Below are 62,399 nucleotides of genomic sequence, written 5' to 3'. Positions count from 1 at the left end.
CTTCTCTCCTATCTGGCAGAGTGATCTAACGCAGCAGCTCTCCTGCCGTCTGGCTGCCACGACAGGTAAACTAAACCTGTGGCTTTGAATTACTCCCCCTCTTACCCCTGTCCTCTTACTCCACCTGTCTTTCCCTCCCTTTACCTCCTTCTCCTCTCCCCCTTTCCCTCCCTCTCTGTACTGCTGCGTGGTCTCACGCTTTAGCTTAGCGATCCATGGTACTGGACTCGCCCTTACAACAGAGGGTCATGTGTGTCTCCCTATAAGTCAATAAAGGTTTGAGAGTAGGGGGAGAGAGGGAAGGATAGTGATTACAGGGACAAAACACGTCCCCCTGTCTTAAGCTGCAGTTCCTGAATGAATGTTCAAGGAGTTAAGGCAACATCAACAATAACTGACCAGTCACCGCCATTGGCCGCTGTCTTTTTCAGAGCGTAATCCTTCCCCTTGAATGATGAGTGTCTTTTATTAAGAACATCAGAATCTTTACCTCGGCAATTCCTAGCTTGCATTTCATTCTTCCTGACCACCAAAGACGATGCATTTATAGAACAAGGGTTACATTCATAACTTTTGTTTTTCTCCACTCTCTATGTTTGCTTACCTCTTCAGCTCGTTAAACAAATTGCTACCCATGCAGCAGAGTGGGAATGTTACCATGAACAGACAGATTTAAAACTCTGATGTAATGCGAATTACAGGTGAATACCTCATTGTGTGAACTTGTTTAGCAAGGACATTAATGTGACAGATGATTGCGGATGATTACTATATTTCAAACTGTCACGCTATGGCTTTAAAGTTTTGCAGTTATTAGATGAGTTGGATTTGACTTCTCCTGTTTTTGAAATGCTGCGTAGCGTCGTTTGCATGGCAGCCGGACATGGCGCTGTCAAATGTGTTTGTACCTGCAATACAAATCGCCATAAATTTGGAGCAGGCAAAAACATTTCAAATATAGCCAGAGAAGAAAAATGTTTTGGCAAAGTTCATGAAGCTGGATTCGACAAAGGGTTGGCGCCAAATTGGAAATGCTCAATTGGACTTGGACTGAGTTGAATTAATAAAGAGAATTTCCTGCAATGAATAATAGTCTTGCTGTGATGATACTTGAATTGAGTCTGGAGTCTCTTTGGTGAGCAATGACAAATTAATTACAACCCGTATTGTTTGGAGCCTTTAATGCTTCTCATTGGCTGCTCAACTTGGCATTCCTAGAGGCTCACACACTATTCATTTCAGCTATTTTTCCTATTCATATATTTATCTTTGCCGGGAAAAGGAACCTAAATTAAACAGAACAGATTGAATTAAAATACTATTAGTGCACAGATACACTGTGTAAAAATATGTCGATCTGGAAGCCACAGAACCCCCTAGGGAATGGATGATCCCTGTGAGAAGATCATATGAATGGGCACCGATGGATGTGTTTTTGTGTCAATTTTAATTAGGCCGACGAGTGTGACAGTGCGCTTTAACTCACTGCCAGCGCTCAAGCTTCGTTTTTCTGCATTCGTGTGCCCCTCCCTGCATGTGGTCGCCGCACGGCGGAAGCGCAAACAACGGCATATTAGCGCGTCCTCTGCCTTTGATGGGATGCCGAGCGTAAGCAAGACAGTGTATTTTACTCAGAGATTAAGTGTTGCTCGTGTAGGCGAGAGCGTGTGTGTGTAAGCAAAAGTAAGGCCCAGATATAGAGAGATAAAGGAGGTGTGTGGTGAGAGTGTGTGTGTGTGTTGGAAGAGTGTAAATATGAGACTGAGCCAACAACTGAGCTGGGGAATCGAGAGGCCCCTGGGGAAAAGTCAGAAACTTCTTGGTGGGAAAACTTCGACAGAGCAGCCCTGCAATAATGAACGTGTTTCATTTCCTTCTTCATCTAAATTGATATTTTTTTTTTCTTTTGGTAATCTTCCACTTTCAAGAATTTAATTTGTCCATTGTGGGTATTTTTCCCATTTAGTGAACATTAAAAAATACTCCTCAGTGTTGTGTTGTTTCCTGCTAATGTGTGTTAAGCAGCGGACAAACCTTAACTGTTTCATGTGCGCCTATGTGTGTGAAAATGGGGTAAAAAGCTAAGCACTGACCCTTGAAACTGTCGAGAAATCTGACCCAGATGGCAGTAAAAACCTTCCTCCGTGTTTCTTCTCTGTCCTTGCTTCCCCTGTTTCTCCATACTTCTTTTACTTTCATTTGTTTTTCCATTTCATCCTCTCGCCCTTTCCCCCGTCTTCCCCCCTTTCTCTTTTGTCTTTGTATCCTCTTCTTGTGTCTTCTTTACGTTTTCCCAAACATCACCTTCCTCTTGTGCTCCTCCCCTCCTGTTGAGCTCGGGGGCCGAGTATCACTGTCACACACATAGACAGAAGAATTCAGTAACGGGAGAAGAGGGTTGGGGGGCAAATAATCTGTAATCTGCTAAGAAAAAGTAGATAATGTGTCCCTTGCTTCTGTTTCTGCGGTGGCGTTTATTGTCTCTTCAAAGTCTCGGTTCTTCGGTTTGGCTGCTTAGTTCTGGGTCCTGTTGGAAGCGAATTCCACCACATGGCAACTTTTTCTCTTGGTAGCAGACAGATGTCTCTATAGCCCTCTACTGAAGTCGTAACAAGAGCATAAAAGGAAGTAAGATGAGGCTGGTAAACAGAAACAGAACTGACTTTAACAATACCATGTGGTTGTTATTGTAACCATGATGAGAGAGTTTGTTTTTCTGCTCAGGGATGTGAGATGGGAAGCGTTAATATGTATTGTTCCAAGGAGGCTTTATAAATGATTTATTTCATTATTGTACTTGGAGGACTAACAAGGAACTATTATGTTATATAATATGCTATTGATTATTTTTTCTACAAAAGATTTGGGTTGAAGTTTGGATTGATGGTCAACTGGGCTATTTCTACTCCAACTCCAGCTACCTGCTGACCCTGGTTTCTTCCAACCATGGTCATATTCTTTGCCCGACCTTAACCACGTTTTATTTGTAAAACGTATCTAAAGACATATTCTACGCTGCTGCTTTACTTTTATGAGCAAAAACCTCCTTCTGTGTCGTATTTTTCCCATGACTCTCGTCCACCCACCACCTTCAAATTCCCCAACAGACCAAACAGACAATCTATCAATCAGATGTGGCCTGCTTTAGCTCTGTTAATCGGCTGCAGATGCTGACCGACATGGAACATCTACCATATCTCACCAAGCACGAGATGTTTTCCGTCGTAGGAGAATGGGGGCGAAAAAAACAGAGGCTAGAATCAGGTTGGGCAGAGCAGAAAAGAACCTTCTTGGCTGTTGATAACACAAAATCACAAGCACACACACACACGCGCGATGAATGGGTATCTAATCCAAACATCCAGACCATTAATAAATAAGAGGTGTTTCGACAGGGCTTAATCAGGAAGAAATCTCCAGCGACTTGGTAATTTCATTAGCAGATGATCTTCGTTTATTATCTTGTCACTGACTCCCACACCATCTTTGGGATTTCAGAGCTCACGGAATATTTATTGAAAAAATATAGATTCTTGGACGCCACCATATTTTCACTACTCTTTTGTTAAGTCTGATTGTCAGGGTTGTAAGAGGTCATGATATTCAATTGAATTTTTTATTTATTTATTTTTCCAGTTAAAGATGAAGTTCAGAATAATAACTTTCTGGTACAATGCAATTATTAAGAAAATGTGGATTACTGTCATTCCCTAAGTCCTCAAAGGAAAATCTCTCCACTTTGCAGCAACCCCTGTAATGCTTGTAGGCAGTTATTTTTAGTCAACAATACTATAATTCTATGTAGTTGTAGTTTCATGTTATAGAACCGATTGCTAGTACATGACACCATCCACTATTTTGAACTTCATGCCTCTCGCAAAATCTCCCCAATGGCCTCCATTTTCCGTGATTTCTGTTACTGATTTAATAGCTACAGCTTGCTATTTTAAAGGCTGACATGCCTTTGATTCCGTTGTTAGCGGTCATTTTCTAATGTTGCTGGTAAATTTACAGTCAGCCCGTCACATTGACCTTGGGATAAGAAAGATGTATAAAAGCAGAAAACTTAAAAGCTGGTGTATCTGAGGACAACTGTTGGTTCCTGTCTTCTTGGAAATGGCCTGCGTCCTAATTAATAACAGATCTGTTACACATAGAAATAAATCCTCTCAGGTGGTACACTTAAACACTTACTTGCCATAGCAGTGACCTGATTTCAAATCCCTTCGTCCCAGTTTGATTAATCTGTGTCTTAATTCAAAATAAATAACCGGATTATTGACTGTTTTTTTGAGACACTTCATTTCCTAAAACGTCAGGTAGATGAAACCCTAGTCTCTGTACAGTAAGTGGGTTAAAGGATTTTGAAAAAAAATCTTACTGTGATAACTGATTCTTCCTAAGTTTTTGAATCCAGGCACCAATAAAAAGAACTGAAACTAATAAAGTACAAAGATAAACTAGAATGCAGCTTTTTAACTTTAGAAATCCTATCTTATCTGCAAATTGCTCATTGTTCTTGTCAATCTGAGAGACTTTTGCAATGTCAGCCACTTCACTTAGAAGCATTTCTTCTCATCTGTCATTTGCACCAGCCAGGAAGCCAGACCAAATTGGTCGGGAACCGCTCTGTTGGAAACTGATTATGCCACCTGGCCTATCAAATCATTTGGGCTGGCTTTATGTGTTGATGGACAGAAGAGTAACAGCGATGTAGTCATACATGTCATCCGAGAGCCTTGGAGTTGAATCTGTTTACAGCAAAGTGGCTGCAGTTGGAGGAGTGAGCTGTTTAGAGTCTGCCGTTGTGTCTGTTGTAAAAGATATTAAGATTAAAACACTGTTAAATGACAAACAGTTAACAAAGATTAGAGTGTTTGTCAGGGATAATCCCTTAATGTCACATTCTGCTCTGACTGGTTGTGGTATTTTTTTTCTCTCTGTTGGTTGAAACATGTCCCATAATAAATTCCAAATGTAGCATTACCAAACTCATATTCAGATAAGACCTGAGTCTGGCTACAGCAGGGCTTGTCACTGGGTTGAAAGCTGGTCATAGTTACTTGGATGACTGCAGGATCATGGCTTAGATTAGCCTGTATGTATTAACCACAGACTGTATATAAATATGGACAATGCATCCCCACTTCCTTGCACTGGCCAAACTGACGCTATTTTCCCGGGGCATACTGGCGGCGCCATCTTGCGACTTTGGAGCCAGAGTCTGCACAATATGGTCCAAGAGCGGAGGTACTCGGAGCCACGATAACAATGACCCGACCGCACTTCCACCAGACTCACTGCATTTTTCTTTAATTAATACTGCTCTACCTCCACCAACCTATGACCTATACTGCAGCTAGTCAACAGGGGGAGCTCTACTTGCTTTGACTTCACTTTTCAGTTGTACTTGTTGACATTTTATTGATTGTGTGAAAGCTGTAAGAGCAGACATACAGATTAGAGAACTTAGCCAGCACTACTTGGTGCAAAAGTGATGTTAGTGCAGCTTAGGATGCATGTGTAAAACACGTTTCCTATATTAAGAAACTGCCTTTGTCATACCAAGGCAAAAATCCTATTGTATACTGTCTGCTGTATACTGTTCTTGTCTTTTTTGTAAGACCTCTTGTTTTCAAATTTGTCCAAACTAGTTAGGAGAAATTTTGTAAAGGACTAAAGTGGTAGTAGAATTGCCAGATGGAACAGCAGACTGAAATGTGAGCACTGACATGATGCAAACACACAGGCACAAAGCAATGCAGGCACATGAACACAAACACACATAGCGTCTGCTAACACACATTCACTGGAGGTAGGTAAACAGATATAGTAATACCAAAGCAAAGGTTTTTCTTCTCCTCGGGCAGCTGCTTGGGCGTCTTAAACCAACTTGTCTGTCTGGACAAATAGAGAGGTGGAGTGAGGCGGGGAAGCCTGCCCTTCTCTTTTCTCTTTTGTTGCTTCCGACATGCAGAACAGATACATTGGAGAGTGTTTTCAGCGCAGGAAAAGAAAAAAAGAAGAAAAAAAACACCTTCCTATCCCTTTTGTTGGATAACTTTTCAAATACTGTCAGAAGCTTGCTTGGAGTTCAATCACTTAAATGTCTTAATCAGAAAGTATGTCTTTTGGATTTCTGAATTCCCTTTTTTTTTTTTTTTTTAAAAAGTACTTTTTAAATCCCCACGCTATCACAATAAAGCTGGGCCATCACAATGACCATAGCACTGTATATAAGCTGGTTAATTCTAGCACGGAAGCCAGATGAACTTCCCACAAATTTTCTGTGCCGGAAAGTTTGTCTGGATCTAGCTAGCTAAATAGATAGATAGATAGATATACACACTGTGGAGTTGAATTAGTTTACAACAAAATGGCTCTGATTATCAGTTGTACTATCCAATTGCATGCAGGGGTATTTGTTTTCTCAGAGTGTCACCAGTCTCATACTCCTCTAAGTATTAAGCTAGCTACATTCACAATACATACGCATTTGGGATCCAAAGATGTTCTATAAAAAAACGATTTCTTTATCAGGCAGACAGACTAAACTGCAACCTTTGGTTTGTGTAGCTGATAGATTTTGACTGGTTTCTGATTGATTTTAGTCTAAACCTATTCCAGCTGGAGCCTCTCCCAGTGTGAACCGGGTGAAAGGCAGGGGAACACCTTTGGCAGGGTATCAGCGAGCATAATGTACTCTAGGTCAAAAGCTTGTGATTAACTTTACCATTGCCCGCAAAACACACCTTGCCCGTCCACCACAGTACACCTACACACAGTTGTAAACATTGTCCTCCATGATGGGTACCATGTCTTTTCAGGCAACGTGTGTCTTTTAATCTCTAGTTCACCCATTGTGTACAGTGTACAGTAAATTAAATTGACCTTTATTTACTCAGGGAAGGTGTATACTCCTTTAGCTACGCCCTGTTTCATATTCACACATACTAGAAACCCAGTGTGACCACTCTCTGATGTAACTGGACCAAATTTTAAGCTCTTGTAGTACTTTGCTTGTGGGATGGTAACCACAGCGTGTAGAGGGTGGGTGATTATTAGTCATTCCATTCTTGGGGATTTTATTCTTTTTCCTGCCAAAGGGCCTTTTTTCCACATGTTTTCTCTTTCTTGTATGCCATGCAGTGCCACTGTATTTTTTACCGTCAGACAAATATCCCATTGCACTCCAATTACAAAACTGTGTCTGATGACTAAAGGCCTGACTACACCACACACTAAAACTCTACCACATGTCCTTGCAAACTATTTGGTCATAGAAGACGAAGACGATGCTGTGACTACTCACATGGCTCGTTGGTAATCTGTACACAGCTTCTACGACTACAATCATCATTACTGTAAAAAACTAAACATTTCAAAATGGTTAATGAATGATATACTGTAAATGAGACAGGGACTGTCCTTATGCTAACCTTGGAGCGTATAACTCAAGGTCATTAAATCGTAAACTCAAAGATTCTACAAGAAAAGCACAGTGTAGCATCAAAGCCAACTTCTGTGCAAATATGTCTTGACAAATATGGCTAAATTACCAGCCTGTTCCCTGAAATATATAATTATTTGTTTCTACATTTGTAGTATCACATAAATGTCTTTCTTTTATATTTGGCAGGCACACATAATGTATTGTGCAGATCTTGAATAACTCATTGAACTCAATAAACTACAACTATGTCCTCCAGGACTGACGTTGCGCTAACGCTATCTCATCTGCTGCCATTTTCAATCATGTGATGCATTTCTTGCATGTCAAAGTTCTCATTTTGACATTGTGGCTCATTGAATTCTAACTATGTAGAAATTCCCACAGAGGTGTTGATTCAACTGGTGTTTTTTCTAGGAAGGTTGGTTGGACGCTGGTTTCTTCTTTGGGGTCATTGGCGACACCCTGCCCAAGGGAGAAAGAAATGGATTTTCTCTACCGCAGTGTTTGTTTAGCTGTCATTGACTGTCACTGTTGTAGACTGTCCATGTGAATGAAGTTCAATCATCCCTAAAGCACTAAAGCAATGTTTCATGAAGTACTGCTGGCCTGCCTCTTTTGGACGATATCAATATGGATGCAAATTAAGGTTGGGTTTTTTTCAAAATGCAAAGACTGCACTCTGTTACATGACCTCTTTTTATGTTGTCTTTCAATCACTCTGACTAGCAGGTAAGATATTTCAGTCAAATGCAGAAGCACTGGCCATGCTTTCCACTGGAAGGGAACTAGTCAGGAAAATGTCTGAGGGGGAACTGATCACTCTGTAGCTTTTAAAGAGATACATAAATAATAGTAATAATTCCCTTATTGATCCCACATGGGGAAATTCTTTCTCAGCATTGGACCCATATATTCGTTCACACTGTGGTGTGTACGCTCGGAGCGGGAGGGCTGCCGCTTGTGTAGCTCGGGGAGCCTGGAGCTTGGGACTCTTTGGTTTCTTGTACATTAGGTGCTATAGTCTGGATCGGGTGCAACCTGAAATAAAATCTTTGTGATGTAATGCATCAGATGACTGTGAGGGCGCTATTTATTTTTCGTCATTATTAAAGTGGTTGGCTTCACATCTGAAGGTGCTGAACTGATAACTGGCAGCCAAGTGGTAGGTACATCCTAGCAATAGTTGCCCTCCCTGAGAGATTTGGCAAAAGCCTTCACTGGGAATGACCAGATCTTAAACAACCTGATTACACCCATTGGGTGTGCTCGAACCTGTAGAAGAGTAGTTCAGTAAGAATGCAATAAATAGTGCGATTCCTTGACTGAAACTGTATGTTCTCACTTGAATGCAGTGAAGTGAAGCAGCATTAAGAGACAATGCTTTTGTGAAAACTCCTGAGAACACGGACAGCCACATTTAGCAGCTAGAGGTTTCGGGGCGGTTTTCAACAGATGACTAAACCCTTGAAATATTCAAAACACTAGATTAACGATTGCCTATTCATAATTCATGAACCACCATCCTTAGGCGAGATTAAAGTAGTTTTTTTGTTTGTTTTTTTCACAGCCGTATAGCATCATTTTGTCGTGACAGAATGTTATTTGTCTCATTCATAGTCACTGGTCTGTACATTCCTCCTTTGGGATGTTATCTGCTTTTCATTTCACGTGTCATTGCAGTGACTACAGTTGAGCTAACAAGACAAACAAGCTTTCCTTATATGCAAATCTAAAGCTCAAAAGAGAAAAAAAGATGACGGGCACATTTCAGTGAAGCTGGTCACAGCTTGAACCAAAAGCAGATAAGTATACTCTTCATGTGTTAAAACTAGGAAGGATGGACGGTACGAGGTTTTAGAAAAAGCAGTTTAAGGAACTTATTTATTCAAACTAATTTGTTTTAAATGTAATAAATAAAACACATCCAAGTTCTTATATATCACATACTTTTACTGCAAGTAACAGAGATGAAAGTAAACCATAAACTGGAAACTAAGTTTGAAAAACCTCCTTCTCTTAAGCCTTAAATCAATAATGGAGTTACTTACAAATGCCAGTCATGCTGTCTGAGGAGGTGAGATAAGATGGAATACTCGTGAATAGCGCGGCATCTCTTTTAACAATCTTGATAAGATAACGAATCTAAGTAGAAAGTATTACTTTTAAGCTGTAGCACATTGTTGCCGCTGGATACTAGTGTCTCTGTTGTCCAGATAGTTCCTGGCTAGAACACGCCACTCGAAGGTGCTTAAGATTCCCTTTTGAGATCTCAAAAAACTCTACAAGTCCAGTTGCCTTTTTTGAACTTTTTTGGATATCTGTGTCTATTATTTGATTCAGTCGTCCATTAAAATCCATTAAATTTGAAAAATTTTGCTTTTTGGGGCAAATATTGTTATGCGATTAAAATGTGATTAATCGAGATTAACTCATTACAAAGCCTCTAATTAATTAGATTAATTCATTTTTTTAATCGAGTCCCACCCCTAGTATATACACATTTCAGTTTCCAGTGTAGGGCAATCGATGCCCTGTGGACGTAGTCTTTCTGGTGTGTCCCGCACCGTTGGCACTAGACGGACCCTTGTCACCGGCCTTTCAACCAACTGAGCATGTTGAATTGGCGTCAAAGCGGGTTGGTGAGAGTGAGCTTTCTGATTGGCTATTCAGCTTAGAAAAGCAGTGGGAGGAAAAAAGGTTGTGACGGAAGTTGCACAGAAGGCTGTTCTTGTTTTACATCTTTATGTAATTTAAACAAATGTGTTAGACTGGAGAGTTTAATTTGTCCAAATTGTGTACAATGATGAAGAAAATACCAGGAAAGACAAGACACCATGGTAGAATAAACAGAGGGAAACAAGGCATGGTAAATGGTAAATGGTCTTGCTTTTATATTGCGCTTTTTTACCTATTGGACCTTAGAGCGCTTAACAGTCACAGTGACAGATCTTCACATGTAGTCACTCAAGGCCACACATTCACACACCTTTGCGCACTGGGAGCAACTGGGAGTTCAGTGTCTTTCTCAAGGACACTTCGGCATGTGGCATGTTCCAGAAATCCAATTTTTTCTCTACCTATGTAGCCATGTCTGTCTCCGAGGGCGAGCTATGACTGGACTAGCACTGGCCCATGCAAGCGAGACATTCAGATGTAGCAATCGGTCGAGTTTAGACAATCAAAGCTATACATTTTAAGGTTGAAGAATGATTGGGAGTGAGATTAAAAGAAACCAGCACTTCATTTTCATAAGAGTTGGGATGCCAAGAGAAATTTCCTGTGACTTCGTCCTTTATTTATCCTTTAGATCTCTTCCTTTATCACTCTCCCCCTCTTTCCACTTCTTCCTCCTCTCCCCACAGTCTTCTCTCTCTCCCTCACCTACTTTCGTACAGTACCTTCTCTCACTCCATCACTCCTCGGGCTCCCCAGAGAGCCGGATGAATAATGCAGTGTTCTGCTCTGATAATCATCATCATCCTCATCTGTCTTTCCTCTGATTTTCATTTGGTTACTCTGTCCTGGAGCTATCATAAAATACTTGTTAATGTGTTGTAGTCGGTGGAGATCCTAAAGTTAGCGGAGGCCACCCGCTGATTTCTGGCGATAATGGAACCAAAATCAGATTTATTCAAACACAAATACAATGAATTTGACTGTGGTGCTCTTAATCTTCTTAGATAAGGTGTAATGGATAATGTTTTACTATCGGGTTGACTCTGAAGTTGCCACAGAAGAGAGACGCCATCGTGTCCTTGATGATTCAAAGAGACTATACAACTGTATACGCTTCTACAATGACTCCTTTGAACGCTGGCTCCATCCATCCATTTTATCCATTATCCTTCTCTGTGTATCACACATCGCCTAGCGTCATGTGCTCTTGTTTGCATCATGTTTATCCTGACACATGTAGGAATTTATCTGCTTACATCTTCTTCCCTCCCGTCCCTTTTCTGTCTGTCTATCGTCTATCCTGTCTGGCTTCAAGCACATGAGCTGGGTTCTGCTCAAGGTCCTTTCCTTCTCTTAGCGCTTGCTCTGAAGGTTTCGGACTGAAAAGTGTCTTGACACATTTCTGATTGTTACTGGTGCTATTTAAATACAATTTAGCAGGTTTATTGTGTGTTTTGTTGTCATTATAGTGCCATTCAAAATATATATTATATTTATTTTTATATTTTTGTAAAAGTGAAAAGTCTGCAAAGTTATAAAGACAGAAGTCGATGCCAAAGGGAGTTACGTTTCTCTCCCAGGCCTGACTAAAACACATTGTTGTCATGGTTTTGAATTTTGAATGTTTTCTGTGACTCTGTTTGGTTTTCCTTGTGTCTTCCTTTACTTCCTGAGTTTTCCCTAATTTGTTGGATTGGTTTTCCCTTTGCTTTTGGTCAGGTTGTCTGTTATATTTCCTGTGCCATTACCTCTTTGGATTTTTCATTGTGGTTTGTCCTTAGTTTTTAGTTTTCGCCAATTTCTTTTGGATGTTTGGACAAGTTCTGTTTGTTTTAGTTTTTATTGTTTTAGTTTTTGTTGCCTACTCCTTCCTCCCCTCCCCAACTACACATGACAATTGTTTGAAGTGCGGCCTTTTTTTTGTCATTAACTTAGGAATCTGAATTTGATTTAGTTTTTTTGTGTTTTGATTCGATTTTTGTTGTTTTTATTTGTTCAGTCTGATCATTCATGTACGCTCGGACTGAGATCCTGTTTTAATTTGCAGACAGAGACATCACGTTACTGAATAGAAGCTTGATCTTTGTGACAAGACATGACATTATTGGCTAGTTGTTACATGTTAAAAATTGTAAAACAAAGCAGCTGGTCACCATCTTATTTCGATTTCGTTTTGGCTTAACAAATAGTTTTGGTCAAACTTTTCATTGACAAAACTAATACTGGTTTGTGTGCTTGTTTTTTTTTTGTTCTTTTTTTATATTACATACAGACAGAGTTATGTGCATATTTCTTCCTTACAGGTTCTATTTTGCAAGAAAACAAAGTAAAAAAATAAAAAAATAAAAATAAAAAGATTGAATGGATATGAAAATAGGCATTTTCTTCTCTATTTTGAGATATGCTGGGTATATACTGTATCACATTCTACACGTTTTGGCTACTGATGACAGACACACATTTACAAATATGCTATAAATGGAAGTGTTTGTATGGAACTAACACACATTTACACGTTCTAACAAGTAATAAATGTTCAAACAGTCCACCACGGACACGTTACACACACTGTCTAGTTCCTTAAGGCCAGTAGACCAACGCACTCTCTCCATGTGAGGTCTGTGTTTGCTCGCAAATATTTCGCGTGTTGCCCTCTGTCAGCTGCAGGTTGCACGATCATTCATACAAACACATGTATACATCCACATTCTGTGTAACCCAAAGCCTTCATTCTTCTTCCGCTGTTTATTTATCTACATGTCTGGGAGGCGGCAGAGCAGAGTGGTATAACCCTCTTCACCTTCGCCTTCGGTGTCCTGTTCTATGTTCCGTCTCTCTCTTCCTGTAAACTCCTTCTTGTCGTCCTTAGCTCCTCTTTTACTTTCGTCCTCACTCATGTTGTGCTTGTTTGTATTAATTACACTTGCGCAAGTGTGTGTCTTCACATTAGAGTTTGAACAAGCCCGTATGTGCTGCGTTCATGTCTTTTTAATCTATGTGCATTCACTAACACTGTGGTTTACTTTCCCTCGCAGCAGAGAGCGACACATTGACGCCAAGCAATGACAGGAACGCTGTCCCATCAATTACTCAATGTTGATATTTTCAACGGGATCCATGCTTGCCGTTGGCGGTAGGGACTGTTTGCTGATGCCTGCAGCAGAGCAAACAACTAAAGAGCCATGCTCGTGAACAGGCTTGCTCGGATCTCAGTGTAAAGCACGCGGAATTTACTGTGCAAACAAACTAATCACATCCATGTAATTTAGGATGTTGCTGCAGATCGCGTTAGGATTTAGTCTGTCAGGGAAGACTAAATTTTCTTTTTTTAGGGTTATCCCAACATGACATCATGTGTAGTAAGTCAAATATGACTTAAATATATATAAACTTATATAAACTTAAAATGCTGAATCCAGTTAGATCAATATAAGTCATATTTATGCATGTGGAAATTTACCAACCAAAAATAGACAGACAGAGAAATAATATACTTTTATATATATATATAAATAATATACTGCAAAAATAATTACTTAAATAATTTGTAATTCATATTATTCAGGAGTGACTGATCACAATAATCTTTCCCTAACCATTCAAACCCCAAGTCTTTTGATGCCAGAATCCAACGTTTTGCAAACCCACAATCTGCCCTGAGCATCTCCTACTGGCGCTGGTGCAATTCATAAATGTATTTGTACTCTCAGTGTTATCTATTCAACAGTTCTGTTGCATATAATCATAGTCGATAAAATCCGACTTCGTAATACATCTCAAGATGTGACTGTCCTCCGGCTGATTCACCTGCTGCACCTCTTCTGTGTCTACAATCCAGGTAGCTGGAGGCGGCATTCATCGGTGAAGTCGGGCAAACAGATGATATCAAAATGTTCAGTCTCTCAGTATAATATCAGCAAGAATAATTTGCCCTTGAGAGAAGAGGCTTGCGTCTTATGTTGGAAAAAATAAAATAAAAAATGCATGTTCATATGAATAGCCTCGCAGCAAGTGCATTCAAAGTCATTGATAAGGAATCTAGTCTATTACGCTCTAATCATGAGTATAATAGGAAGAGCACAACAGCGGGACCATTCTCATTCCCAGGGCGTCATATACTACCGTTTCATCAACGCTCCGCACAAGGTGCCCTATGGCGTCGGCGCCATGACGCACACGGTTTGCAATTGACTCCTGTGTTAACCCACCTGAGACTGTAGCCAAGCGTTCTGCATGTAGGAGTTGGAACATTTTCTCATATATGGTAGTTAGGAACATACAGGGAGAGGTTTCATTTGAGAAAAAATACAACTATTAAATGTAATCTTTTTCTGTTCATCAATAATTTAATTCAAGTATGTTTAGATAAACATCATTGTTTTTTGGTACTTTATGTCAAAATCTAAGCCTGGTATAGTCAGATCCCATTTTTATCAGAATACGAAGAATATGGAAACATTCGAATCGAATTTCATTATGGGGCATGTTTCAATTCTTGACGAATGCCTTCATCGCTGTAAACTGTTTGTCCTTTAAAGATACGTCAATTTATTTTACAACAGATACGACGGCGAACTCTCTTCCTCAACGGCAGCCAATTAGTTGTAAAAAAAACTCCAACTCCAAGGTGCTCAGATGATGTGAGAGACTACAGTACTGTTAGATCTGGCAAATCTTTGCAGGAGCATAATCAGTTCCCAATAGAGTGACTCCAGACCATCTGATTTCCAGATCCCTCTCCATTCCCTTACCCCAAAAAATGTTTAAATGTTTCGTACATTCACAATGCACTGATACATAACTATATAACTACACTTGGCAGTATTTCCAATAGGTCAAAATGAACGTGGAGTCTTGAACAACTTCTGTAGAACATTCAGGAAGTTGTCATGCTCCCCTGTTTCATCTCCTTTTCTTATATTTCCACTTTAATCTTGCACCTCCTACCATCTTCCTTTTAACTTCTCCTGTCCCAGATTCTTCTCCTCTTCATCAGCCTCCCTTTCTGTCAAGTGACTCCTTTTCTTGTCTCATCCTCTGCCTTTGCCATCTCCCTCTCTCCTCTAAAACACCCCTCCTTCTCCCTCACTCCTTACATATTTGATGATTTCAGTGCAGTCCAGGATAATAATTACACAGTTGTCACGTCACGTGGGGGACCCGAGGGACCTGCAGGAGACGTGCGTTGCCATTGTGCTGATTAAACATTTAGCAAGCCCCTTACAGTGATGATGCCGAACGAAGGCTGGTGTTGAAGGACGTCTTGTGATGTATGACTAATGCTTAGTCATACAGAGGAAATACATGTGTACAGTAGAGTCAGGATTTTTTTCGTAACTTAAGAGTGAAAAGCAACATTGATGTCGTAACACTAAAACCAATGACAGGAGAAGTGAATAACATTGTCCATCTTGTGACAATACAATGTTCTGCTGGGAAACTTTTGGACTTGGCATTCGTGTGGATGTTGAGAATGAGCGTGCCAGAGTGGCCACTGGCATTTCCAGTTTTCCGCATTAACCACGCCCCTACCAAGTTCTGACCAATCATGGAATAGCTGTCAGAGCCCACATGAGAAAAAAGTTCTGCCTGTCGAGAACAAGCTGTGAGAACTCCCAAACGGTGGCTGCAAGAACAAACTTCTCGCGGAGTATTTAACAGCCTAGAAACAAGAGTTAGTTATAGTCAGTTACCGTATGTAACCACGGTTCTCTGAAGCTGTCATTTCTGGTGATCAAGAGGAATGAAACAGAACTGTGGAAGTTCAGATTTGAAAGAAACTCAGCATTCAGAGGAAGGTTTACAGATAGGCTGAACAGCAAGGACAGACACAGATTATCAATGGTGTGGCTTTTCCTTTTTGGAGAGTGCTGAAAGAAGACCAGGGTTATTTTATTTTGTTATTTGTAAAACATTTTGAGTCGACTAAATAGCTATTAGATGTTCTGTACTTAAATAATGGATTGCTGTCTGGGAACTGCATACCACTGCAAACTCTGTATTTTTGTAGCTATTTCTGAACATGAGTCTGGGACTTTCCATTGCTGGTAGGCATACATCATATGCATCAGTCAACAGTGCTTGTCTAATTACTCTCACTGCCAGAAGGTGGGGACAAAAGTCTCACACGCCAAACTCCATAAATCCCGTCCACGTCCATTTCACTGTAGATTCTACTTTTGTCACAGTTTAATATTATCAATCCAACTACTGCTCACTTATCCAGTTATCCGTCAGGTCAGGTCTTGTCTGTGTACAGTGGCTTATTAAACAGTGTTCACAGTTTAATCAGATGTGCTGCTGAGATTAACAAGATGCACCAAATGTGCAGCTGACAGAATGTCAAATCAGCTCAGGAACGTTAGAAGAGTTTGTCCAAATGGACAGCTAATCTGAGCGCACTCACGGCATCTGTGAGTGCATCCACATGATGACAACATGAAAATCTATGATGAATCAGCTACTGTATGTTCACAACATACATTTTGCTGATATCAAATCATAGAAGCGCTGGCTGAAAACCAATATTATCTGAAAACAATCCTACTTAGACTGATCACTGCAACAATTCCTCATCTTCAAGAAAGAATAATTGCCTTCCAAAACAAACCATAATGACAAAACTGTTATTTGTCGTTACCTTTCAACTTGTTGATGCTTCAGTAGTAGGTGGACAAATAGATTTCTCTGGTAAGGACTGTGGACCATGATTAAATGAACGAGCATTACGTTGGTAGGAGACAGGACACGAAGAACAGTCTCCAGTGCAGATGCTGTCACGTTGTATGATTTTATCAGGCCACTCAGTGGTGAGATAATCCAGACAGAAAGATTAACTTTGTGTTAAGGATGTCCAACATGGCTGACGGAGGATGTGTTACACTCAATGAAAGTCTTCTAGTTCTGAACAAGTGTGAGTGGGGGAAAAAAAGGTTGAGCCTCCAACTGCATTAGCAGAGCTTTAAAGAAGCCAGGTGGCTTCTTACTTTTGAAATTGTGCCACGCCAGAATGGAAAGCTCGACAGGCGTAACATAGCCTATTAATTAAACGATCAGTTGAATAGTCCTTAGAGACTGTTTGGTTACGCTAAAACATCAAGAGAGACAATGCTGTGGTAAAAGCCGACATTAGGTCAGCACCTCCTTCTGAGAGGACTGCATTTAGAGGCCAGGTCGTACGTAAACTCTGTGCGGTTAACTTAACAGTGGTCGGTAGTTGTAAATAGAGTTGTAATCATCTAGTATTGTTAAATTTAACAAAAAGGTTAGCAACCGATTGCAGTATTATTGGCCAAGACCACTGACTGTATATGAAAGAGATCAGAACCATTCAAACGGGATGGTTTCTCTTATACATAATGCTGGTCACGAGCATGAGGATGTTGGCAGATATTGTACAGACACTGAAGCTGACCCTGATAAATGCCACAAGTGGAAATGTGTTCCTGGAGTCTTGACCTTTCTACAGATAGAGGCTCATATCATGTAATCACAACCACTATGAAAACGCTAAAATGTTGCGATTGTAGACGTCTTGCTCGTGTCACGATTGATTCTTGGAGAGGCCACTGTGTCAGTTTAGCCATCATTAATATGGACTGGATATGTGTGGCCTTTGCAGAGACATACACCTATCAGGCATAACATTATGACCACCTTTTTAATATTGTGTAGGTCTCCCTTGTGCCTCCAAAACAGTTGTGACTCATCAGAGAATGGACATGGGTATTCTGAGGGTGTCCTGTGGTGTCTGGCAACAGAATGTTGTTAGTGGGGGCCTTTTGTCCTTTTGGGTGGACGGGAGGCTGCCTCTGTGGATCATACTTGATCAGTTTGGGATCAAGTGAATTTGAAAACCAGATCAACACCTTGTGCTGTTCTTCATGTTTTTTTTTAGTTGTTCCTAAAGCGTTTTTGGGTGTGTGCCTGTGTCAGGCTGCATTCTGCTGGGGATGGCTGCTGCCATCAAGGAGTGTCATCCACATGAATGCCAGATCTGTGGTTATAATGTTATGCCTGATCAGTATATAGCTCTTAAATGTTGACACTACTATTATTCTGGTTTTGGAAAAAGATGTTAACTTAAGGTAAAATACTGGATTTTTTTTTATGGTTCGGTTTGTAAGGCCCCCAAAATGAAACGCCCTTCCTCCTAATGACAATGCCTAACTCCAAAAAAAAAACGAAAAGAAAGAAAGAAAAAAAAAAACAATAGAGAAACCGAGGCGTTGTCGTGATTGTATTTATGTGCAATGATTTGTCAGAAAATCACAGGGTCATAGCAACACTGAGACATTCAATTTACACGGTTTTCACTTTGAATCTTACAGCAACCTTTCTCCTGTTATGTAAAGTAAATTCTGAGTGAAAATGTCAGTATTAATCAGTGGTGAGTGTACTGGAACTTTTTTGTTTTTATGTCATGGCTAATTTTATTTTTTTACTTTTAAAAAAAAAAAAAAACAATGCTATTTAACTTTAAGCTTCAGCCTCGAGGAACCTGGTAATGTAAGCCGGCACTAATTAAAAACCGAAAGGTAGCATTAGTCCACACACACACGCACACACACTCCCACACACACCTCTAATTCGGTGTCCTAATTCATGTCAACAGACTCCCTCCGCTGACAGTCAGCGGCCGCGTGCATGCAGGTCTTTGCAGCAACATGCGCCAAGGGCCATCTGTCCTGTAACAGAAAGAACGGCGTAGATTATGTTGTCCAGAGAGGGTGAGAGAGAGGGAGAGGGGGGGGGGGGGGGGGGAAGAGAGAGAGAGAGAGAGAGAGAGAGAGAGCGCGCATTACGCACACCCTGATCTTCTCTACACAGAACCAGTGTGGCGCACAGGCAGGCGGCAGCCCTTCACAAAGTGGGAAGTTTTCGCCAAAGGATTCTGTGCAAAAATTAATCACCTTCATGTCGACTCTGTTGGATACTAACCCGCCGATGCTATGGTTACCTTTATTACGGTAGGAGCACCTCCATTTCATTTCGTTCGCGGTCTCATGGATCATTTTCCGTGGCCGAGAAACTCTTTCATTCTTGGAGAATTTGACACTAATATTGTGTCAGCAAATGAAAGTGTGTATTACGACTTTAACAGGAGCCGAAGACTCAAAAAGTTTCACTGGACCTGTCCTTGAACCTTGTTTCAAATATCTTTGGAGCTGCTGGAATTCCAACTTGCATGCATTGCTTCAAAAAGTTTCGGAAAGGCTCAACTTGGCAAACCGGTCGCGTATAAACATGTGTTGCAAATTGACCATTTACTTTTTGAGGGGCCTATTTAGTCCCGTAAACTCGAGCTTTGGCAGGTAATACAAAGCAGAATGTGAGACGCAACGCACCGTGCGCTGCCTCAGGGCAAACCAGCATGGACAAACTCACTTACTTTACCCGTCTCTCTCTTGTGTGTGCGCGCAGGTAAACAAAAGGTTGGGCTGGGTATTTCCATAGCTCTCGTATGCATACAAACATTGTAAAACTCGTGATGATTTAAGATGCACTCGGGAGCTCCTTCGAAAGGCGCGTTGGAGGGAGCGGATCCGGCTGAATGCGCACGGGGGCCGTGTGGTTCGGCTTGTCTTTGGATTACCCACGCGCTAATTGTGCTTTGGCTTGTGGTTAGTGAGTGTGAAAGCTGATATGCCACAGATGACTCCAAAACAAAGGCGGACTATGCGATGAAGCGACCTGCTTTCCCTGCTGTGTGTGCATGCGTGCGTATTAGTACCGCATGGATATAGAGTGCAGGCTGTGCAGAGAGTGGATGGTCTCTGTGCGCAAAACTTTTCTAAAATGTTCTCCACATTATTATCAAATAAGTGTAATGTCACATGTGTCCGTATTATTTATAACTCTGTGGTTTTAAAAGTAAAAGTTAAATATTTTTCAGTGTGGAAAAACTTTAAAGACGGGTCAGAGATGTCAACAGTCGAAATTTTTACTTCATGGAAGTGAGGTTTGTAGCGCAGAGTTGATGTGTGGCCCCACGGCACAAAGGTACATCCTCTCCTCAGCCAAAACCTCATGTTGCGTGGAGCCTGGTAACTTCTCATGGATGTGATCGTCTCTCTCCGTGCACTTGTCTGAGGACAGGACATGTGGTCTGGCCGGCTTTGCGTAATGGCGTGCATCAGTGGGCGTCTTATTGAGCCCTCGGTGGATGTGCTCCTACTGCTGTCCGGGGCCCACTTCTGTGTGCGCGTGCGTGTGTTGGAGGCCGCGCTGGAGCAGCTGTTGCAGCGGCGGATTTGACGCAAAGTCCATCCTGACACGCATGCACTCATCAGGATAAGAAAATGAGGACGCGTGGAAGGAGACGAGAGAGAGGGGACCGGTCCCATCATGTTACTTTCTTTATGGCCACTTGAGTCAATAATGGCCTCCCATGCGCTTTGAGAGCGGTTTACTACTGCAGCTGTGAGCTGTTGCGTGCAGGTCATGTTGCTCAGAGCGCAGCGCAGCTGCAACTACTCAGCTTAACAGCGTTCATTTTGTGTTTTACTGCAGAAGGAAAGAGGGAAATGAAGAGTGAGGGGTGTGAACAAATTATGGGCGGAGCTCACAGGAAGAACATAAAGTACAGTAGACAGTTAAAAAACGATTATGTTACTATGAAGAGGCCCTGTTGTCTCCTTTGGCACCTAAATCCAACCGTTTTGTGCTTTTGTGCGGACCCAACTGTCTTCCTCTTCTCTTCCCTTCTTGTACCTGTTTCATTTGTTGGCCCCAGTTTTGTCTATGTTGCGCAACTTGATAAATCAATCCTTATGAAAGTTCAGATGCAACTGCGAGGAAGGACAACTGCCAATACTCACACTGACGCTTTGAAGTACCATAGAACATCACATCAACGCTTATTATTGTTGAGCACTGCTGGAAAACACTGTTGCAGTTTAAAGGCTGTAGATTCCAGGAGATATTTGCATGGTTAACTTTCCCTGCCAGTTAGTGAGAGTTAGAATCGCGCGACGAAAACTTTCACCTGCTCCGTTTAACTGCTCCCTTGTTGAATGGCTGGATCAGAGCGTCAGCCAGACGCACTGAGCAAAAGGCTGCCCGAGAGGATCACTGGTGTCATCCCACCACAGATGTTTCACTGACTTCAGTTCATGACACTTCCACGGGGAGCGAGTCGGAGCTGTTCTTCTGGAACTCTGTCCACTCACCATGTGATAGCCCACATTTTTTTCACCTCCCCTCACGCAGTGTTGCTCCGCGTAATTCAATTTACAACTGACGTTTTCACATTTGCCGAAATGTTGCAATTAAATCTTCCCGAAATAGCCGAACCAGTTTGATTAAATCACAGAAAACAAGACTATGCGACGGCTGAATCAGAAACTTTTGAGAAAAGCGAGATATGTGCAACTCAACAAACTCCCATTTAAAGACGAGATCGCAAATTACCCGTAGGATTTCTCTCAGTTGAGCCATTATTCAGTGGCACAAGACTTAATTACCGGTTGGCAGAACTGCTCTGGGGCCCCAGGCTGCAAATGGCCCAAAAAGAAGCAAGTTTATTAAATGTCAGTTTGTTGTGGTTATTTAGCTAATTGCCAATTAGTTCGGTGTTTTGCAACAGGAACTACACAGGACCCTGCACTAAAAGCATGCTGTCTAGTATACCGGCCCAATTTTTTTAAAAAAAGGTTTGTTATGCTGCTAAATAAAGCCGAGTTTATCAAAGATGAAGATAAAAGAGTCCGTATACCATGCAAAGAAGGCTGGCAGAGGTGGCCAAACAGCAAACGCTGCCCCACAGTCCTCTAACAGGTTGAACTGGCCCTGCACTAGCTGGTCGCTTGTTGTTAGATGTCAGATTTCTGCAGGAGACACAAAGCACTCATTATATCTAACACGTCTATTTCTGCCAGATATCAGGTACAGGTACTCCAGGAAACAAAAGTTAATTCATATTAGGCTCTCTTTCCTCTATAGACTTAGATTTAGACAGGCTTTATTGATCCACAAGAGAAACTGCTCGATCACAGTAGCTCAGTTGCACATTTAAAAAAGAAAAAGAAAAAGAAAACAGGCTTAAAAATAAAATAAAAATGAAATAAAATAAAAATAGAAATAAAATAAAAATAAAATAGAAAAAACAAATAAAATAGAAAATACAATTAAAATAAAATAGTAATTTATTATTATAAAATAATAATAAATAAAGTAAAATAGAATAATAAAATAAATTAAAATAATAAGAATAATAATGAAATAAATAAAATAAAATAGTAAAGTAAATATATATATATATATATATATATATAGGAACTATATAGGAAGGATCAATAAGGTGCAATAATATGGATGGAGGAGCACTGACATGAATATAGCTTCATGTTTATGATGCACATCAGTATATTTTGTAAATCCCACAATTCATGCAGTCAAACTACTTGGTCCCATTTGAAAACGTCGACAAGGCCGGAGCCTGATTTATAGTCGTGCATCACTTCAGTGCAAGATGTAGCTGCAGACTCTACGTTTTCTTTGCAGTGATTTCAGACAAATTAACCCATCCTCATCTTTATTACCTTCAACACGACCTCCTAAGTTCCAGTCACCGATGCATTAGGGCTCACAGAGAAACTCACAGCTGACTGGCTGCTGACTAGCATTTTAGCGGCGTAATTGCAGAATTACAAGATGATGCATGGATCCATTGCAGGAGTCAGGCTTAGTTCTTAAATTCTGGGCAATTGCCCCTTCAACATTTGCAGCTAATAAAAAATAAATTAAAAAACAGACTAACAGCTTGGAAACATATTCAGAATTGGACTCCTACACTGAAAATATTGTGCAGAATAATAGTGCAGTATATGCCCCTAAGAAAAAAAGATGCTATTCTTGCGACAAACTAAGGAATTATTGCTGATGTTTTAAATGGTTTCAACCATCTGACAGACGATGCTTTGTGCTTTCAAACCATGTATAATCAGGGCAATACCATTGAAAATAGTCCAGAATCATTTTTCAGAACCTGTGAATGCTGATGGCGTAGGTATTGGGTGCAGTTGGACCAGAGCTGATTGTGGTACTGCTGCATCTCCAGGCCTCTAATGTTTAAGGAGAAAACCACCAGCATCTCTAAAGCTCACCCGTCACTCGACAGCTCAAAAAACACTTAAAACATTACTTGTGAGCTGTTTCTGCTTTTCAAAACGTCAAAGGGTTTTCGTAATTAGAGTCAAGTGGCGCACAAGTGCTTTTCTGAAAGAGAGATTTGTGTCAGATGCGGTGTTTACAAGATTACGGGGGTCAAGGACCTGAACGGCGTGTTGGGGCCCTTTTTATTTGTAGCAGTTTATGTTCTGACATCATCCTACAGGATTTTCTGAGCTCATTAAAGCCTTGTAAAGAGTCGTCCCACGCTTTTAACGTTAAAACCTAAATATTAGGAGACGTGAGCAAAGTGCAGGTTCCATTCCTGAAGGGTGAGCGAGGGTGTTCTCTGCGGGCCGAGCCGTTCCCCTCATCCTATATGGCTGCAGTTTCACAGCCGTGCCTGCTCCGAGATGGTTTACACATTTAGCGGAGTGTTTATACGCCGCACATTCTTATGGTTAGTTAGAGCAAAACATACTGTGAGGATGTGGATTAGGCAGTGTTCTCTGCTCCGGTGCACAGGAACAACACTGGGCATGGGATCCAATGTTCATCTAGAACATTCGTTCCTTTAACCTCTCACCTAAACTCTTACCTTGATGTAAACAGTTCAATCAAAATCAAACCCCTCAGCGGAACGCTCGAAACCGAGGAGCGAAAGGTTCCCCCCCCCCCCCCCCCCCCCCCGCTTGTCTTTTCGACGCCTTTTCCTAGAATTCCCGGAGAGGCCAGATAGAGATCGAGTGGTTTCAAGGTGAGCCTCGGCCTTCCCAGCAGTTCAGTCACATGACAGTTCAGCCGTCCTCTTTCTGTCCTTTTTGACCTGGTAATCTGCCTCCCTGTCTCAACTATTTTCTTTATCTCCCTCAGATCCGCCATCTGGATCTGTATGCCCCCAATTTATTCCCCACTTTTCCCTCTCTCTTTACATCCCACCCACCCTCTCACCCCTTTTTTTTTCTTCTTTCCACTCTCTCAGTTTCCACATTAAAAGTCAGACTCAGTGACCTCCTGATAACATCCCGATCCTGATACCACTGATCTCTGATAGTGTCTAGAAGGGTTGTCGTATGAGTCCATTTACAGGATTGGATATTCACTCATATAACCCAGCTATTTTCATCTGCATCACTAGTTTGTGTATCTTTAAATTGTTCACCCTGTCGGAGGCTGAGGAAAATCAATTACTTGATTTAAAAAATATTACTTGGCCTCTAAAGTAAAAACCATTCTAAACCTATGCAGAAACACATGATTCTTCATAAGTCTATCTGAACATTTCATCATGTGATTTTCGCCGGACTGCATTTATGTTTCGCATTAAAACACAGAGGATGCAGAAATCTAATTTCTTGCGTCTCGCTCGTAACAAGGTTATGGGATGCGGCTAGCTCCTGAAAATGATGGCATCCTGCTGGATTTGTGAGTTTCCTGGTGTGACTCATGTGTCAATATTTATTTCTGCTTATGACCGGTATGGGGCTTAAATTTCAGCTCGTCTGTGAAGGTCATTTACCAGCGCCGCGTGTTCAGAGTTCCATCTGCATTTCATTTGATTTCCGTATTGTTCAACCTGTATCAGTGGGAGAACTTTTCTGACTCTTTAGAAGGAACACTTTATGACGATTAACAGTCGTACAGTCATCTAAAGTAAAAGTTGTCGGAAAACTGCACTTAAAAGTGCTCATTTGTCTGTGGCTAATGTATTGTACTCTGATCAGCCACAACATTAAAACCACTGAGACAGGAGAAATGAGTCACAGCTGTTCTGGAGGCACAAGGGAAACCTACACAATATGAGGAAGGTGGTCATAATGTTATGCCTGATCACAGGATATGTACATGATGCTGTTAGATTAACACATGTTTGGGATTGTGTGCGGTTACTTAGTTTAGTCCAATGGTTTCCAACATAGGGGTCAGGGCCTCCCAAATGGTCACGAGATAAAAAAAGAGGGGTCGCGAGATGATTCAAAAAATATCTCAGGCGAATTTTCCTTTTTATCTTTTTTTTAGCATTATCTATCATTTAATGAAACCATGTGAGGTGTTTACAGCGGGAATGTCTTTGGTTAACCTGCTAACAACTCATTAGCTGTGTTTCTACAAGGTAGTTAGATGCACGTTTGGAAATGACAAAATAAAATAACAAATAATAATAATTAAATAAAAGAGTTAATGATCTTAAATGGGAGTTGATATAACAAGCATTAAGTTCACATGACATCAGCTGTTTCAGCTTCTGGCGAAGGAGGTGCCCACTGTTGTCATATGGCCCTTGCAGCATGCATTAGAGTCTTTAGAGACATTTCTTTGTCTCCTGGCAGCCTGAAACATGGCCAGTACTAGCTGTCATTAAAGAATAACTAACTTTATTCACTGAAAAGGTTATAAAATGGTTCGCAAGCTGGCTTGTTTTGTTGTTCTTCTTCTTCTTCCATTTGTAGTCTCTTAACAACTATAAAAACATGACAAGTGTCCCACATAGATGCTATAGTTTGTGAGAAATTACTAAAGATAGTTGACAACTGCTCCCTTGGTCTTTATTCATGCACTGTATTTCGTCATTTCCCATGTTTTTGAATGTAAAACCTTAATCCGAAAGGTAACTGGTAGCAGCGCAGTTATATTTAGTAGTTTAGTTTCCACTAATACAGGATTAGCCACTGAATTGTATGCTTTGCCAAAGATTAAAAGATGGATGTCTAAAACATTATGTCCACAGTTGCATTAAATCTGGAATACGAGTCACACTAATCCAATTTGCAACTGGATTACACCCGATTATGGTTTTGGGCCTTCTTGCCATTAAGGTGATTATTGTTTCGCAACTAGAACTATGAATCTGACGGCAAAGTCAGGTTTACTTTAGGTTGCTCCCTTTTAGCGGAGATCAGAGTAGCGTCCTGTTAATCTGTAATGTCTTCTGGGTCTGCACAATAAAATGCCATTATATAATTTGTAGAAACGCGGCATAGAGGTGGTGTTTTGTACCTCAGATTTTCTTGTCTCTCATTTTCTTACTTGAAAAGGCCGGAGCAATGTGTTTTCTGTTAAAGAACGGTCGTGTTTCGTCTCCTCGTTTCACCCAGCTGACCCTTCACAGCAGTAACACCAGACAGGCTGCATGTAACGTACCTCTGTTGATATAGCGGATACAGGAGAAGGCAGAAATGTCAGCGGCGATGGATTCCCTTTTCGATAAGAGTGCGCTTTTAGTGAAATGAAAAAGGACGCGGCTGAAACCAGCTCAGATGCTTGACAGCGGCCATCTTCGTTTTCACCTTAGAGAATGAGACGCCTTCAGGTGGCATCTCTGTGAACTGATGTGGCCACCTTTGATATTTGAGCTGACAGATGTTCAGATGACCTGAGGGTGAAACCTGCTGCTCACTGTCTTAACTACATTCTCACACTTTCGCCCCACACAAAACCCAATCCCCTATATTTTCACCTTTATTAGGTTCAAGATTATACCAACACTAACTTTAATCTTTTCCCAGAAGCCAAGAGCTCAAATTTGGCCACTGAAGAAGTAAGAACTGTCAAAGCAATGCCTTCAGTTGTGTAAAAGTTAGGCATTTATGTAAGCTTTAGCAGTCTTTTGAATGACGCTATGTTTTTTCACAGTGCGAAAGTCAGGTTTTAAAGCTGAAATCTTCCGTCACAGTGTCCCGTTATGCCACATACAAACGTTTAAGTCAAAGACAACCTAGAGACAGGTTTTAAGACCTTTAAAATAAGAGCTGCCTGTTTTTCTGCTTTGAAAATGCCACGTTAACAATGAACATTAAGGGGTTTTGTGTTGACATGACAGATGAAAGCAAGCTAACGGCAACATGGAGGCCTGTTTGAGGACCAGTGTTAGGATAGAAATCCTCTTCTGTCCTGTCCATCACCACATAAACCCCGCCCAAATGATTTTATTGGTCCAGCAGGTCTTTGTTGGAGCATAATCAGTTCCCAACAGAGTGACTCCACACTGACTTTTTACCACAGGGGAAAATCTGTCTGGCTTCTTGGCTACAAAATTTGCAGAATCATCTATAGCTGTTCCTGTTTGTGACGTATTCATTGACGAACACTCAACAATAACTGGATTCATTTCATACGGAGGAAAACTTTGAATGCAACTTCTGAAATTTTCCATCTTTTGATATTTAAGCCGATTTCTCAATATTTATTTTCAATTTGACTCCAAAGTTTATTGTACCCCGAGGAACTGCAAGTCAAGCCGAATGGCAACAAATATGTGTTTTGTGTCTGTGTCTCGGGAAGGAGTCAGATTTACGACTCGCCTCACACGTCGTGCTTGCTTTAACTTTTCTGCGCTGTCCCAATGAGGCTTTGGGCTTTCCGCTTTGGTTTTGTCCTTAACGTGCCATCTGGTACAATAACTTAAATTACACAAGAGTACGGTAAATATTTAATACCCCACTAAATGGGGCTTGTAACTACAAAAAAAATAATAAACTTTTTTGTCCCCTTTAGTGGGTCAGAGAAATAGGTTCCTGGTGCCAAAACCTGCACATGTATCATTCAAACATTCAATTATAAGCACACTTCAAGCAGAGGGAGCTCTTAATTCAGTTTTGCATTGAAAACCTGTCTACATTCTGTATTCATGTGCTGCTTGGAAATTGTAAAAGTTATGACGGACAAACAGAATGTATGTCAACCTTATTGTTTTGCTGTTGGACATCTTCCATGACCGAGGGTCCAATGCAAAGATTTTTCAAGATCTCTTTTCAAGATTTTTTCAAGATCTTCTTTGCATGTTCTCCCTGTGTCTGCGTGGGTTATCTCCGGGTACTCCGGCTTCCTCGCACTGTCCAAAGACATGCTGGTTAGGGTCATTGGTGATTCTAAATTGGCCGTAGGTGTGAGTGTGAATCTCTATGTTAGCCCTGCGATAGACTGGTGACCTTTTCCAGGGTGTACCCCGCCTCTCGCCCGATGACAGCTGGGATAGGCTCCAGCCCCCCCTGTGACCCTTCACAGAACAAGCAGTTACAGAAGATTATTATATATTAGGTTATGGTGCAGATTATGGAAAGAGACTACTGAAACCATTGACTCCTACCTAGCTTCCTGCACCAGAACTGAACTTTAGATTTAGAACACCCTTAATTTTCAGGAGTGTTTAGTACGGTCATAAATTTTCAGGGTGAATCAGCTCTGGACTGCGTGCTACAGCGCTGACTTTATATTCCATCCTCCTCCGCTGTGCCTTGTCTGGTGCGTCTGTTGGGGATTTATCTCAAATTAGCTCCTTTTACAGTGCTGTGTAACTCCTGCGCAAGACTGACCGCATTAGACTGCTACGTCTGTTGCAATTACCTGGGGCCCTCAGTGCATCTCTCTTCAATCTTAATGTGGCCATTTGGATGTTTTACAAGCTCCTCCGCTTTGGTCCAAACTGTTTTGGAACTGGAGAACGATATAAATCAAACTGATTATATCAGTTTTTCTTAAAAGCGTGTATGCTGTTAGGTATTTTTGCAGGACAGATGGTTGATAAATGCACAATAGGAGGCTAATTTTAAAGCTAGCTGATCTTCTCTTTCATATCACTCAGCCTTGGGATATGGGCGTACGCTTTATTAAACCAAACATTTTAGTATTTGCTACTTTTGGAATTTAATCAACCACTGACTGCATGAAACTAAACTGGTGGTTAGTTTCTTCACAACATCCCAAAACACAAATGACAAAACACATTAGACAATGCCCAACTCCCTTTGTACCAGACGTTCGTCGCATGTGACGCTGGAACAATAGAGATTATAGAAGGTTTCGTGGCAAAATGAAACAGGTGTGATCATTCAAATGTTGGAATATGGTTAAAAATAATGATTTGTCATGAGTGTTCAAAGTTTTGAACAGAGAACGTTACATGGCAAACTGTTTCTGTTGCAGGTCAGAGCATTTCCATGATTGATGTTCATAATAAAGATGTGGAGGGAAAGTTATTTTTTTAATACGACTTCACACGCCTCTACAACCCTTCTTCGTTAATTTAAATAGGTTCAATAAGTATTAGAACACTCCTTGTTTTGTGTACAGTATGACCATTGTATTGACATGGAGTACTCTTTATCTCCAGGTTATTGGCATGCAGTGTGATACCTTATGTAACAGAACCATAAAGTGGAACATGTCAAACTGGGCAGCATGTAAATAGCAATAATGATCAGGAGAGAAGACCAAATCCTCTGGTACAACAAGAGTAAGGCTTACTTCTGCTATTGATATATTATTTTAAGTTAAAAAAATTTTTTTTTGGCTTTTCGGCATCTGGTTCGAATAATGCCAGGCTTATATTTTGAACTACTCTGAAATTGAATTGCATGATACTTCCAAATTGAGTCACTGTCATAGTTTTGGCTATTGGATGCAAAAAAACAAAAAACAAAAAAAAAAATCTGAATAATAAATGAAACAAAAAACACTGATGTGGTCAGAACCGCAAAGTCTGTGTTCCTCATTATTTTACTTAATCTCCTTGTAACTGGAGCCATGATATATCTTGCACAATAGTTTTGACGTGAAAGGGCTTCAGTGCTGGCTTGGACGGAGAACGATGCAGGGTTTTATGTGAGAACAGACGTTCTCAGTCCCAGAGTTTAGTCTCGTTTGACACAAAAAAAGGACATCCCTTCTTATAATAAATGATTTTTGGCTGAAATGACAAGGAAAGTAGGTGCCAAAAGCGCAAAACTGGAGCAAATGTGACATTGTAGGCTTTGACGGCAATATCGGTTACTTCTAAAGTTCAGTTCATGACTTCCGGCTACGCATGAATGCATGTTTAGCCTGGGCATAGTTGCAGAGGTCTGTGTGACGTCCAAAATGATCCACACTGCCCAAAAAATAAACACAGATGGTGTTAAACTCCAAGTGAGAAATCATTTAAAATTCTCCAACGACCCGATGCCATGTCTGTCCATTTTACCAGGGAGTTACGGCCAGCCTTTTGGAAGTATATGTATTATACCTAAGTTATAATATGAATGGAATAGTATGCAGTGATGTCTGCATTCAAAGTCTGCATCAGTCCATACACAGCTTTTATTTTGGACCATTTCTCACAAAAGATTAATTTTTTTCACTCTTAAAACATCTGCTTTGACATACTTAGTGTTTTCAGCTAGTAGTGTGTTTTTGGAAAACATATCCCAAGTTAGCGGTTTGTCAGTACTTGTGGTACTAAGTGGTGGTTACGAGCAATATATAGCACAAGACTCAGAAATTCTTTACATATTTAAGTTTTCCAAGCCAGAGAAGTCTGCTGTCAAATGATCCACATGAGGCTTTCAATCATTCAGTATGGGATGCTCTCTGCAGTCGAGGAATGTTAGAAAAAGCTGTATACAGGATCCAAGGGTCTGAGTTGGACTTGACATCTTGACGAAAGATTTTCCAGTGCAGACCCTATTATGTGGAATGACATGCAACATATAAACTGGTTCGGAGATGCTTTTATTCGAAGTGCCTGCCATCAATGTGGTTTTAGAAGTGCCAGCAGCAGTGGAACAAACAAACACTGCGACTGTATATTTATGTTGACGTATAATGGCACCATTAATGCCCAAACCTGTACAATCACCTAAACCTAATCATAACGCTATAATCTTAAAAGAAAACCCTAGTGAGAACATGTGACTGTGGAGTAATGTCCTTCCAAGAGTCCTGTTTGTGGGGGAATGTTCAGCTTTTAATTTTTGCAGGAGATAAACATGCCATGCGTGTCATTTCCTCATTTAGATAAAAATATAAAAATTGAATAAACATACCCAAGCACACAGATGTTGTAAAGTTTGTAGCAATCTTTCAGACAATTGGACATAAAAACATGGGACGAATAAGCCTCAAAAACGTACTTATTCTGTAATAAATGAGTGAGTGGGAGGAAAAAATTATGAAAGCAAATCCTGTTTTTAATAAAATCATCATGACTTTGTTGACATGCATTTAACTTCTAAATCGCTCAGAGGGAAGGTTGACCATCTGCATGTGACCACCATGGTTGGAGACAATTAATGGTGGTTGTAAGAAGGAGGCGTTTGGATTTAATTGTGCTTTCACTTGGCAACACTTTGTAACCTTGTATGCAACAGCAAAGAAAAAAATGAAATAACAACAGTTTAAGGGAAACAGACAACTTTCAATGTCAAGTTCATGTATGTACAAGTTCAAAAATGATTGTCGTAATGCCGGCATAAATGAGGAGCTCTCCAATGGTGCTGCCTTTAAAACATACTTGAGGGTTTCACTTTGCTTGTGGTCCCAAGGTCACATCAACCTGGACCTTGGGAAAGCTACCCTGGCCCTATCAACATGTGTTAGTACTGAAATACGAACTAGTCCCAGATGTGCTGCAGGAACACCAGGTTGCGTTTTGCAAGAAAAATTGCATTCCAACTTCAGGCAATGAAGACAACAAGTCCATTTTTGATCAGGACTCAAACTGAGACCCTTGCAGTGCACTGGCCATCAGCTGGCCCAGCCTCTATGTGATATCACAAACCTGCAAGTAAATGGCATAAAACTTCCGGCACATGTCGTGCGTTTTTAGTGTCAGAACTAAGGTCAGGTGTGGTAAGGTTATGGGAGTCCTTCCTTCACCATGGCATTAAATGACATGCCACAATGACATGTAACATGATTTGGCGTGTTATTCATGAACCTTCACATGACACCTGGCTGTGGACCTTGGTTTGCTGAATCTAAATTAAAATGAACTTGTTTGCATGATTTTGCACCTGTTCAAAACAGACTGACAGAAGAAGTAAATAACACTGACCATCTTGTGACAATTCAGTGTTGTGCTGGGAAAGTTTTAAACTTGGCATTCATGTGGATATTCCTTAGACATGTACCACCCACCTAGACCAGACCAGGCACCCCCACCCCATAGCAATGACACTCCTTGATGGCAGCAGCCATCCCCAGCAGGATGCAGCCTGACACACAAAATGATTTAGGAACAACTCAAAAAACATGAAGAACAGCACAAGGTGTTGACCTGACTTCCAAATTCACTAGATTACAAACTGATCAAGTATCTGTGGGATGATCTACAGAGGCCCTTCCCCTCAACCCACAGGACCCAAAGGCCCCCACTAACAACATTCTATTGCCAGGACACCCTCAGAATACCCATGTCCATTCTCTGAAGAGTCACAACCGTTTTGGAGGCACAAGGGAGACCTACACAATATTAGGAATGTGGTCATAATGTTAAGCCCGATCGGTATAATATTAGCTTGTATGCAGATCCAGGCAGGTCTTCTTGTTTGAGCAATACTAAGACTGGTGCTGACACCTTAGCCACCTTGGAGGCGAAATGTAAGGAGAGCAATATCCAATTAGAGCCCACAAGGTAGGGCACAACCAACAGCATGGCTACAGAGATGTGGACTAGCAGATTGTATGGACACAAGAGATGGAGGGGAGACTGACTGAACTAATCAAGCTCAATCAATAGCTGGAAGTAAACAGAAAAACACCAAACCGACGTAATTATCACAGTGACTTCTCACTTGTTTTTGTCAACTATCGAGAGTAGACAGTTGCTCCAGCTGAGGCAATCCTGTAATCAATACGTCCTGTGTGAGATCATTTGTTACACTCTCATGTCTACATGACAGCAGTCAGCAGTCAACTAAAATCCCTTGGCGTGTGAGCAGCACAGCAGCTACGAATCTTCCAATTCCCTGCAGTCTGTACTTGCAAACATTTACAGCCAGAAGCTTTTTGGCAGCCTTGTTGCTTTGTGGCTTTTTGCCTATTTTACATTGTTAGCCCATTTTGTTTGCAATCAAGCTCTAAACATTAATCCAATAAAATAAAATAAAAAATACTACCATGGCAAACTCACATGCACCCGGAGAAGCAAGGTCAAAGCCACGGCTGAGCCGTACAGTCTATTCCTGTGTCTGTGATTCTATTAGGCTTGACACTGGATTAGCTCCCCTGATCTCTGTGTCTGATTTGGGTTGGTAACCTATCACTACTCTCTGTCTCTCTAACTTACCACACTCACACTACCTTTGCTGACAACACATTTATCACATATCTTACTTAGAGTGCAGATCACACAGTTCTCAGTTGTCAGCCTACTCCTGTGATCTGTCTTTGTTCACTTTTCCCCCTGAGGCTAAATGTCGGGACTGTAGAGAAGCTGTGGATTTAAGTGTTGGTGTGATATGAAGTCTACTTACAGTAAATGCAACTCTAGAGTCCTTTTCAACAAACAAGTGTGCCACAAAGTGAGTTGGAGACAACAAAAGAAGAAAATTGATTTAAGAAAGAAACCAACAGAAGGAAAGACCGCAAACTTTTCTCAGTGTGTGAGTGTGTCTTATCCCAGCCAAAGTAGAGCTTGTCAGATGTAGGACATAATGAAAGCCACATCAAAGTAATACGGGATCCTTTTCCTTCCCTCCTTGAGCAAACCACAGAAATCTAACACTAACCAGTCCTGTTGTGTCTGTCTGGCCTGTTGTGTAAGAAGGTGATGGATAGAAGCTTTCTTGTTCTCTGTCTTCCTTTCTCTTTCACGCAAGGATTTAACAGGCGTGTGTCAACACTGCTGCACTCGTTTATTCAATAGACCGGGGAGGAGCAATCATGTACCGCTGAGGCTCAGGAGTCTACGAGTTTGTTTTTGCCATCCAACACTTCAGCAGCTGGTTTCACTCATTAGATCCACCTCTTTGTGCGACGTGTGAATGCTGTGACGGACCAAGACTAGTTTCAGTGACACAGTACTCTCTCATACTGTGGTAGAAAGTAACCTGTTTAATAGCAAATGCTACTTGAAAGCTTAACATTTAATGCTACGATATACATTAAGATATGATACAATGATACGATACGATGCGATGCGATGCGATGCGATACGATACAATGATACGATACGATACGATACGATACGATGCGATGCGATGCGATGCGATACGATACAACGATGCGATACGATACGATAAGATACAATATAATGATACGATACGATACGATATGAATACGAATCCTTTATGTATCCCATAGCAGGGAAATTTTCAGTGTGCAAATTTGGCCAGATGCTAAAAGACACCAATTTTATCAGTTTGAAAAGGCTGTGTTTACACAGGAACATAACAAAATGTGACCATGAGTTACATGGTGAAATGTAGGACCTAGAAGCCTCATTAGGAGTGAAAGGAAATGGAAGATGGCGGGAGGGTAACGTGCAACAGATGTCCCAATTAATACTTGAACTGGGGATCACTGGGGATGACTAAATGGCCAGACCCACCAAACCAACATGCCCTATTGTCACCTTTGTCTGGGTTCCACTTGAAAACACTCCAAAAACTTCAGTCATTGGCAAACAAGGATGTTCACTTGGTGCAAGGTCTCCAGCTTTCTGTCATACCTCTGCTACACGAGTGGAATTTCGGGATGATATAATCTATTTGTGTTCCTAACAAACAAAATGCGGATATACTAAAAACACAAGCAGTACTGGTTGTCATAAAACCACAGGGTGCCTTTGAGTGGCCTCTTAAAATCTTCACTTTCACTGAATGGCACTGTTTGCGTGCAGTTGTACTGATATTAAAATGTCAAAGTTCCAGTCTTTCAACCGCTCACATTAGTTAATTCAGTTCTAGGTGCTTTGTTATTTTTGGAAGCCCTTCAAATACACTGGTAGTTCTGAAGTGTCAGTTTTACGCTCCACTAGTCCTGAGTCAAAGAATCTTTTTTTGTGGGTTTCAGCTAATGGACGGACTCTCTGACAGACAGAGAGCAGCTATGAGGTCCAGAGTCTTTCCAGGATGCCTGGTCGTCATCCAGTTGGCACATTAAGACAGTACAAAACTGAGGGGCAATTTCTGTATTATTAAAGACTGATCGTAGGTTTTCTCTAATCCACTGTCTACATACTTATGACCCACACTTTTTTTCATGCTGGACATATTTTCACTTTTTTCAATATCGTCACATACACTATATTACCAAAAGTATTCGCTCACCCATTCAAATGATCAGAATCAGGTGTTCTAATCACTTGGCCTGGCCCCAGGTGTATAAATTCAAGCACTCAGGCATGCAGACTGTGAAACAAGACATTTGTGAAAGAATGGGCCGCTCTCAGGAGCTCAGTGAATTCCAGCGTGGAACTGTCATAGGATGCCACTTGTGCAACAAATCCAGTCGTGAAATTTCCTCGCTCCTAAATATTCCACAGTCAACTGTCAGCTCTATTATAACAAAATGGAAGCGTTTGGGAAAAACAGCAACTCAGCCACGAAGTGGTAGGCCACGTAAAGTGACGGAGAGGGGTCAGCGGATGCTGAAGCGCATAGTGCAAAGAGGTCGCCGACTTTCTGCACAGTCAATTGCTACAGAGCTACAAACTTCATGTGACCTTCAGATTAGCCCAAGTACAGTACGCAGAGAGCTTCATGGAATGGGTTTCCATGGCCGAGCAGCTGCAGCCAAGCCACACATCACCAAGTGCAATGCAAGGCGTCGGATGCAATGGTGTAAAGCACGCCGCCACTGGCCTCTAGAGCAGTGGAGACGCGTTCTCTGGAGTGATGAATCACGCTTTTCCATCTGGCAATCTGATGGACGAGTCTGGGTTTGGAGGTTGCCAGGAGAACGGTACATTTCAGATTGCATTGTGCCAACTGTGAAATTTGGTGGAGGAGGAATTATGGTATGGGGTTGTTTTTCAGGAGCTGGGCTTGGCCCCTTAGTTCCAGTGAAAGGAACATTGAATGCTTCAGGATACCAAAACATTTTGGACAATTCCATGCTCCCAACCTTGTGGGAACAGTTTGGAGCGGGCCCCTTCCTCTTCCAACATGACTGTGCACCAGTGCACAAAGCAAGGTCCATAAAGACGTGGATGACAGAGTCTGGTGTGGATGAACTTGACTGGCCTGCACAGAGTCCTGACCTGAACCCGATAGAACACCTTTGGGATGAATTAGAGCGGAGACTGAGAGCCAGGCCTTCTCGACCAACATCAGTGTGTGACCTCACCAATGCGCTTTTGGAAGAATGGTCAAAAATTCCTATAAACACTCTCCTCAACCTTGTGGACAGTCTTCCCAGAAGAGTTGAAGCTGTAATAGCTGCAAAAGGTGGACCGACATCATATTGAATTCTATGAGTTAGGAATGGGATGGCACTTCAGTTCATGGAATGAGTAAAGGCAGGTGAGCGAATACTTTTGGTAATATAGTGTATGTTAGGGTTAGGGTATGGATTGGGGTTAATGTGTGGATTATATGTCCGTAGCTACAGCGTCAGCCCAAACCCTACGCAGACCCTAACCCCGTAGCCTGACGTACACCTCCCCAGAAATGTAACTACGTGTCACGGTGAGCTGTCATTGGTCCGCTTGGTAATAGCGTGCTTTTGCTTTAGTATTTCCAGCTGCTTCTCCGTCTTCACAATTTTCGAATCAATAAAGAAGGAACACATCAAGGAAAGGTTAAGGAGGTTCAAAGGTACAAGCATTTGTATGACTCGTCTTCGGTGAAATTTTGGCGAAAGTTTCAGTCGTCATAGTTGAAAGTGAAGCAGGAAATTGAATCAAAAATGAACCCGCAAAACCCGGCAAAAAAGACACAGTGCCGACTAGTGTTTTTACAGAATGACCCAAACTGACGAGCGCACAAGTATAAATGGCTCACACCGGCGTAGGCTACGTGCGGATATTACGTCGCCTATGTCCTGCTCATTTAACGTACTAAGGTTAGGCTCTTTCTTCTCTCCATGTTGTATGTACTCAGTCTAGCTGCAAGGTGTGTGTTCTCAGGCGGAGGAATGTGTATCTCTAGGTATGTACATATGTATGTACATGTACGTGCATGGCTACATGTTTAACCCTTGTTTGGTGTGCAAAGACAGCCAACCCTCTCAGTCACACAACACTTTGACCTTAAGATGCTTTTGAAACTTTTCACTGCGCTGCTTCTTTCCACAGAGTTTTCTTTTTCAGTCACCACTCACTCTCACTTCAGCATCACTTTCCCCCTCTCAAATGCACACCACAACAAAGCCAATTGCTTACGCGTCCCCATGCGGGCACAAACTAGTTTTCCCAAGAGATAATGGCAGTGAATGCAGGTGACTCACCTGGCTTAAGGGAGCAAAACATTCAAAAGGTAATTCACTGTTATGAGTGGAATTCTGCCCTTCCCTACACTTACCGTAGCCGCCTGGGGGGTTGAAACAGAGCAAGGTGAGAGGTGGAGGAAGATGAAGAGGATAAGGCGCACATCTTGACAATCTAAATTCTCTCCTGTCAGCAGCCAGCTACATGCTTCACATAATAAAAGCATCACGTTATGTGTATCAGATCTTTCAAACAATGCTTGCGCTTCTCTTAATCAGCCTTGTTTCTGCTCAGATTTCTTATGCAACAAACGATAACATCTGACTTGCACCATGAGTTTCCCAGTGCTTCAAAACTGTGGGATATTTCAGGAATTCTGTTATCAGCGGAAAACCTGCAAAACCTCACTGGCTCTTTATCATTTTCCCTACTCTTTGCTTTACGATCTGATCCTAAGGAGAATGACATTTCAAAAATCCAGATAGATATGTTTACTATTCATACTTCAGATGACTTATGTTTTACTTAATCTCTGAGCACATTCACTTTCCTTTTTTCTTTGTTTGGTCTTTCTTAGCTGCACATACAACCACTTGGCCTTTTGCCATTTTCCAGTCGTTTCAGGACCACAGGAGCCATTGTAAATAGTTGAGTAATTACATGGAGCTATTCAGCATACCACAGATTTAAAGCTCTCTGTACTTTTAAAATGAACGTTATTAGCAAGGTTGCTAATAGCATTGTTGTGTCTCTTTTATGGGGGGCATTCAGTTTTTCTGACAGACTCAATTCTAATTTGAGGACGAACACTTGGCTGGAAACTGAGGACTACATCTCTGTGTCGCTGTCCCTCTCTCTGTGCCGTAACATCTGGAGTCAATTGGACTGTATTAGGGCTCAGACGTTGCAGGGTGAAAATCCCTCCGGAGGATTTGCTGGTTTGGCACACTGCTCCGCTAAGCCCCATCACTAAGCGCCCCTGACTGCATCATCAGTGGGGTCTCCACGGTGACTGCACTGCACACCCTCCTCGCCAAACTGATACTGTTGTGGTTTCCCCAGCTAGCAGGTTTCCACTCGGAGCCCCAAGAAAAAAAAAATGCTGTTTTTATTTATATAATCTTACTTGATGACTATTTATACTGACTTGATCCATTGCAGTACTATTATGGAAAACATGCACTTATACCTTTTGCCCCATGTCATGTTATCTGCCAAACTGTCCTCTGAGTTTAGACTGCAGTACTTGACATCCCACTGTGTGTTTACCAAAGCAAAGTTCAGGAACCCTCAGGCATTGACAACTATCATTAGCGTCAGTATCTATAATTAGATCCCATGGATTGGGAGTAGGAAGAAATCACTGTGCAGGCTAAGGTTGGGGTCGGGATTAACGTAAAGGCAAATTTATCAAAGGACCCCCCCACACACACAGAATCCATTTAACCAGTTAATATATGTCTATCTACAATTTTCTAACTTTGTACTGAGATGCTTTCTATTTAGATACTCCTCTTAACCTGTTGTACTAACCCTGGTATTTGTAGTGTTGTTGCTTCTATCCTACCAGTCCTCTATGTATGTTTCAATCAAGTGGCTGTCTTATTTTGAAAGGCATCCATGTCACAATAGGGTGTTCCTGACACTCCAACATCTAAAATATTGGACCGGTCAATGTATTTGTAGAGTGAAAATCAGCTGTTGATTCATTTCTATGTGCTCGAATGGTACTGGCTCTGTAGACTGCAAGATTTGTGCAGGAAAACACTACAGCCAGGCAGACGTGAATAAAAATAAATAAATCACACTGTTGTTTGATTATTCTAGTGGCTCTGAGCTTTTTAAGGGGCTAAGGAATTAAGAGCTGCTACGGTTTGTCAATTTGTTAGATTAGTCACTTGGTAGTTATTTACCTCTGCAATCACATTATCAAGTCCAACAACCCGTTACTGCCTGTCCAAACGCTTGTCGTATATGATAGGAAAGTGAATATCTTTGGGGTATGAACTGTATATACTGTACCATAAAACCAGCAATTTTCACTGTATTTTTAAATTATAAAGACAGAACTATTGACTAATACAGAAAACAACAATTGTTAGTAATAATTGTTGCTTTGATTTATGATTTCAAATCTGATCTCCAATCCAAGATTTCAAGTGTACCAAATGTTTATTTTCTTAATTTATCATTCTTCTATTTTATTTTTTGTCATTATCCCACACTGTGTTTGTTCATAGTGTTATGGCAAATGTGTGTCTTAAATGCCAAGAAGCATTCTTCATGTGCTTGTATACTTGTGATTAAATAGATTCTGAAGTTTGTTCCTTGCAGCTATGTTTATATTTTTGCAAACAGCAGCCCATAAGTGGCTGAAATATATATCCAAGTCTGACCTGTAGAATGTGTTCCGTTCTACAGAATGAAGAGTAAAACACACTGTTACGACAAGAGTTGGCAGAGACACCATGACACATCCGCTTCAGTCAGCACACGGAGAGCCTGTTTGGCTAATCTGTTGTGTAACTGAGTCAGTAGAACTCCTGAACGCATGGTGCCGTTCAGAATCCAATACTGAAAATACACAGTACAAACAGGACATAACTAAAAACAAGATTTGCACCACATGCAGCTTTCAGAGGTATGCAGAGAAATTTGAGATTTGGGAGAGACCTGTGCATTTAAATGTATCCATTGCTCTACTCTTATGTGCCGTAAGGTTGTGATGGCTCAACTAACAGAGATTAAGACTGAGAGGATGGTTCCTTGGTAGAGACTGTGTTCTGGGATCGTCTGTACTGCTCTTAATTAGTTTAGAGCAATGTGTCCTTATAGTTTTAGCCAGGCAGCCATATACAAGTTTACTCGTTTGCCTTAGACGAAGGGTCAGTACAACATAGATTTGATCTGAACTTGTCAAGTCTGGACAGAGCATAAGAAATGTTTGTTCGCCTACAGGGACTAAGTATAAATTAATTGTACGATATGCTATCCTATCGTATCGTATCGTCTCGTCTCGTCTCGCATCGCATCGCATCGCATAACATCGCATCGTATCATATTGTATCGTATCATAATGTAGTATAGTATGATATTCCATCGTATCATATCTTAACGTATGGTATGGTATCGTATTATTGTATCATATCGTATTGTAGTATAGTATGGTATTCTATCATATTGTATCGTATAGTATTGTATTTGTAATGTAGTATAGTATGATATTCTATCGTATCATATCGTATCGTATCGTATCTTAGTATTGAATTGTATTGTAGTATAATATGGTATATCATACTGTATCGTATCGTATTGCAGTATTGTATCATATTATATAGTAATATACTATGGTATTCTATCGTATTGTATCGTATCATATCATATCGTATTTTACTTTATCATTACGCATTGTACCATATCATATCGTAAGCTTAAGTATACAAATGGCAAAAGTACAATGCATGAAATTTCATCCAAATTTTCAAAGTATCTGTTTCTATGCCTCAAACTGTATTTCCATTTTGACAAACAGTTTCTTTTTTTCAGCTGAGAAACTAAATTACTGGCCCAAATGTGCAAAAGTTGATTTTCTAATGCTTTTCTTTCCCTTCGTAGAGTCTAGCAGCAGTTGGCTCTCCCTATTAAGCATTACTGCCAGTAGATTACCAGGCTGGCAGGCTTCGGTTCAGAGGTCACGCAGTGATTTGCTGGTCACTGTCCTTTTCATCCCAGCATCTTAAAATAACTTAATCTTCTCCTACGATTCCTCTCTTAGCTACTTTTTTTTTTTTTTTTTTTTTTTGCCTCCCTGCCGTCTTCATTTTACAATTTCTGAGTGCTCCACAATATTTGGGACACATACTGCCTGACAGTACCGAGAGCATTCTACATTTTTTGTACTCAAAACACAATGGATATATAATGTACACTGATCAAGCATAACATTATGACCTGATCCTAATATTGTGTAGGTCTCCCTCGTACCTCCAAAATAGTTGTGCCTCATCACAGAATGGACATGGGCCTTCTGAGGGTGTCCTGTGGTGTCTGGCAACAGAATGTTGTTAGTGGGGGCCTTTGGGTCCTATGGGTTGAGGGGAGGGGCCTGTGTGGAAGAGAAATTCAGTTGAGCAGAAAGTAACACATGTGAACACATTTAGACACTTGTCACCTTACAGGCTATTCTTTTCTATACTCTTTTTTAAAAAATATTGGTTTAAATTGGCCTGTGAAGGAATGACTACTAGACTTAATGGGAAAATTATGATTTGGAGTGTTTCATTCATTTGTACTCAACATTGTTCAGGAAAAGGGCAAAATGGAAGGCCTGGCATGACGTAGTTGCAGCCAGTTCTAGGTTCTTGGGGGGCCCGTGCAAAGAAGTATATGCGATATCCTCACAGTCTAAATCAGACATGGAATATAGAGAAGACAGCCTCTGGGGTGGTCGGGTTACATTAGGGTTAGGGTTAGAAGAGTATTGTCGATGGTTGTAATTGTGAAACATGCCTGAAGGAAGTCACCTGGGGCCCTCCTACCCATTTTTCTTTCACATTCCCCCAAACATTCATGTGGTTCATCTGTCCTGGAGGTGTGCCCCTGGTTTCTCTCAACCACTGTTATAAAATTTCGCACGGCAAGTAAACACGGAGGAATTTCTCACTTTACTATTAGGAATTTTAAAATAAATTCTCTCCATTTTGAGAGCCACAAAGATAAATATTGGCCACTTGGGAAAATATCTTAACTATATCTTTTTCATGTTGTAGCATTCCTAGCATATTGTTCCTGACTGGCTAAATGCTAACTTTAGTGTACAGTGAGGTTATTAAGATGTTTGTTGCGGCTAAAAGATGCTAAAATGCGGCTTCTATTTTTTTTTTCACTCTTACTCCCCTTCCCTACCTCCTTCTCCTTCTCTTCCTCATCCTGGCAAACCTCCACCAGTTGGCTCTCTCCTGCGCAGCCTCCCTGCCAGAAGTCGACCAGACTGCTTCTGTTCATTTCTTCGTGTTAATCAAACAGACGGCCGGTGTCTGCATGTCTCTAACAAGTTGCTGCTCCGCTGCCAGGGAACAGTTCTTTTCCTTTTCACGCGCTTTGAAACCCAGACGATAAAATCGAGAGGTGTGTGTCCAATTATTCTGCCAATTAAGGGCATGCTATCACTGCCGTACCTGAGTCAGGATATTTTACATCATCGCCGCGATCTCTGCCAGACACACACGCAGCAAACCTGCGGATTGGCTGCCACTCTAAAAAAATAAAGTGTTGCGGTTTTGTGTTTATTTGAACGGGCCTCCGAGAGCTGCCATGCACGTAAAAACATCCAATGACATGCAACCAAGCACGAGAACGAACAGGATATGCACCCACACACACACCCAGACAGGAGGTTTGTTTTTGAGGCCCAAAGAGAGGCATTTACACAAACAAAACCTGAAAATCTGATTCATATATTACTCTTTGGATAACTTGGTGCAAGGTCTGGTAAACAGCTGACTTAGGTTTGGAGAGAGGAGGCCCGCATACTCGCTAATAACACACACCAAACACACAAACAGACCTCGATCTGATGACATGGCATTACCTTGTTCCACTGACATTTACATATTAACATCAAAGACGCATATGCAAGCACTTGCTGCAGGTGTTGATTCATATTTTTATGACGCATTTCATGCAGAAATACTTCATTTTGAACTTTCTTCTCATTGTTTCTCTAGTGAACCTAAGCTTTTGTGCATAAAGTACTGGTGTCCATCCACATCAAACTGTAATGATAATTGTATATTGAACATATGAGCGTCTTTGCGTGTTTAATCATTATTAAGGAGTTCACAGTACTTGGTTAAGGTTTGAAAAAGACTGAATTAATACAGAAAAAGCCAATAGATAGGATGAGATAGGATATTTACCCTAAAAGGATGTTATGTTTGAGTTAGAATGAGGGTTAGGTTCAGTAAAGGATACTGTTTGGGGTTATTCACTGATTCACCAATAACGTTTATCAAGCATTACCCATTTTTATTTTTATTTTTTTTGCCTTAACTTATTGCTAATGCTGTTTCAGTCATTCGTCATACATCCATGACTTCTATCCGGGGGGGCCAGACCAACTTCCCTGGCTACAAATTATTTTGTGGAAGAAAGTTGGTCTGGAATCTCTCTGGTGAGGTTGGTAACTGACTATGCTTTGGCCAATTAGATAATTTAGGTGGGCTTTACGTGGTGATAGACAGAGGACTCACAGTGATGTGGCGAAATGACGGAGGAATCTGTTTAGATTCCGCTAAACATTTATGGTAAAAGAAATAACTTAAAAGGATGAGCAGTTAACACAGATTAAGGCACTTGTCGAGAATGCCTTCACCGTTTAATGTCACGTACGTTGTTGCTCTGATTGGTTGTAGGACTATCCAGTTGCATGCAAGTATTTCTATCCTCTGTATCAGCTGAAACCGGCGAAAACTGAGTCTCATATTCTGATAAGAACTGAGTTATGATGTCTGTGGAGTGCAAAGATGGAATTGCTTCACTTAAAAAATGTTAACATACGCTAGGGCACACAATTATGTCTTGATGTTTATATCAAATTAAATTAAACTTTAAGTGACAGAGAAGCACATCCATACCATAAAACTTAGTGCCCACAGGCTCTTGTACTGTTAGAGCATAAGGCATGGTTTATGCTGAAATTCAGATGTGACAAATGCTGCATAAAGTTGTGCTCTGGACACAACTTAAATGAGTTTCATCTTCACATCAGTACATAATATTGTGGCTCTTGATCTGCCTGCAGAACCAAAACATGACATTTATCACTCCGTCTTTGAGCCATTGCGCCACAGTGACACGGAAGTTGTGGCTGCACAAGACTTGTGTGTGCTCCTGCTAAGACGCTGCCACCCTGAGGCTGATTATCTGAATCAACCCCTCAGGGGGTTAAGAGCTCAAAGGGCATGCGGCTACTCACACAGGCTCTCCCAGACTGCATGAAAGGGACCCATTTTAGTTTTTATGACCGCGCGGCGGCTCTCCCGTCTCATGCACCCCGCCACGCCTCTCACATTTGTACATGTTCGCGTGTGCATTTGAGCATAGTTCTGCGTGCGGCGGCTCCGTGTTTCGGCGCAGGCTTGCACAAGATTAACAGCTTCAGTGAGCGTGGAGAGCAGGTGAAACGAGGCGGTATTGGCGGTTCACCAAGCTGTGTTTTCCAAGGGAATGATTAGCGAAGGTATTTTAGACGGGAAAAGGAAAACCAACCCAATGGGATACAGGCACACACATGAACCCGTGTAAACTGTTTACATGAGACTGAATTAGTTTCAGTGACTTGAGTTTGAAGTGGAGAGCGAGCTGAACTACTTGCTTTCATATATAGAAGCTTCTAACCATTACATCAAATTGATTTGACTGTGCAACGTCTTTTATTTAAGGATGTAAATTCTTCCGTCATGGAACTAAATCATCTTGGTGCTAGAGCTTGTTAAGTGTTCTTTTTAAACGAGATAATACACTTCTTGCGTGTGAATGGGTTTTAGATGAAAGCACAAGCGGATAGAGAGAGGAGAAGGAGGGGAAAGGTGTGAAGCGAGGATAAATATGAGCAGAAGCATGAGACGATGAGGGGAGAGGGAGGGGGCTGGACATTGACCTAATGGCTCTTCATCCTCAAAGGGGTGAGAGAAACGCTGTGTCCGCGGAACTTAATTCCTCCAAAAATAAATCCAATTTTCTAATTTTCTGTTTCATTTGGGCGGGAAGTCCCCCACAGATATCATCTGTAATCATTTGGATTTAGCCTGAGAGGCGTAATGAAGGTCTTGTGATGGCAGGCTGGCTGCAGTTTGGCTTTTTATCTGTGTGTAGAGGGTCATTGCATTCCTCCACCAAGGGGGGGGATTAAAGCTGTTCAATAATAACATCTGCAAGGAAATTAAAAGAAATAAAGAAAGTAGAAATAAAAGTGTAGTGGAAAACAACATCAAAATGAGAAAACGTGATGCAGCTTGGTGTTGAACTTGCTGTACAATACAATGCTCTGCATGCTCCATCAAATCAATCTGCATTCATGTTTTACTTAAGTTCATACATGCTCTTCAAGCAAATCAGAGTGCAACAGACGTACCATGATAAAGTTTAAAGTGCTTTTTTGGTATTCTGTATTAACCAAGATGGTTTTAGTTGGGTTTCATTACAAAGTTTTTGAGGAATAAAATTGGTAGCCAAGTTTCTCTGTATTAAGAACTTAATTACATCAGGTCTAAAGTGTATTACACAGTTCTACAGCATTTATTCTTCGTGGAATGGGCCGGGGAAAGCCTTTACTTTGATGCTCCTGACTGCTGGTTGATAGGTTTTTGTCGCTGTTTCAAATCCCCTCGTAAATTTATTGCAAAATTGGTTTTGCATAACATTGTTGTTTTTTGGGATGATATTACAGCGGTTACTGTAGCAACGGAAAACGTGGTTATTACTACTTCTTCCAGCTGAGGAAGCTTGTTTTCTCGTTTCATTATTGGCAGCAGCAGATGACATTTATTTTTATTTTAAGTGCATTGCTCATCAATGACGGCAGTCTCAGATCTGTGTTCATTTTGCCATTTGGATTCACAGTGACAAGTGGAAATTTTTGCCAAAGCTGACAGAGATGCCACACCTCAAAACTAGATTACTTTATGCGTTGTTTTCCTAGCCTGGCACGGCGGGACTCATTCATATTAGTCTGGTAACCCGCCATTTGTATTTCATCATGGGCCACGTTTCAACTGATACAGTGGTGAAAATTTGCAAAATGTAAATTGGTAACATTGGTAGGCAGACAGAACCTACGGAATAGCAATGATGGCATGATTTGATGAAGAATGTACAGAGTCAAAAAGACAATATCTGTTGTTATGGGAGTGCAGTGATAAATTAGAACACACTTTTAACACAAGGCTCTAGGAGCAGCAATGCATGAATATCTTCACACACAAAATAAAATTAAACGGAACATTCCAGAACCTCTGCAAGAACCATGTAATCCAGCTGGATTACATGGTTCATTTCCATTAATGCCACATGAAGGAAGCTCAGGCAAGTCCAGTTGTCTTTGCTTTAGTTTCAGTTTTAGACACGTGAAAGAAAAAATCTCCTGCCAATTCCCCATTTTCAACCTTTAATTCACAGCTTCCTTCACTCCCAGTGCCACCCCCATCCTGTCCTCTGTTCTCCTCATATTCAAGCGATCAAATGATCATTTCTTTTAGGAAGCTGACTAAGAACAGCTCGATCTAGCCCTGACCTGTCCTCGGAACATGCTTGCGTGTTAGTGACGATGAATTAAGTTTGAATAGAAGGCTTGTTAAACAAAAGGATTGTACCTCCGCTTTATGTTGATGAATCTGAAGTGGTTTAGGTGAGGGACAGCTGCTCCAAGTGTGAGGGGTGTGTTGCGTCCCTTAGTGTCTCAGATTCACAAGTGAGGATGCGTGGATTCTCCTGTGATTGAACCTTATCTGCACAGGTCTGATGGCTTATATGACTATTTTACTGGTCAATTCACACTCAGATTCTCATTTAAGGTCGGGAGCTGTGGTAGTAACTGAGAGGATGACAAAAACAAACACAAAAAAGGGCAGAGCTCAATGAATAATCACTTGATGATTTCAGTGAGTGAAAAAGGCTTCACAGCTTGTTCCAAAATATGTATCGTCCCCCCCATGTCATGACGCACACAACAAACCACATGCCTGTTCAGACCTTGCATTAAGATCTGATCTGGGCGATCTGATCACGTAAAAGACAGGTGTGAACACCCCCCAGGACGCATTGAGATTGCATTTTAGAGATCTGATCTCTGTCCACATTTGGAGATGGCCTGGGTCGCATGTGTCCGCACGTGTCCACATTCCTTTGGTAGTGTGAATGCAGTGCGCCCTGAGAGGCATTAAAGACCGCCTATGCTCAACAGGGGGTGCTCCTGCGTTAGAGGAGTTTTGCCTCATTCATTCAGAAAAAACACACAACTGTTATTATGAATGATCACCTGAAAAGGAAAAATCAGCGCATGCGACGTGTGTTCATTAGTAATGAGAGCCTTTTAAATATTTCTGTTCTTATAGCTTTTAACTAACTAAAAATAACAAATTCCACGTTGATTAGTGATGTGGTCATGTTGATGCATGAGTGTGGTTAAGTTATGTATTTCCTCATTCGCTGGTGTCGTCATTTAGCTTTATTACCAGAGATTACGGTGCGTTTGGAAACTTCCAGGGTTGGAGTTATAATCTGAGTTTAGTGCAGGTCTATAAAATAACGTGAGGGTGACGATCAATAATGAGTCACTAATGAGTCAGGACTCACAGCAAAAAACAGCTCTGTTCTCAGTTCTGGAGCAGAGGTAGAGATCCAGCAGCTGTTACAGTAGTCCGCTGTGCCCCGGTTTATTTGCATACAGAGCATGAAACTGAGATTGGATTTGGAGACGCATTCGGAGACGCATGTTCATGCCAGGTCTGAACACATGTACCTAAAGCTGGTCACTTACAATCGGATTGCCCAGATCGGATCTGGTGGTAAGTAGCAGTTTATTAGAGACAGCAGTTGTTATAGCGTTCTATTGTGCCGCAAAGGGTGCTGGTGTTTATTTGCATACACAGCATGGAATTCAGATCAGATCTCAAGTGCTGGCTGGGGACATGTTGTCAAAAAGCATTTTAATGTCAGGTAGGGTACTTAAAGCTGGATACTTGCATTTGGATCACTCAAGTTGGATGTTATAGCAACGTCTGAACAGGGCCTAGCATGGCTAGCGTCTGTAAAGACCTGATGCTCACCTGTGATTGAACGAATATGGTTTGATCGTGTTTTCCTTCTCTGATGAATTGTACCCTTATGACCCTGTTACTGGCCAACAGGAGTGAAAGTTTTTGGGGACAGATGTTACGATTGTGTTATAAATTGATATCATATTTCAGTCGATCTTCCCTTGAAACAAACTAAATAATTAAGTTGTCAGCATCCAAAACAAAGTCTTGCCTTATGTTGCATGAATGTCTGTAGTAGTTTTTTTTTGTTTTTAATGCAAATACTCACTATACATTATAGTTCCATTTATCATTTAGGCAGAATTTCGGCTGGACAGCTGCCTGAATAATCATCTAAGATAAGTGGTCTGATCCAGTGGCAACAGAAACTGCCCCAAAACATTGAGCCAATGTTCATGTTTAATTAACGGGAGTCACATGGGTGTTGTGGTCGTACGAGGCGACAAATCCCCAAAACCCTGCATTCTTGTTTCACCCAGTTCTGCGACTATTTTCAGGCCACAGCACCATCTGAATGTCACATGAAAAATATATTTTCCTTCAGCAATTATCCATTTAAGTGTGAAGCACAGCGCTCAGGGGCCCACCGTGAGTTTCTTGTAAACATGCTCACTTCTTTGTCAGAATGCCTCGTGTCTGCTAAGTAAAATTGTAAGCGCACAAAAGAGCTCCTGATAGTAACCTCAAACACAAAAGCACTGCTAATAAGCAATAGTTACCGATTTCCTGTCCTGAACACAATGGCACACAATATCTGGTGATATGTACATGAATGTGCGGAATCCTTCAACAGTTCCCTGAGGCTTCAGATGTTTCTTCTCGTCTCAACCTGCTCTTTTAATCATTTACAGTTTGTACACAGAGAACTTACTCACAAGAAAAACTCTTAATCAGAGTCAGTGGAAGCTAAAGGATTACATCTGGGGGTTTCTGAAGCTTCCGACTCAATGGGTCGATGGAGCAGTTTAAATCGACAATTGAAATTATGGTCTTGAACATGTGAGCCTTGTGTATTTTACGACTCAAGCTGAAGGAATTGCTGCTTCTGGTAATTCCGTGAAAATATAGTGGAAAGCAAGATGCTCTACATGATGAATCACCAAGCTCAAAGCTATTTATTCAGTCAATGCACATGCCTACCATGGCAACCCATTGGATGTATAACCGTCTTTGCTAGTCGCTAGCATCCCCATGCAGACTTGAAATAGACACAGGTCTTCTTTTTGTCTCTCTCTATGCCATAAAATAACAGCTAGCTCCCTGAGACCATTACATGGTTGTATGTGTTGAGGCTTCTTCTCATTTGACACAGAGAAGCTAATTTCACTGTAATTTTGATTTAACATAAACTTTACTACTTCCAGCAATAGGCTACAAGTTGTTTTCAATGGAAGCCAGTGATACGAAGCTACAAACTGATGCCTGTCCCTTGCTGGGCCGGATTTGCTACACATTAAGGTTGACATAGCCTCAACCTTTGTCCGGGCTTGAATGAGGCAGTGAAGCATCAATTAGCTCCAACTACTTCGACTGTGACTCAGCAATGATGTACCTTGGCCTTTTTTGTAAATTTGTCAACCACCATGACTCATAGGGATCGGTTATTATCTCTACCACTTTGGAAATCAAAATTGCAGCTGGAATCAAATGTTGCGCTGTGTTTCAGAAAGTTACAAGGCCAGGAAGTTCGGAAGGCGTGTGCTATGTGGCCATCCAGCATGCCATTTGGACAGATTACACCTCCAGTTTAAGTGGGAACAAATAGTGCTTCCTGGGGAAGTCCGGATCTTGCCAGTTTGCTCACCTCTCAAAGCTGCGAGAGGAAGAGGTTTCAGACGGAAAGCACTTCAGCTGAAGCACACAGACTCAGACACAGTGTCGGCACAGGAGGCACAGGTTGCGTTCAAGCTCATTTGTGCACAGTCATTATAATCACTTCCACAAAATGAAAGACAGCAGACTTAAAAAGGAAAAGTGTGTTGACGGAAGCGTTGACTAAAATGTGAGCCGTGCTTCCGGCGCTGTAGACAGCTGGATCAATTAGAGGATTATCTGTTCTGCCAGATGCACGTGAGATGGATGACTGACTGACTGACACATTTTGAGTAACTAAGTAAACGTTCTTTCTAATGTTATGAGTTTTGCAATTTCTATTCAGAACTGAAAGACAGGAAAACACTGAGAGTTCATCTGTAAGTCACCTTGATGCCTTTGAAACAGGTGTCTGACTGTGTGACTGCACACCAATACACTTCAATTTTCAATTTATCTTTTACTAACATCTGCCAGCTTTGTCCTCTTTTCCCTCATTTTTCTCTTTGACTTTCAATGACTAAGTTTATTTCTTAACCTTAAGTATTTGTGTTACCGATATCCAATTATAGGCCTTACCCTAAACTCAAGACCTCATTCTAAAATAACTTCTTGGAGCTCCAAGGACAGGCAAAGCGTTCTCAGAGTGTCCTTGCGCGGACATTTGTTCCCACAGAATGTAGGAAGAAATACAGGACGGCACAAGGTTCATGCGTAGTCTCAACACCACTCTGCCCACTGAGTTATCGCTCACCCGTGGAGAGTCAGAATGTCAACATCGTAAACTACAGCGAGGGCTTTTAGGTCAGTGATTATGACAGCAGGGAAAATGAATTTGTCCTACTACAGCGGCGGATGCAGTTTTCCTGCCAGGTGTCAGTTATACAAAGAGATCATTATTCACACACGTCTAACTCAAGTCAAACTAACTCAAAGGTTATGTCATATATGTCGCATATGAAGGTTGACTGTTATGAACAGCGTTTCCTGCTGGGCAGCTTTTTATTTGATTGATTTAGGATGACTTGTGTAAATTCAGCTTGTGTTTTTTTTCTAGACTGTATTAAATGACTGTGAGACTGGCAGGATTCTGTGTCCAGCCTGCCACAACTTTAAGTAGAATAACACTGGCAGGGTACTAAGGATAGGCATTTATTGTACTGTCTTCCCGTCGACCATGCAACTTTTGCCCTCTGACACGGTCTGTCTTACTGTTTAGAAAGTCTAAAATAAAATGTATCACCTAATTCTGAGTTAGCCAACTTCTTCTCAACTAATTACTTTATATTGTACGCTTCTTTTCGAAATCCATGGGTAGTAGACCACATTTATATCAAATTATGTGATATAGAAACATTCGAGACAGGTCAAATTTGACCCGGAGGACAATAGGAAGGTTAAAAAAAACACTTAAAAAAAAAAACATTTAAATTCCAAAGGACCAAGGCTAATACAGTAGGTAAGAGCTAAGTAGATGGCCGACTAATGGCCATATCAGCACATTCTCACCAGAAAAAGACATGAAGGTCCTACAGCACCTACAGCATCGTCAATATTGCATCACTTCCCGCGAGAGGTCCCCTTCTACCTACCTATGACAGATCATGCTAGTTTGGACTGGGGGGAGAACACATGTACATCTGGATTGCCACGTCATGTGGTCCAACGGTCATGTGAACAAGTGCATGGAAGTTCTACCGGCTGGGAAGTGACTCATCGGCTTGTAACCAAGGAAATTTCGGAGAAGCTTGTTGCAGACTGGGGACTGCTTGCTTTGTGATATATACGTTTAACATTTTAACTGATGACTGATCATCATTTTCTAAACCTAATAAAGTGGTTCAGTGGCTTAAATTTTACTCAACAACGATTTAAAGGAATCAAAGGCTGACACGGAACAAGAACAGCCATTGCACTTGCGCTACCACCCACCCCTTCTCCTACGTCAAAAGTGGACTTTGTGGCTCCATGTACTTCTTTACCTCCCTGTGAATTTTTTTGTTATTATATTTATTATTTCTGTAAGCAGTTATACATATATGTTGTTTTGAGCGTCACTGGCACCAAATTTGTTCTGTTGTGTCTGAGGAATGTATATCGGACGTGGTGCATTGTGTACCGTCTGCATGTGAGTTTGCAGCTATACGGATGTGATTTGACACGCCTGTTGTGATTTAGCAAGGCGATGGGTGTGCATGTCTTCTCTGAGCCGCTGGTTTGGAGGTGACATTGCTGTTAAACACATCCTGCCTCCCTCAATGCAACAGCTGTATCATCCACCCATGCAATAAAACCTTTTTATCTGTTAAAATACTACACGGGATGACACAGAAGAAAAAGCATTCATGTCTAATTGCGTTGTTAGAGAGCGTCTGTGTTTATTTTAAAAGGCTAAGGTGTGGTTATTAGACTTTAAACATGTGTTCAAGCTGAGAAATATGACTACTGGGTGGACCTTCACTGGTGGCGTATTAGTAATCAGCTGTTCAAGTGGAACACATTTCAAAGGTCCAGCTGCTCTTGCTTCTGCCAATTTCTAACTACCTTGCCATTCACGGTTCACCGTTTCCCTCCCGGAAATTGATTGTGACGGCGGCGGTTCAAACTTTTTTTTGTTACTGGATGGGTAACAGAAATGTGAGGTTAAGGTTTTTTAAACATCATAATTTGACGGGGGTCATTATTGAAGGAATGCTGCACTAAAGAGCAGGGGGAAACCCTTTGGTTACACAACACTGACGCAGTAAAAGCGCCTCTGTGTTGCTTTTAAGGTATATAGGGATGTAATGTACAAGAAAGTGGTATGGTTATCTCGTGTTTACCCTGTAAGTGACAGAAAATTCCCCTAGCAAGTGACAACTCAGGAGAATTCATAAAAGTGCAGCAAAAAAAAGTTTGGACTGTCCCTGGCTTTAGACCATTGACTTTCAGAGGCAGAAACACTGTGATATGTTACTTCTGACTTTAACACAGTCAACCGGCGATGTTGCTCTTCTGCTCTGTGTAGAGTTAATAATAACCTCATACATTTATAATGCTATGCTTTATATTTGCTCCTGCATAACAACTGAACATGTATGTCCATTCCCGGATCGTCTAATGGTGGTGTAATGAGGGCAAAAAAAAGAGAAAACATTGGAAGAAAACTCCAGGAGAACAGTGGAGATGGAGAGATACACTGAGGTAGACCGACTCAGATCTTATGAGAATATATGAGTCAGGTAACACGGCATTTAGACGCGACAAGATTGTCTTACAGCCAATCATTTTGATGTAAAGAAATTCGGCTCATATTGATTTTACGTTCGGCTCTGTCGTTATTCCATCGGTTGACATCGTAGTTGGAGAGTGTATTTCCAAGTTCCTGATGACGGTGAATGCACCGTTCCAGAGACGGGGATATGTGAAGGAGGGATGGGTGAAAGAGTTTCCGAGGGAAAGCCGCTAAGACGCTGTGACGCAGAGACCGAGGCTGTGTTGTGTTGGCTACAGCCGGAAGTAGGCAATAAATTTGCAGGAAATCAACCGTAGCTTCCTTTATGTGAGACGCTACAATGCTGTGTTAAATTAACAAGCTTTGGATTCCTATTGTGTTAAGGATGACGATGACAAACTTTAATATTGTTTGTATGTTTGTCTGATGCTACCCAATGGCCAGATCGTCCATGAAACCCAATCTGCAACACTTTATAAAACGTCGCATCTGTTAGTGCAACTGGCAACCCACAACTTGATACAGTGGGTGCGCGTACAGCTGCTCACTGCACGGGCAGTCAAGCCAGTCGAATACTGAATGAATCAATTAGCTAACTTGGCTCCGGCATATTTTCCAAAATGTTGAACTCTTAAAAAGGTTGGATGAATATTGAAGATAGAAAAACAGGAAAGAGATTTAAATGAAAAACAACAGCTGAAGACTGTGGCTCCAGTCAGCTGGAGGCTCTTAACATGATAAGCAGAACTTTATGAATGAGGTTTAGTGAGTTAAGTTTCCCTGAGGTAATAAAGTTTCCTTTTTTTTCTTTGGAGAACTAGGAAGTGGCAACAACACTTCCCTGAGGTCTAAACCCCTCAGCACATCCTGACCCTCGATGAGATTAAAGCATGTGCCATGGAGACATCTGCTTTTTGTGCACAGGCACGGAATACATTTTTTTTTAAAAAAGCGTTCTCTGACATGATGTTGTATGACGGGAATTGTAGATCTCCTAGCGATCTCAAAAGGAGTTTTACATTTATACTAAAAACAAAGCCAGAGCCAAGAAATTGGAACTGGTTTAAACTTGAGCAGATGATCAGGTACGCCCAGGTTTAAGTGTCAGAGTCGCGTCACTTAAACAAACTGTAAAATAACAGTGGTAGTCATGCCTTGGTAATATGTTTGTTTTTCTGCTTTAGTTGTGGTTCTAACATGTCCAGAAGTAAAAATGAATGAGTCCAATTTTTTTAGACAACTGTAAATGTAATTACAGTAGGAAAAGTCATAAAAAAAAAGAAGAGTTTTCAAAATTTGGCACTGCCCAATATATCTTACTGGCTTAAATGCTGGTTCTGACTGTTTCTTGCAGACATGCATTATCTGCTGGCAAACCTTACCTGTCCTTAATTACAAAGAAGACATTTTCTCCCTATAATTAGGCAATAGCATTGGCATACAACGTTTATGCAGCAGAGTCCTTTCAATAAGAAGCAGTGTCTTCCCTTCTTCCCTTTTCATCCCACCGGTACGGGAGGCAAATTGGCAACCATGCCATCACTAAAACCGCCTCATGCCGTATTTATAATAATTGTTACTTGTGAAGTTCAGCGGGGCACATTTACAGTTTTCTCAGACGAGACTGATGCGAACACAAGCCGGCGAAGGCGATCCCACACGCCCACGACAAAGTGTGCGTGTGAGCGAAAGGTTTCTTTATGCAAATGTGGCGCCCTTTCGGAGCATTTCCAGGGCATTGCTCAGAACAGGATTACTGGGGGGTTCATGGGTGCACGGTATGTTGTGCAAGTTGCGGCGTGTTAGTTCCCATAACCAACGTGTGTTCAGTCAGAGGCACGCACACACAGGCACCGCTGCTCTTATTTACATTGTGGTAACCGGGTTGAAGCTGAAGGTTCTGACGAAGCCTTAAGGAATGTCACAACCGTAATCAGTCGGGGCTGAGAACGTCTGACGCCAATACAGGCAATATTGGCAAACCTAAACAGCCCTCTCCGCCTACCGTTTTGGCTGTGTTATTCGTGGGGCCAGTTAATTAGCTGTGTGTCACCACTTGGAGAGTGAGGAAGCATCATTTTTTTTTATGATTTCCAAGCAGAGAATTCGACATTTATTGGATGGACATCAGCGATAATGAAGATTTCAGGAAGTAAAAGTCATGAATCTAAAACCATACAGTATCTGTCTGTACGACTGAAGCCAGAATGACAGAACGAAAGGGGACATGTTAGGATACGAACTGGGATAATAAGTGTTGTAAAGTAGCCTGAAAGCCGCACGAACTTCCCCAATCACAAGTCTGTTTGGTCTTGAACCTTTCCGTTTGGAACTGATTATGCTCCTGCAAAGATTTGCCTGGCCAATCAAATTATTTGGGCCGATTGGTTGTAGGACCTTCCAGTGGTGTGCACAGATAATCTTCTTCTGTATCAACTGAAACACACTCCATAATGAAATCCAAATGGCACGTCGCCATTTTCATATTCCGATGGGGATTCAGTCCAGCTAGTGGTAGCCAGGGTAGTTTTTAAGTGTTACAACCACTCCTACAGCCCAAATCTGAAAAGCTCTGATGGAGGTAGACTAATGTTATAAGGATAAAAATCTGTATGTCATCTTTTAAACATTCCGCTCTTTCTCTCTTAACAGGTCTTACAGGTGAATCTAGTGATGTCCATCCTGCTCTATGTGATGGTCCTCGTGTACCTCTATGGTATCCAGGCAACCAACATGGACAGCAGTCGCCAAGGGCAACAACAGCCAAGTCCCGACCCTTTAAACTCGCTCATAATCCAGCTGCTTCAGGCTGACCTGACAAGGGGGAAGACCAGGGGGAACCAGAACCAGCAGGGGAAAAGCAGGGACACGGAGCTGCAGGACACGCTGCCCCCTCTCCTGAGCGCAAACTTTCCTCTGGAGGAGCAGGGGGACGGAGAGCAGTGGGGGACAGGGAGTCGCAGCGACGGCGCGGTCGATCAGCAGGTGATGCTGTTGAACTCGGACCTGCTCAGGCAGCACAAGCGGTACAACTCGCCTCGAGTGATGCTCAGCGACCGGCCACCGCTGCAGCCGCCGCCGCTGTACCTCGCGGATGATTTCGTGAGCAGCGGGCTGGACAGAGGCCAGGCGGGAAACAAAACGCGGAAGAAGCGCTACGCCGAGCACAAAAGCTATCGCGGGGAATATTCCGTTTGCGACAGCGAGAGCCAGTGGGTAACGAATAAAACCCACGCGGTGGACACCAGGGGGGACCCCGTGACTGTTCTGGCCAAAATTAAAACCAGTGCCATGCAGGACATCAAACAGTACTTTTATGAGACGCGCTGTCGGACCCCGAGGCCCTTCAAAGGAGGCTGCAGGGGCATCGACGATAAGAACTGGAACTCACAGTGCAAGACGACACAGACATACGTTCGAGCACTGACGCAGGTTCGCAACACAGTGGGCTGGAGGTGGATACGCATAGACACTTCCTGTGTCTGTGCATTGTCAAGGAAACGTCATAGGACGTAAACGCAACTATACAAGCCCTACTGGGGACTACCTGTTTGGAATTTTATTTCCTCTATAGGATTTTATTTCCGGTTCAGTGCTCCCCACCACAGGATCGTGCATCTTGTCGGTGAACAAGAACATTCTGCTTCAAAGAATCTTGGGTCCATTTAAATGATATTTCACATTAATGTGCTGCAAATCCACAAGCTGGTGCGGCACTGCTGTTACAGAAAAAACTCGCTTCAGAGGGACTGGGAGGGAGGGAATGAGTGCGTGAGGGATAACTGTACATATAAATTATTTAAATTATATGAAATGCATGTAGTTTATACATGTTTATCTATCTATATATATGACGTATGAATATATTTGTGTTATTTATTGAGAGAAGTCTTCTTCAAAAGGAAAAAAAATGTCTATAAAAATGGAATGAAACAAGCTACGAACTCATTCTGAGATTATGATACAGAGCTGGGCTGCAAAGGTGCTTCACAGTAAGACTTTACATGTGCCTTGACCAGTGTGGCTGCAGAGCAGAGAGATAGGACATGGCGACTGCACAGACAGCAGCGGCCGAAAAGGTTTTGAAGGTGAGCTGAAATGAAAGGAAAAAAAAAAAGCGACAGAGCTGCAGGGACCTGTCTTGTCCTGCTGAATAATATGAAGCCCAAATTCTTAGCGTTGACGAGACAGATCAGCCACAAGACGTCCTACGAGCAAAGCGCAGATTTGTGACCAAACCCATACATTCGCACTGCGTTCACAGTTGACACAAGTTTTGTGATGTTCATGCACAGAAAGTCCGTACCGTTCAACCGAGAGACTGTTTTGACAACAAAAACAATTTTTAAAAAACCCTGAAGTGGAATCTGCTGGCAGTGGCCGACGGCTATTCAGGAAAGTTTGATTTCCGACAAACTTGACTCTGTTCACCGAGTTTTACTCACAACTGGTATCATGAGCTGTTTTTGTTTCTTCCCTTTAATAAAAACCTATATTTCTTAAAGCTGGAAGCATTTCATTAACAATGTGAAGAAATTGCGGTGTCAAGGGTTACATTTGATAGATCTTAACATATTGCATTGCTGTGATATATTCTCCTTCTAAATCAGTTTGACTTTTGGAGTTTTGCTGGTTGATTGATTCAAACAAGGCTCCACAGTAGCAGCCATTGCAAAAGCCCCTTGGGATTATATTTTCTACCACATCGCTGTGTGTAAAACTGCCATCCCTCAAATCTAACTTTACAAAGAGCTGGAAATCCCTCAAACTAAACAGAGTGTGATGTTAAATAATGTAAAGGTTAAAAGATAAGGCTAGCACAGCTCCCCTAGCTCTAATGTAGGCCCTGTTCTGCTCAATCCGATCACAAGTGGCCAGCTTTTACGTACCTTTGTTCACACCTGGCATTAAGATGTGTCTCCACATGCGTCCCAAAGCAGCACTCGGGACACAATTTTGTGTTCTGTATCCAAATAAACACCAACATCATATGTGGAGCAGTAGAATATTATGACACTTTCTGTTTTAAAATGGATCTCTAACATCTCTACATCGGATCCACGAAAAGCTGTCCGTTGTGTACGTGTCATGATTTATATATTTTGGAACAAGCTCCGCGAAAGAGCGTCACTGCTGAACAGGTGGTCTTAATGAGACCCAGAACACAGTGTGTGTTCACGCTAAGGAATGGAGTCAAATACCTCTCAGACCACCTCCAAATGTGATTGGAGATCAGATCTCTCAAATGCGCCATTGGTTTATCCCGGGTGTGTTCACACCTGTACTTCAAGCTGGTCACTTGAGATCAGATTCCCCGTTACGTTATGTTAATGCCAGGTCTGAATGGGGGGCCGTGTTTGCTTCTACTTAAGATTTCTCATCTTGACGACTAACGGCAAGTAGTTTTGAAGTTTTAAATTTAAACTTCAGGCAGATTCAGTTAACATCTTGTTTGTGCAGAAATTTGACATTCATTTTTTGTTAAGGCCGTTCAGCAAGGAGGAAATTAAAATTTGATCCACTAAAAACAGCCACATTGGAATGCATTCCCGGTGGGGAAAAATCCACCCGTCCATTAGGCTTATGGTGCCAATATTTTTTTCTGACACTGTACTACTGTGGTTTAAAAAGGCACCCCTTCTCCTCCCCCATCGCTTTTTTTTCCTACTCAAAACTTTAAACGCAGGAAATGATTTAAATGAACATTGACCGCACAGACAAAACTCAAGACAATGGATTACTGTAAATTTAAGTTTTGAAAATGTATTAAACTGAGTTCCATATTCCAGATTGAGCGTTAGGTGTCGGGTGTTTGAATGAGGCACACTGAGAGTTCCGGAATTTTATTGGACTTCATTCGGAGTCACCAGTTCAGTGAGAGATCAACAGTGATGGTTAATCAAAGGTTTGATCAATACTAATTTTTCTGCTATCTGAACACATCTTTCACAGTTCAGTTCCGCCACAGAGAGCAGACATAAGTGAGCAAGTGGTTCCAGAACGTTGTCAGATGGGAACAGTGGCAAATAAATGAGAAAAGAGAAGATATAAATGACCTAAAAAGTTTGTGTGTATACAAAACAGTGATGCTTTAAAGTCCAGCAGCTCATACTCCAGACTGTCTCATTTAATTTTAAATGATTGCTCTAACTGGGTGGCAAAAAATCAGTTTTCTGCAGGATTAATTCGTAAAATAGCTGCCATTGTGCGCAGCCGTGATGCAGGATGAATCCGAACCTCTGAGATTGTCATCACCATGGCACACTTATTATCTCATGGTTACAGTATTTAGGGTTGGGGAAAACCCAGAGTGGCAGATATAGAGCCTGATCTAATGGTTGGAATTTAAGAGCAAACTCCAAATCAGGCCAAAACAAGCCAAATAATGGCAAAAGGACATTTGCTGCTAAAATCAAATCAAATTGATCAAATTTAAGGAAAGTAAGGAAAGGAAAGTAGCAGCAACAAAGACACTTCAGAACAGAAAAGCAACGGGTAATTTGAAATTAAATCAAGCATTGCTACAGAAACAGACCTGAGGCAACAACTCTGACAAAGATGTGACACAGTAATAATCAAATTCCTAAGGCGTTACTGCTGAGCACAAAGATGTGCTTGCTAAGAGTAAAGATATGTTGTGTGTTATAAGGTGTTCATGGAGACAAGAGTCATCTGGAGCTTCCCGTTAAAGCATGCAGATGAATGTGAGTGTGACAGCAGCACATGTCCTGGGTTACCATGAGTCATATGAGTCTCAGCCAAATCAATAAATAACCCTTTAAGAATTTATTACGATTTTTTTTCACAGTTGTCTTATTTTCAGGAATAAAGATTTTTTTAACCCACTATAAAGTGTTGGAATCAAGCAGTCCCAGAGTCATTGAAAGTATCACAGGGCTCAAGATGGATTCTGTGCACATGACTTTCAAGACAGGCTTGGCTTGAATAGGCTTTGGTTTTTAAAGGAAAGTTTCAGTTTTGTTCTTTTAAACACAAACAGATGGGCTTATATGATACCTGATGTCTCCAAGAGGTGCATCGGTGTCCGGTGACTGAAAATGTTCCAGTGTCGGATTCTGAACTTACAGGGAAGAAGAAAAAAAAAAGAGTTAGGGCCTCATACTTAAGATACCGTTATTCATCACCACAAAAATCTGATCAAAGCAAATAATATCAGCAAGGACAGACACCTTTGACAATAAGCAAACTGGTTTAACTCACTTCAACGGCAACTGTCACATTAGATTGTAATGATTTCTGCTTTGTTCTCCCTGAACTGTTGAAAAAGAACCTTGGGAAATGTAGAAAATGACTGATTATTAGCATAGTATATATTATAATATATAATAGACCACCACAACCATGGACTAAACAATTCTGATTCAGAAAACCTTATTTGGCCTCGGGGGGAGGCAATTTAATGACACACTGAGTGACACTGAACTAACATTGATCCTAAACAGCTAGTATATGTGCTCAAGCAAACTTTGGGTCAAGTCAATGGGTAACAAGCAAATGAGAGAGCATATGGTGAACTTAGAAAGTGAAGTGACAAAGATGGGTAGCTTTGAACTTATACAGTGTATTGATTCAAAGAAGAAATCGTATACAGTACTGTGGTTCCACTTTTCTGACTCTATTTGCTCCAAACGACACAGATTTTCAGAAATAGCAGAGTACTTTCCCATCCACAGCAGCATCTGTGATCTGCAAAACCGTATTTCCTCAGTTTGACTGGAAATGTCTGTGCCTTAACATACAGACAGTGTGCGGTTTATGTCCAGTGTATATATGAAGCTCTTATGTAATCTTTATTAGGTTCAATACACGTCTGGCCATTTGGTATTATGACACCAAACTATGCAACTAAAAGCCGAGGTTGTCTATAGCCAGTTGAGAACTAAAGTCCAGCATTGGTTTCGGTCATTCTGCAGGACTGGTTATTCATGTTCACCAGATTAAAAAAAGCTGGAAGCGCTGAATGGGAGTGCGGCTTCCTTGTTTTGGTTGCATTTGGTTTGGCCTGTAACACATTATATCCACCAGCCCAGTATTGCAAGACATTGCGCCTCAAAATTGACCTCTAGTGCCAAGAGAGACAGAAAGAGTACTGAGATCAGAGTGCTGAGAGGTTTGCTCTCTGTCACAGATCTTGTGATTATAATCAGACTCTTTCCATAAACTTAACGCAGTAGTAATTTTAGTATTAGTTCTTTTTTTATCTATCCCATAATCTTTCCCTAACCAAGCTGATTTTGTGTTATACCCTAACCAAACTTTAGCAATGGGATCAGGCAGATATTTTAGTTTTGCAGCAGCGGTTCGCAACAGTTTTGGAATGCACAAGATATAATCTTCTTGCTGATAGGAGCTCAGGTAATGCTTTTGTGTCGTCCTGCATGGTGCAGCCAAAGCACTGACAGCTGTCACTGAGACATTAAGGACTTTACATATGAATGGGTCAAGATCTGGAAAAATATTGGGCCTACGCTGGCTTTACCTTTGTATGCTGATGAACTCAGACTAGCTTTATATAATTACTGGCAATTGCTGGAAATGTGCTCTTTAGGTATAATAGTAAAAAAAGGTGCAAAAAGGTACTGTACGCAACCTGACAGTAATGTATATAATGTATATAACAGTAAAAACATAATTGGGAAACCATTATCCAGCTTTTTATTCCAAATAACAGAATTGTTTTTGTACATTTAAGGGGTGGGATTTATAGCTTTGGTTAACCATTTACGCTGATGAGCCTGTAGTGTTCTCACATGAGTTTTTTTTTTTTACTGCTGAACAGAATTTATTGCGAGCAGTCTTGAACAGTAACAATAATGAGCAGGAATGTCCAACATTCCAACTCACGAGGTCAAACTTTTTCACAAAATCTGAAAACAACAGCACCTCACATCATCATTATCCACCTTTCTCTTCCCCCCAGTTCTCCCAGTGTCCTCAGGAAGGCGGTCGCTTCCTCTGTTCCACCTGGATATGTCATCACAACTCAGAAGCGGTGACCCACGCTGCAGCACTTACACCCTATGTTGTTTGATTTGTTATTAATTTGAGGCAGAGTGCGTTTCTTCTAATGACCCAGGGGTTTTACAGAGTGGTAAAGCTGACTTAAGGAGATGTACATACATGCAGAGCAGGGATTTGAGGCCGTAATCTTCTATTCTAAGAGGAGCTTAC

At 41.4% G+C, this 62,399-nt stretch overlaps 1 protein-coding gene across 1 annotated transcript; it reads left to right on the top strand.

Annotated features, from left to right (window-relative positions):
- Nucleotides 1–18,974: 18,974 nt before the first annotated feature.
- Nucleotides 18,975–56,992, top strand: ntf3 (neurotrophin 3). Its single transcript, XM_084573101.1, has 2 exons — nucleotides 18,975–19,098; nucleotides 55,860–56,992. Exons 1-2 carry the CDS (start codon nucleotides 19,081–19,083, stop codon nucleotides 56,721–56,723), a joined length of 882 nt encoding a protein of 293 aa, XP_084429227.1. The 5' UTR covers nucleotides 18,975–19,080; the 3' UTR covers nucleotides 56,724–56,992.
- Nucleotides 56,993–62,399: the final 5,407 nt, after the last annotated feature.

Source organism: Chelon labrosus (assembly GCF_963514085.1).
Source record: "Chelon labrosus genome assembly, chromosome: 23".
In the NCBI taxonomy this organism is placed as follows: domain Eukaryota; kingdom Metazoa; phylum Chordata; class Actinopteri; order Mugiliformes; family Mugilidae; genus Chelon; species Chelon labrosus.
Note: the sequence above shows the minus strand (reverse complement) of the source record. Positions and strands in the feature narration are given on the sequence as shown.